Source organism: Helianthus annuus, chromosome 13, assembly GCF_002127325.2.
Source record: "Helianthus annuus cultivar XRQ/B chromosome 13, HanXRQr2.0-SUNRISE, whole genome shotgun sequence".
NCBI classification, from domain to species: domain Eukaryota; kingdom Viridiplantae; phylum Streptophyta; class Magnoliopsida; order Asterales; family Asteraceae; genus Helianthus; species Helianthus annuus.
The window spans coordinates 77,081,435-77,153,523 of record NC_035445.2 but is presented as its reverse complement, the minus strand read 5'-3'; the positions used below and the strand labels follow the sequence as shown (position 1 = coordinate 77,153,523).

Below are 72,089 nucleotides of genomic sequence, written 5' to 3'. Positions count from 1 at the left end.
GGCCAGGTTTCGATTATAGAACGAGAGCTATTCTAGACTGCAATCCCAGCTTATCGAAAGGGGGAGTCTGAAGACATTAAAGCCAGGTTCGAATCTTGTCTGCTAATACTGAAGATTTTGGATCAACATCCAAGAGGGAGTCTGAAGATGTAAGAGCCAGTTTCTGATCCTGGAACTATGTTCAAGATAGAAGCTGCTGATGCTGATGAGCGAGAGAAAGAAAGAGATTGAAGGATGCTTACTGTGTTAGATACTTTGGAGAGAGCGAGAAGACTGATCAAGACTGAAGACTTGTCATACTGAAGACTCGACACCGAAGACTTCGTCAACAACCAAGGGGGAGTCTGTTGGTGCATATGTCTGTCGACTTCGTCTTGTATCGAGTCTTGTAATAGGTTTGATAGATCAGGACACGTAGAACGAGAAAAACGGGAAAAAGGTCAAAACAAGCCAGTCCACACGAACTGGACAAGGCCAGTTCGTGCGAAGTGGTGAAGTCCAGTTCATGGGAAGTGGCTGGCCTATAAATAGGTGTCTTGGTTCTTTCATTTGTAACTTCTGATTCCGGTAACGAAGCTCTGCCGCAGTGTCTCCAAGCCTGTAAAACGTTGTTATATCAATACAAGAGACATTATAAGTGATTCTAAGTGCATATCAAGCTGATTCAACATCAATACGTTTGTTTCCGCCTCTCGTATTGATCAAAAACTCTTCTGATCGACTCGTTTAGGTCGAATCTCGATCCTACACCCGCGACAGATTTGAGCGACCTTCGGCCCGCGAGGGCCCTAATTGCTGCATTTTGTTTGAATTTTGTTTATTTGACTCATGAAACTTGTTTTAATACATTTTTAAGTTATCAAAACTAACTTTTATGTTGGTTTTAAATTTAGGTGATCATAGTACGCACTCAGATGATGATCAAGTCTAGTATCAAGAACCGAACACTCGTCTTTGAAGCTTCCGCAACGAAATCGTTGTATTTATGTTACAAACAACTGATGTAAACAATTAGTACTATATTTTGAATGTTATAATCATGTATGAATGACAACTTATAAAAGTTTTTGGAAAAGTCGCATTTTCATGTTAAATGCGTAGTTTAATATTATAATCTTTATTAATTAAGACGGATCTTACAAGTTGGTAATCAGAGCTCAAGGTTGTTAACAAAGCGTGTTCGGTTCGAAGCATGATCAAACATCTGGTAAGAATTAGTTATTTAGTAGATTTTAGAAGAACATTAGAAAAAGGAATCTGATTTGATGTGCACGGGAAGAGCGTGTTAACACACTCAAACCCGGAAAGTGCACTAAACATGAATGGTTTAAGCAAGTGGTGAACTTGGCTAAACCAAGGCAATGATGTAAATAATATAGAATGAAATGTTTAACAATGAATATAAACATTTTAGATTCAAGATGGCCGACGGAGGTAATGATGATACGGTGCTGATAGTCACCAAGCAAATGAGAGAAGTGATTGTCGAAGAGGTAGGAAAGGTAATCGAGAATAGTCTATCTGGTTTTATAGACAAGATTCAAAGCGCTGTGCTAACGATAGTTGAAGAACAAACCAAAAGGTTGGAAGATAATGCCAACCACGTGAAGGAAAAGTCGGGAGAACAAAAGGCTTGTCCATACGACAAATTCATGGCTTGTAAGCCTCTGATAATATGTCAACGATGGTTAACTAACATGGAAGGGGTGTTTGAAAGGACCTACTGTGATGTAAGTGATTTCGTAGCTTACGGTACGGGTCAGTTAAGGGGTCAAGCCAAGGACTGGTGGGATAACATGAAGAAAGAGATTGGGGTTGAAACGACAAAGGCTATGACGTGGGATGAGTTTAAGGCATCGTTCCTTAAACATCACAGTCCCAAAGCAGTTATTAACAGAATCAAGGAGGAATTCATCCAACTGAGGGAAAGTGGTAAATCAATAGACAAGATCACGGGTATCTTCCTTGAGCAGAAAATATATTACTATTACAATACGTTGAGTGCTGAATATCGAAAGTTCATGCCTCCCTTAAAGTACGAGACTCTCACCGAGATCATAAATACCGCTCGGGAATGAGATATTGAGCTGAAAAAGCAAATAGAGCAGGGTGAATGAAGGGCGCAGGATGTTAACCCAAGCCCTACAAAGAAGGCAAGAATGACCAAATCGGCAAGGATGTCAGATGTGAAAGGCGGGTCGCCAAGTTGTAAAGTATGCGGGAAAGGGCATAAGGGCGAGTGTCGCTTCAAGGATAAACCATGCCCTATATGAGGGAAGACAGGTCATACGGCTTCACTATGCCCGGGAAAAGTTTCGGTTTGTTACAAATGCTACCAATCGGGCCACAAGAAATCCGAATGCCCGGATTTGGCCAGAAAGAAAGATGGCAAGGATTCGCAAACACAGGCTCAAAACGCAAAGGCCAGATCTTTCCAACTAACCGCGACTGAAGCAAAGATAGAACTCGATGTGGTCACAGGTATATTCGCAATAAACTCAATTCACGCACGTGTGTTATTTGATATGGGCGCGAATAAATCCTTTATTTCACATGAATTTATTCGACATCCTTCATTCTTATTAACCAAGCTACCTATACCTTTAGAAGTAGAAATAGGTGATAACAAAAGCTTTATAGTGTGTGATGTATGCTAAAACTGCAAATTGAGTATCGATGGCGAAGAATACTCAATAGACTTGATTCCGATGTCGATGGGAGAATTCCAAGTGGTTGTCAGGATGGATTGGTTATCCCGATGTCACGCAAAAGTTGTGTGCTTCCGTAAGGAGATAAAACTAACGTCTCTGAGCGGAAAGCACGTTACTATCTATGGTGAGAAAGGGGGTAATCCCATGATATGTTCGATGTTAAAAGCTCATAAGCTTATAAGGTGTGGATGTAAAGCGTTTATGATTTATGCATGCGAGCCGGAGAAAGAGTCGTTGAAGATTGGAGACGTACCAGTGGTACGTGAATATGAGGATGTGTTTCCGGAAGACTTACGGGGAATACCGCCAGAACGGGAAGTAGAATTCGGAATCGAATTGGTTCCGGACGCAAAACCCGTAGCTAAGGCACCGTATCGACTCGCGCCATCGGAGCTACAAGAGTTGATGTCTCATATTCAAGACTTGCTCGACAAGGGGTTTATAAGGCCGAGTGTGTCTCTGTGGGGCGCACTGGTATTGTTCATAAAGAAGAAGGACGGGAGTATGCGATGTGTATCGATTACCGAGAGTTAAACAAACTCATGGTGAAGATATCCGCTCCCGAGAATTGAAGATTTATTTGACCAACTACAAGGCGCAAGTTGGTTTCCGAAAATTGACCTTAGGTCGGGATACCATCAGCTAAGGGTCAAAGAAGAGGATGTACCGAAAACGGCCTTTCGTACACGGTACGGGCATTACGAGTTCCTCGAGATGTCCTTTGGGCTGACAAATGCACCTGCGGCCTTCATGGACCTCATGAACCGGGTTTGCAAACCGATGTTGGATAAGTCGGTAATAGTGTTTATCGATGGCATTTTGGTATACTCGAAGAATGAAGCTGATCACGCGCGTCATCTACGCGAAGTGTTAGAGACGCTCATAAAAGAAAAGCTATATGCAAAGTTTTCAAAGTGTGCTTTTTGGTTACGGGAGGTGCAATTCCTCGGGCACATTATCAGTGGCGACGGTGTGTTGGTCGATCCGTCGAAAATTGAAGCCGTGATAAGATGGAACCCTCCAAAAGATCCCTCAAAAATCAGAAGCTTCTTAGGGATTGTGGGATATTATAGGAGATTCATACAAGCTTTCTCCAAGATTGCTACGCCGTTGACCAAGTTAACTCGCAAGGAGGAGAAATTTATATGGGGCGTTGAACAAGAGAAAGCGTTCCAAACGCTCAAGGAGAAGTTAACTCACGCCCCGGTATTAACGTTGCCGGACGAAGTCGATGATATGGTGGTTTACTCGGATGCGTCACATTCGGGGCTCAGATGTGTTTTAATGCAAAGAGGCAAAGTTATAGCATATGCTTCAAGGCAGCTAAAGATTCATGAAAAGAAATACCCTACGCACGATTTTGAATTGGCGGCAGTGGTATTTGCTCTAAAAATATGGAGGCACTATTTATACGGGGTGAAGTGCACTATATTCAAGGACCACAACAGTCTAAAGTACTTCTTCGATTAGAAGGAGTTGAACATGAGGCAGAGGCGGTGGTTGGAGACAGTGAAGGATTATGATTGTGAGATACATTACCATCCGGGGAAGGCCAACATAGTGGCGGATGCGTTGAGCCGAAAGGCGGATTATACTCCTATACGGGTACGATCGATGCAGCTTATAGTGACATCGAGTTTACTTGAACAAATCCGAGAAGCACAAGTTGAAGCAATGAAAGAAGAGAATTGGAAGAAAGAAAGAATAGTTGGCCAACTGAAAGATTTAATAGATGGTAACAACGGGTTGAAAACTCGCTTTGGTAAAACGTGGGTTCCTAACTCGTGTGGAGTTAAAAAGCTTCTACTTGACGAAGCTCACAAGTCCCGTTATTCCATTCATCGGGGGCGACCAAGATGTATAACGACTTGAAACAAAATTATTGGTGGCCCGGAATGAAAAGAGATGTAGTAAAGTATGTGGAGAAATGCTTGACATGTCTGCAAGTCAAAGCAGAGCACCAAAGACCCTACGCTAAACTTCAACCGTTGGATATTCCAGTTTGGAAATGGGAACATATCACCATGGACCTACTGACCAAACTACCGAAGACGAACCGAGGATTTGATGCCATATGGGTAGTTGTGGATAGACTGATGAAAAGTGCTTACTTCATTCCAATACTGAGACTTATACGTCAGAAAAGATGTCGGAAGTGTATACTAATGAGATAGTGGCACGCCACGAAGTACCGGTATCCATTGTGTCCCATAGGGATACCCGGTTTACTTCAAACTTCTGGCGAGATTTCCAAGAGCAAATGGGGACGAAACTATTCATTAGCACCGCGTACCATCCTCAAACGGATGGACAGAGCGAAAGAACGATACAAACATTGGAAGACATGCTACGGGCGTGTATCATCGATTTCGGAGGTAGTTGGGATGTTTATCTACTGTTAGCCGAATTCTCATATAACAACAGTTACCATGCTAGTATTAGTATGGCTCCGTACGAAATGCTCTATGGTAGAAAGTGCAGAACCCTGGCGTGTTAGGGTGAGGTGGGTCCACGTGAACTCGCCCATAAAAATATAGTTCGAGCCACTAACGAGAAAATTGATATGGTTAAGGCTCACTTGAAAGCGGCTCAATTTAGAGAAATGTCACACCCCAACCGATGGCAGAAACATCGGGGCGTGGCACTGAGCAAAACAGGTCCAGAAGTTTCCATAACAATTATATTTACCAATTATTTAAAGCATCATGTCCCATACCATGACATAAAAAGTAATACAATTATTACAGACAAAATCCAGTCAAATTGTTCTGTTTCGACAACTCAGATTTCAAGTACAGACAATTCGTTTATTTGTTTCTAGACCTTTCCTAGCCTCGCTTTCATAGCAAGCAAAGCATTCAAACATCTTAAGCACCTGCCACATACATTAAAGTAAAAGTCAATACACATAGTGTAAAAGTGAGCATACAAGGTTAATAGATAGTAGAGTTCGAAATCGTTTAAGCATAACCAGCACGTACACAGTGTGAAATGAAGCACGTTAGTTATCGACATGAACCTATCGATACCAATGACAGCTGGTTGACTGCCCAAGGCAGTTCCTAATACACACTCACCACTGTGAACCATGTAACAAATTGTCCTTAACAACCCCTGAGTGAATAGGTGCTGAGTCTAAACTAATAGTACTATCGTTGCTAAGGCAGGTAGACAACATTCCATGTGTAAACATAACAAACAAGCATTCATTAAGTCACGTATAACATGCGGTAACGGTTAGCGTTAAAGTATTGCGTAGTGTGTTCGATGTGATTTAGAATAAGTAACGTATATAACACCCAATAGTGCGTAAAGCAAAAGGGGATCGAGTATACTCACAGCGATGATGGATTGAAGGGAGCGCTTAGAGCGAGATTAGCCTGACCAGAACGATAGCATAACGATAAGTGATACGTAAATCGGTGAGAGGTGTCAGTAGGTCGAACGGTAATCCGATCGGATGGCAATCCGATCAGGTAGCCGGTCGATCGGGTGACAATCCGCTCGGACGGTCATCCGATCGGGTGACCTTTCGAGTGGATTGTTACTTCGTTTGGGAAGGATGTGTTTGTGTATGATGGCTTGTCTTTTGAAGTTTTCGTTGTAGCATTATGAAAACAGAGAAGTATCTCTACCTTTCAGGTCGGTCGATTGAACGGCTGTTCGATCGAGCGACAATCCAATTGGTAGAACACTTCAGTGAGAACAAGTTCACAGCAGTTTGTCACTCAATCAGATTGTAGTCCGATCGGGTGGCAATCCGTTTGTATTGAACATGTTGAAGATTGTTTAAGTGTTGAAGTCTAAACGTCACATAGCTGAGAGGTAATCCGATCGGACAGCAATTCATTCAACATTCAAATCTCAATTGTTGAAATGAATGTTAATGTGTGGGACCCAAGGTGCAAGCCGATCGGGTGGTAACCCGGTCAGATGGCAATCCGATCGGACGACAATCCGTCCTGGTCGACCTGATCGTCTTCTTCACTTGGTTGTTTTGGTAGTTGCGTTTTCTCGAGACGGTGCGACAACGTGCTAATCAACAGAACCCCATCTTGACCCAAGTGACCCGATTGAACAGGAATCACCCAAGTTCAACCAGTTAACCGGTTCAAGATAGTTATTCTTGCTTAACCAGAAATAGATTGTCTCATTGGTAAAACTCAGATCTTGATTCAACACATCACCAAGAAGGAGTAGAAGGTTAGAACAAGGTCCGATTCTATCGGTTTTGTGTGCATTGAGTGTAAAAGAGTTGAAAGAAAGTTGGAAACCATCCTTCAATCCTTTTTCACCATGAATATGTTCAGATCTATGAAAGATCTTTGTTTATTTGTGTGGAAATCATTCGGTTCTAAGTTGTTCTTGGTGGATTGAAGCCAAATCATGAAGTTCATAAGAACACCATTGTCACGACCCCCGACCCCACCCTGGACGGAATCGGGAGCCGCGAGCAGCCAAGTGGTACCGGTGGTTATTTTGAAAGCATTGCAGCGGAAATTTCATCAGGACCGTGAGTTAGGAAAAATATCAGAGTTTAGAAACACCGGATTTTATTTATTAAATAGATGGGATAAAACTCATGTTTTACAAAGGTAGCTTTAATATGGGATAAACCCGAATACATAAAACAACTTTTCTTAATTTAATTTAATTGCTAAATCAAGCCACTTCTGTAAGCCTTTTTGGTGCCGTATCCAACTCTTATTCCGATCTACTGTAATTACCTAAAACGCGTTTTAAAAAGGTTTTGTCTGCAGGAAATACTGGTGAATCATTCTTTTTGTTTAAAACGACGCATTGTTATAATTTACAGTATTAAGAGCGATTACAATGTTTATATATATCAACCATCTACCCAACGATATTTGTCACTCGACCACCTATTGGCTATCTCGTTGTCCAATGGTGTCTGTGACTATGGTCATATCACCCCTTGGCTAACCCGTTGTCCAATGGTGACGGTTATCAAGTAAAGTATACAAAACCCCACATACCGGCTGTAATTGAAGATTACAAAGACTTAATCCCTGTAATTATAACTTTGAAAACAAATATGATTTTGACAGCAATTTTGGTAAAAAGAGAATGACTCACATTGCAGGTTTAAACGAGCAGAGTTTAGCCTACTGATTAGCCTTGATACCTAGTTTAAATAACAATGCACATGAAACTAGGTAATACAACTTTTACGATAACTCACGAGATTAAAACCTTCACGACGAATGACAAAGTGCGATACTTAAACATCCAGCGGATTCGCAACGAATGACAGAGTATAGCCCGAGTTCGGGCGATACTCAAACATCCTGTTGGAATCACGACGAATGACAAAGTATAACCCGGGTTTGAGCAGCACTTAAACATTCCTCGGATAGCTTCAATCGATCGGATATTGAATCGTAGCAGCGATCGAGTTAATACCATGTATTGTAGCAGCGCCTCCCTAATGAAATTTATGATTTTCTGCAGTGCATATTCTTTTTTGTGAAAAGATTTCGACACCACTGAACTGCTCCTGATCCAAGCTATTTATAGCTGAAAAATGGGTCTCACGCGGCCCGCGTGAACCTTAAGTCGATCCTTACGCGGCCCGCGTGGCCACCTAGTCTACGTATAGGCTTGCTTTGTCACGAGTAGGTGTGCCACGTGGGTGACACATGGATCTGGAAGCTTATCCGGTCAACTCCACATTGACGCGCCCCGCGTAAGGGCCCTCTTGTGCTTTACGCGGCCTGCGAGAGGGTCATAAATATGATTTTCTTGATTTTTTTATATGGATTAGGGTTTTGGGGGCTGGGCTTTCATTAATGGATCAATTTGGGACATTTTTGAATATAATTATATCACAAAAAGGGAATAAAATAGTGAGAAAAGAGAATGGACTCACTTTGTAACTTTAGGGTTCTACTAGAAAGCCTCCTGGTATAAATCTTGGGTATAACTTCTGAGCTATTTTAAAAATATATAATGCACTGGTGGTAAGTATAGTACTCCTAATTCAACCTTATCCCGATGTCACGAGACCGAACCCCAACGAACTTAGTCGAGCAGAGTCTTGACATGTGTTATGGGGCTTCAGATCAATCGGAAAGGGTAGCGGTGATCGGGAGTTAAAACACTTAAAACGGGATAGGGCTTTATTATTATTATAAAATAAAAAAAATAAAAACATAGAATTATAGAAACAGAGTGGGAGGGCGATTGAGAAAGAAATGGTGTGCAAAGAATTGTTTACAATTACATCTATATATATAGTTGGTAGTAACTTAGAGATCACGAAATGATATTCCTTCTGATCCATACACGTGCATACTATCAATATTCATAATACACGTACTCATCATTCCTATTTTACATTTGTTTTAAATTTTAATTTAATATTATTAATTTCTTTCTAATTGACACGTATAACTAACTAAATTTCATTTTAGTTACTATTATTTTATTATTTTATTCTTATAATTAATTCACCTGCTTCACTTATTTGACGCTTATAACTTCTACAATATGACGTTTTATAAAATAATGAATATGTCATTAGAACGAGAATATTTGTATCTACATTTTGAACCAAGTTTCATTAAAAACGGAGTAGGTTCAAATATAATGTATTTTTATAATTTAATTATTAAACGGTTCCTGGGCCTGTCTAGGTACTTTATATTTCTACCAGTCAACTTACCCGTAATCTACCCGTCTAATAATATAAGTTTTTATATACTTTTATTTTAATAGAAAGGTCACCCGTATACAGGCCAATTAATTAGTATAACATTTCAACCAACTAAAAATAGTTTTTAAAACTATTTGGGTCGAATAATTAAAAATAAACTAGTTACTAGTTACTGGTGGTTAATAAACCTCTAATTCTTATATGATACAAATGGGAATGTTACATCCTCCCCACCTTGTTTTAAATCTCGTCCTCGAGATTTGGGCTACGATATTTCTTTTAGAGTTATGTCACGTTCTAGTCAATAAGAACAGTTTTAAGATGAAGACGTGTTTTACAATAAATAGGGCTCAATGGTTCAACTGAATTAGTTCAAGAAATCAATGTCAAATGAATGAGATGAAATGATATAATTTCCAAGGTGACTAGGTTTAAGCTAAAAGAGATATATGCTCAATGGATGTGAATATTTACAAGTTGTAAATGACTTTAGAAACAATAGAAGTCATTGTCAAAGGAAACTAACTTTGATTGTCAACTGAGGAAGATTCAGAATTAACAAGCTCAAAATGAAATCGACACACGAAAATAATTTGTCAATTATCGAATTATGATATGAGAAAAATCAATGTGTTGACATTTATTGAATTGCAAGGATACACCGATTAGTGTATCATTGTCTTAACAAATAGTTGTATTAAGACCATTTTCAAGGATGAGTCAAGCGAAAGATATATATATATATATATAGATTAGCTCAAGCTACAAGTCTAGACCAACGCCACAAGGTGTCGTAGTAATCGAAATAATAATAGCGGTGACTGAATGAGTTCACCATGCTTGAAACCAAATGAAAGTTCAACGAAGTAAATCTGAATGTTTGTTTCAAACAATTCTAGTAGTATTTCCGATTGAAAATGAAACAATTGAATAATGTTTTTCGATCGAAAAGATCAAGAAATACTCGATCGATGTTGTAGGAACTGTTTAAGAGATACACTGAGATATGACATGAATTTGTGTATCATTATCTTAGCACATGATTGTGTTAAGATTGCTTTTATAGGATAAACTAACAGAGCGGATTCAATATAAATAAATAAATAATTAAATCCGTGTATGATGTGTGCAAACGAGATTAGCGCAAGCTTCAATTTTGGGATAACGTCACCACAAGGTGATCGTGATTAAAGAAACGATTTGATGAAGTTGAAGACCAAACAAGCCTGTTATGGTTCAAAACAAATGAAGTGCTTGTTGGGATTTATTTTGAATATGATAGCTGCAATCCATCATATGGGACCTTAAATTGAATACGTAATGCGAGCAATTTCAAACAATTAAACTTGGTTTAAACACAACGAGTTCATGTATCAATAAGAAAGTTATGACATGGTCACAACAAAAACCATGTTTACCATTCAAAAGAAATTCGAGTTTTTCAAGAAATTCATCGATACGATATCAAAGAGTCATCGTTTTGCAAAAACGCGGTTTATAATGCAAAGATCAAGTATAGTTAAATGATATTTGAGTTTTGATAAAACAATAAATTGGAATGAAGCCCTCCAGTGGTCTTCATAATTCAGACGAACCACATGCGCAACAAACAATGCATGTGTAAGAAATGAAACAACCAAATAAATATTCGTGATTATGAAAGAAATCCTCATGATGACCATTAGGAGAGTAGAAATGCAAAAGTCTATTCACTATGCGCAGAGGTCTGAATTTTAACAAAAAAAAAGAATTTAAGAATTTTATCTGGAAATTTTGTATGATAACCGGTATTAAGTGACATTACTAAGGAATGTCGAATAAAATGTAATAGGGGGATTGTAAAGGTATGTGACTTCTTTTGCAGTGTCAAGAATTGGATTATACTATGTATCGACAGTTGTGAAATCTTGTTCTATCGTACCACAGCAAGATTCATGTCGTTTGTAGGATCACGTGGCAAAATGCTGCTTTTTGATTAGTAGTTCTTCCACTAACGGGATTAGCATTGGTGTCATCGTGCCCCATCATATTTTCCAAAGGTCTTGCCTTGAAAGTCGTGTGTGATATACTTCGACGTCTGTGGGCGTATAATTTAAGTTTCATGTGTTTTCTTGTGCACTAGCATAACTTTACATGCTTCTTACTTGCGTTAATAGTTTATGGTAACGCATTGGAAATTCTTATACTCAACTTAAAGGGTTTCCATTGTTTATATTGTCACACGAGTTACGAGGTAGATGATCAAACGAAATAATGTTTGATATCGGAATTTATATGCAAGAGATTCTTGATAAAGAAATTTAAAATTATTATGGACACATATGCTTGTGCTTTATTCTTAATTGGCTTTTAAAATTCCTTATAGATATACATATCTATATAATCATATATTTCACATGCTGTAATATACATACCTTTAGTAAGGTCAATGTATTTAACAGATTCATTTTTCCAAAAACAAGTCAGATATCAGGTCATGATACTATTTAGGGAAATTTTGTCACTTGTTTGACATATTATATACCTGCTTACCCGGTTCTAGCCGGAGAGGTAACCTCAGTATATCCGGACAAGCTGGAGAGTCTGCTACACCATATCCAGTCTTGCCGGAGAAAAATTTAGATTTCCCATGAATAGATCTTTCTTAAATCATGATTTGGAAAGTGCATTATGACTTTCAACAAAGACTAAGCAAATTAGCCTTCACATGACGGATCATGTTCTAGAACAAAGTAGTACTAATAAATAAGAATAACAGTGGTCAAGTGTTATTGCTTATTTATTATACTTGCAACGTTCTAGTTATTATCCTCACGACATAACAAACCCATCACACTTTATTTACACAAGTATTTAGCTTAACTCAAGCTTATACTAAGGCATCTTTTCTTAAGTTCAAGTCTAAATGTTATCCTGTGTGCTACCAGTTAATAGCAATTTCCTAACTCTTTTATTTAGGCTTAAGTATTATTATCACAACACCTATTGGCTTAAATCAGTGGCTCTGATACCACCTTCTGTCACGACCCTCGACCCCACCCTGGACGGAATCAGGAGCCGCGAGCAGCCAAGTGGTATCGGTGGTTATTTTGAAAGCATTGCAGCGGAAATTTCATCAGGACCGTGAGTTAGGAAAAATATCAGAGTTTAGAAACACCGGATTTTATTTATTAAATAGATGGGATAAAACTCATGTTTTACAAAGGTAGCTTTAATATGGGATAAACCCGAATACATAAAACAACTTTTCTTAATTTAATTTAATTGCTAAATCAAGCCACTTCTGTAAGCCTTTTTGGTGCCGTATCCAACTCTTATTCCGATCTACTGTAATTACCTGAAACACGTTTTAAAAAGGTTTTGTCAGTAGGAAATACTGGTGAATCATTCTTTTTGTGTAAAACGACGCATTGTTATAATTTACAGTATTAAGAGTGATTACAATGTTTATATATATCAACCATCTACCCAACGATATTTGTCACTCGACCACCTATTGGCTATCTCGTTGTCCAATGGTGTCTGTGACTATGGTCATATCACCCCTTGGCTAACCCGTTGTCCAATGGTGACGGTTATCAAGTAATTTATACAAAACCCCACATACCGGCTGTAATTGAAGATTACAAAGACTTAATCCCTGTAATTATAACTTTGAAAACAAACATGATTTTGAAAGCAATTTTGTAAAAAGAGAATGACTCACATTGCTGGTTTAAACGAGCAGAGTTTAGCCTACTGATTAGCCTTAATACCTAGTTTAAATAACATTGCACATGAAACTAGTTAAGTAACTGAATACAACTTTTATGATAACTCACGAGAACCTTCACGGCGAATGACAAAGTGCGATACTTAAACATCCAGCGGATTCGCAACGAATGACAGAGTATAGCCCGAGTTCGGGCGACACTCAAACATCCTGTTGGAATCACGACGAATGACAAAGTATAACCCGGGTTTGAGCAGCACTTAAACATTCCTCAGATAGTTTCAATCGATCGGATATTGAATCGTAGCAGCGATCGAGTTAATACCCTGTATTGTAGCAGCGCCTCCCTAATGAAATTTATGATTTTATGCAGCGTATATTCGTTTTTGTGAAAAGATTTTGACACCACTGAACTGCTCCTGATCCAAGCTATTTATTGCTAAAAAATGGGTCTCACGCGGCCCGCGTGAACATTAAGTCGATCCTTACGCGGCCCGCGTGGCCACCTAGTCTACGTATAGGCTTGCTTTGTCACGAGTAGGTGTGCCACGTGGGTGACATGTGGATCTGGACGCTTATCCGGTCAACTCCACATTGACGCGCCCCGCGTAAGGGCCCTCTTGTGCTTTACGCGGCCCGCGAGAGGGTCAAAAATATGATTTTCTTGATTTTTTTGATATGGATTAGGGTTTTTGGGGTCCGGGCTTTCACTAATGGATCAATTTGGGACATTTTTTAATATAATTATATCACAAAAAGGGAATAAAATAGTGAGAAAAGAGAATGGACTCACTTTGTAACTTTAGGGTTCTACTAGAAAGCCTTCTGGTATAAATCTTGGGTATACTTCTGAGCTATTTTAAAAATATATAATGCACTCGTGGTAAGTATAGTACTCCTAATTCAACCTTATCCCGATGTCACGAGACCGAACCCCAACGAACTTAGTCGAGCAGAGCCTTGACATGTGTTATGGGGCTTCAGATCAATCGGAAAGGGTAGCGGTGATCGGGAGTTAAAACACTTAAAACGGGACAGGGCTTTATTATTATTATAAAATAAAAAAAATAAAAACATAGAATTATAGAAACAAAGTGGGAGGGCGATTGAGAAAGAAATGGTGTGAAAGAATTGTTTACAATTACATCTATATATATAGTTGGTAGTAACTTAGAGATCACGAAATGATATTCCTTCTGATCCATACACATGCATACTATCAATATTCATAATACACGTACTCATCATTCCTATTTTACATTTGTTTTAAATTTTAATTTAATATTATTTATTTCTTTCTAATTGACACGTATAACTAACTAAATTTCATTTTAGTTATTATTATTTTATTATTTTATTCTTATAATTAATTCATCTGTTTCACTTATTTGACGCTTATAACTTCTACAATATGAGGTGTTATAAAATAATGAATATGTCATTAGAATGAGAATATTTGTATCTACATTTTGAACCAAGCTTCATTAAAAACGGAGTAGGTTCAAATATAATGTATTTTTATAATTTAATTATTAAACGATTCCTGGGCCTGTCTAGGTACTTTATATATCTACCAGTCAACTTACCCGTAATCTACCCGTCTAACAATATAAGTTTTTATATACTTTTATTTTAATAGAAAGGTCACCCGTACACAGGCCAATTAATTAGTATAACATTTCAACCAACTAAAAATAGTTTTTTAAACTATTTGGGTCGAAGAATTAAAAATAAACTAGTTACTAGTTACTGGTGGTTAATAAACCTCTAATTCTTATATGATAAAAATGGGAATGTTACATCCATAATGACATCATCCTAGAACACCTCAAACCTAGTGATTTCACGGTTAAAAGTTAAGATTCAAAAGATAGAAAGGTGTAGGAGTGCGTGTAGATCAAGAAAGTACAAGATTTAGGTTGAATACTTACAAGAATCGCGAGAAATCTGAAGAAAAGTGGGCAAGAAGCGCTGGTCGGACGAGAGGTGCAGAAAAGGTAAGTTTGTGATGCTGACTGGGGTATTTATAGGGTTTCCATAAAAGGAAATGGAGAAAGGAGGGCTGGTCGATCGAGTGGCACCCCGGTCGGGTGGCTGCTCGATCGAGCGGCACCTTGATCGGGTGGCAGCCCGATCGGGTGGCAGCTCGGTCGGCTGGCCACTCGATTCGAGTGTGCGACGCGATAAGTTTTACGATTTCGATTCGTGTGTCGAGCGTTGCGATGCGATAGAGTTTCCTATTCAAATTACTTTTAATTCGAACTACTATATCTAGCATACAATCATCCTAAATAACTTGCGTTTAGCGTTTGCGATTCGATTGCGATTGAGTTTCGATTAATCACCACGTATAAACCTAAATAACATGCACAAGTAACACATAAAAGGCACACACACATAAGAACAATAACCGGAACACGTAATTCAAGTTGCGAATGCGATTGCGATAAGCGATAAAAACATGTGATAAACATCGATTAAACCTCGATTATTAATAAGTACTCCACAAAATACAACTAACGTAAAAGCATAAAAGGACTAACTCTAAGTCAAAGAAGTCAAAACAGGAATTGAGCAAGGAGAGACAGATCACACTTAGCAATATTTTATTCCTTTGATTTCAATCTTGACTTTGACTTTGACTTTGACTTTCGAAACACGGGGTGTTACAGCCTCCCCCAGTTAAGGGAATTTCGTCCCAAAATTAGGCTTCAGCTATAACAAACAACTGCGGGTGCTTCGCCTTCATGTCGCTTTCGAGTTCCCAAGTAAACTCTGCACCTCGTTTGCCTTCCCATCGAACCTTCACAATGGGAATGCGCGAGCGTCTGAGCTGCTTGGTTTGGCGATCCATGATCTCGACAGGCTTCTCCACGAAGTGTAGTGTTTCGTTTACTTGAAGATCTTCTAGAGGTACATACAAATCATTCTCAGCCAGACACTTTCTGAGGTTAGACACATGGAAAGTCAGGTGAACGTTGTTAAGTTCCTCCGGTAGTTCGAGTCTGTAGGCGACTTTTTCGATCCTTTCCAGAATCTTAAAAGGTCCAACATATCGAGGCGCGAGCTTTCCTTTCTTGCCGAATCTGACCACACCCTTCCAAGGTGATACCTTTAGGAGTACATGGTCGCCAACGTCAAATTCAAGGGGCTTGCGTCGTCTACCGGCGTAACTTTTCTGACGACTCCGAGCTTTCAGCAATTTGTCTCTTATTTGGAGGATTTTGTCAGTTATTTCTTGCAATAGCTCGGGACCGGCTAATTGCGTGTGACCAATCTCGTGCCACACAATAGGCGACCGACATCTTCTTCCGTATAAGGCCTCAAACGGTGCCATTTGAATGCTGGTATGATAACTGTTATTATACGAGAATTCGACGAGAGGTAGGTAAGCATCCCAATTACCACCGAAGTCTATGACACATGAGCGAAGCATGTCTTCCAAAGTACAAATCGTTCTTTCAGTCTGACTGTCGGTTCGTGGATGGAATGCGGTACTCAGATTAAGCTCAGTACTGAGAGCGGCTTGAAACGTTTCCCACAGACGCGAGGTAAACCGAGCATCACGGTTAGAGATGATATCGCGAGGCGTACCGTGTCGACAGATGACTTCGTTTGTGTAGATTCGGGCTAATCTTTCTACCTTGTAGTCTTCTCGTTTTGGCAGAAAATGAGCAGATTTGGTCAAACGATCGACGATAACCCAGATGCTCTCGTGACCTACGGTTGTACGTGGGAGTTTCGTTATGTAGTCCATAGCTATACTTTCCCACTTCCACATAGGGATCGGGGGTTGTTCAAGTAAGCCAGAGCGTCTTTGATGTTCAGCCTTGACTTTCGAGCAAGTCAGGCACTTCCCAATGTAGAGAGCGATATCAATCTTCATGCCCGACCACCAGTACTTGTAGCGAAAGAAAGTTGGAAACCATCCTTCAATCCTTTTTCACCATGAATATGTTCAGATCAATGAAAGATCTTTGTTTATTTGTGTGGAAATCGTTCAGAACTAAGTTGTTCTTGGTGGATTGAAGCCAAATCATGAAGTTCATAAGAACACCATGATGACATCATCCTAGAACACCTCAAGCCTAGTAATTTCACGGTTAAAAGTTAAGATTCAAAAGATAGAAAGGTGTAGGAGTGCGTGTAGATCAAGAAAGTACAAGATTTAGGTTGAATACTTACAAGAATCGCGAGAAATCTGAAGAAAAGTGGGCAAGAAGCGCTAGTCAGACGAGAGGTGCAGAAAAGGTAAGTTTGTGATGTTGACAGGGGTATTTATAGGGTTTCCATAAAAGGAAATGGAGAAAGGAGGGTTGGTCGATCGAGTGGCATCCCGGTTAGGTGGCAGCTCGATCGAGCGGCACCTTGATCGGGTGGCAGCCCGATCGGGTGGCAGCTCGGTCGGCTGGCCACTCGATTCGAGTGTGCGGCGCGATAAGTTTTGCGATTTCGATTCGTGTGTCGAGCGTTGCGATGTGTAGGATCGAGAAACGATCTAAACGAGTCTTTCAGAAGAGTTCTAATCCATATCAAAGGCGGAAACAATGATATAGACTTGTAAACAGCTTGATTTACCTTTTAAATGTCTTGTATATTGATTTGACAACAATTACAGTCAGTAGACACGTCGGCAGCAGTTCAGTACCGGAAATCAGAATCGTTACAAATGATAAGGCACACCAGCTATATATAGGTGAGGGTATTTCGCACGGAAAGAGCAAATGCTATTTTGTGCGAAATAGCTATGCTTATTTCCTACGAAGTAGCTACTTGCTATTTCGTGCGAAATCACTTCACACGATACTTTCTTGATTTTCGTGCCCTGAATTATCTAAACTCATACAAGACTCGATACAAAACGAAGTCGACAGACATATGCACCTACAGGCTCCCCCTTGGATGTTGACGAAGTCTTCGGTGTCGAGTCTTCACAATCTTCAGTCTTTATCAGTCCTTTGTACTCTTCCAACGTATCTAACACTGTAAGCATCCTCAATCTTTGTCTCTTCTTCTCTCATCATCTATCTTTTCCCTTGAATGTTGATTTAACAAAACTTCAATATCTTCTTTCTCTGTCATTCCCAGAATCATAATCCTGGCTTTATCTTCAATAATCAGCTTCTATCTTTAACAATCTTTCAGGATCAGAAACTGGCTCTAGCATCTACAAACTCCCCTCTACTAGCAAACTCCCCCTTGAGTTGTGCTGGGATCGTAGTCTGGCTCTCACATGTTCAGAGGTTCAGAATTGAAACCTGGCTCAATTTCTGCTCAGAATTCGATATCTGACTAACCTGCAAATCCTCTTCCCAAAACATAAATTTCATAAAATTTAAAATTTAACAATTTTAGAAATCATCACTAGACTGAGAACACATCAAAAATGATTTAACAATTCTTAATCTCTGATGACCACTTGTAAGTACATCATTTTCCTAAACAATTTCTCCCAAACCATTCGTTCATCATGTTCAACTCTTGGAATTTTGAAAATTAGCTCTCCAACATCAGTTATCGAAAATCTTTTTGACTTTTTCAAAATTTTATGCTAAAACACACTTAAAATCTTTTTGGATTTTGTTCTAAAATGGAAAGCAGTAAAGAAATATTTACAGACAATATTTTTGTAAGTTTGTGTAAGAGGATCATATTAGTTTATGAGACAAATCACTAACACCATTAAGCTTTTAAACATTTTAAGTTCTAAACAATTCACTTAGATTGTCAGTATACCGATCCACTTAAATTTTCACACAGAGTTCAACTGTTCCGAGATACGAGATTAATGTTTTAAGCACTTAAACTTATTCGCGTGTCCTACCTCAGAATATACTCCCGTATCCAGACTTCTCTTTTCAGTCTTACAGGTGAATGCACATTAATGATATCTGTAAACGGATAATGCGAGACCATGAGAGCTCAGGTTAGAACTTCCGTTCAGACAGAGAGATGATGGCTCGTCTTTAGGTGTGTCCCGTTTGGGGATCTTTTCTTCAACAGCACATGATTAGCATTTTTCAATGTTTCATCATTTTTTGTACTGAGGGCTGGCTTTAAGATTAAAGCTTATGCAAAGTATTATACGAGGACTAGGCTATTGCTTCCGCAAAATCAGAAGTCCTGGTATAATACACCAGATATCACCACGCACAAAGACCTAGTATGTCAGAAATAGAAAGCCTTTCAAACAAGATTTCGGGGGTTACAAATATATCCGAGAGATGTTCCCCAGGAATTAAGTAAGTATTACAATTTTAGATTTATATCTCAAAAACAATCTACTGAATGTATAAAAACCTACTGACACATCCTCAGTGAGACCGTTTATCACATTTGACTTTCCAATTCTTTAGCGTGCTGTGATAGTCCACTGATGTACTATCATTTCCTCTTTTTCACAACAAAACTCATTTTTAATTTATTTTCGATGTTTTTGGATTTTGAGATTTTATCATGTTTTTGACTTTTTCAAATTTTCTAATATTTTTGGATTTTCTGAAATTTCTTACTCCCCCTAAAATTCAAAATCATTTAACGAAAATTTTAAATCAAAACTGTACAAGTAAAATGACAACTGTTTCGAATTGCTTCAATTCGCCATCCACTTGGCTTAAACAATCAGAACTCCCCCTTACAACAAACTATTTTCCCATTAAGATTTCAAAACACTTAAGTTTGTTTTAATCAAAATGGTTTTTCTAGAAAATAAGTTTCGTTGAATTTACCACTTGTAAAATTGGGGTTCAATTCATTATATTGTTTTCTCAATCACTTTGAATGAAGGTTAAATCAAGTTCAACTTAATGACCCGGATAACCACTTGCAACTGAAATCCTCTTTTCACCACTTGTAGGTTCCCATATCAACCATACCTCTTAAAACAATACAACAATTTAAGAATAAGAATACCACTTCAAAGACAAAATTTCACAGATGTGAATTTCTCAAGAAAGATGCCGATTCCTGCTCCACGATTACCAACTTGGGAGCTCCGGCAAGTCAGGAATTTAAGTAGAAACCGTTGTCACCCAAGCCTGACCAGCCTTGGGTGATTGTGATTCATCTCTATCCCACCATCTTTTGGATTTGTAAAAATCTTTCACACCCTTAACCTTCCCATCAACCATCTTCCCAAAGATATGTTTAACATTTCCATTGAAAACTTTTTCAGCATCAAATTCTTTCTTACCAGCAAAGAATTGATCTGAAATCTCAATCTTACCAACTTTTAACTTCATATTTTCTTTTGATAGTGTCGGAAATTTTCATCGTTCATTTATGGAACGGAATTCTCCTCACTTTTCTCAACAAATGACTCCTCTGACTTTGACGAGTCGGATTCATTGTCAGAACTACTCTCTGATTTAACAACCCATCTTTGTTTGTTTAAATCGACTTTTCTTTTGTAAAAATGTTTTGAAACATCACCAGTTTCGAAAGTCGAATTATCAAACACCTTAGTTTTCTTAGTTGGTTGTTTCTTTTCATCAACATGTTTTTCTTTCAATTTTGAGTTAAAAGAAACTCCCTGTTTTGTGTTTTGGACTGTTGGCAATTCCAAGCAATGTGTCCAACTTTTTGACATTTGAAGCATGTTCTTCTGTCAACTCTTGGTACAGATTTCTTCAAATTCTTTTTTCTTTCAGCAAGAAACTCTTGGTTTGACTGTCTCCAGAATGGTTTCTTCTGTTCTTCTTCACTACTTGTTCCTGAAACAAATTTAGTTTTTGATTTATAATTTTTCTCATTTTTATAATTTTCTGGGGAATGAAACCTAAACCCTTCTTTTTGTAATTACCGTTACGGTTTGGTTTCTTTTGAAAACCATAACCAGAATTGTAACCCATTTTCTTGTTTACTCTTTGTTTAATCCTTGAAGTGTATTTTTTAGGTTTTTCAAAAAGATTTATATCTTTTATTTCAGAAATATTAATTTCTGTTAATTTGAAAACCTGTTTAATCTGTTCAGTTTTGACACTTCTTATTTGGAATTCTTCATCAGAAAATAATTTGTCAGAATCTTTCAAAGTATATGCTACTTTGAATGTTTCGTCATTCAAATTATTTTTTGATAAATGAAATTCTTTATAAACCCGTTTGACTGGTGAACTCGGACTCTTTTCTGATGAACTTGAACTTTCAGATTTAGACTCCGACTTTGACTCTTCATCCATATCCAACACCTGATCGACCACTTTCTTTAATAACTCAGACTCATGATTAGTGTCAGACGCTGTGAAGGTGACATCAATGTTGTCTGGTAACTCATCAATGGTTTCAGACTTTAACTTTATGTTGACTGCCTTTTTTAGACGTACCTCATTTGGTTTTCTGGGAGAATAAATCTCATAGATTGGAGGCAGACACTTGTTATACTTGACACTTTGTTTCTTACCAGTATCCGTATCTTCTGTCTTTTTATCTTGAAAAGCTTTAAGACCTGCAATAGTAGGATAAACTCTGTCAATCAAATAATCACAAGTTGTATAACTCAACAACAATCGTTTGATTCTTTCGCTTTCAATTTTTTCAAGTTCTAAATCCTTCTTCAACTTTGCACAATCTTCAATATACCCATTGATGACCTTCTGCTTTGTCATTAAAGTTGAACTCATCATTGTCATAGCAGCATCAACTTCTAAGTTTGTCTTGTTCAAACCATCAACTGTTCTGTTCAACACATCATACGACTCCATCACATATTTCACATCAAACAACAATTTTTTCTTTCAACTCTTCAAGTTCACGAATCTTCTTGTCTTTCTCCTCACAATCTTTGCAAGAAGCTAAACACTGTAGACAAGGTTTCATCACTTCAACAATTTTTTCAACTTCGACAATTTTTTCAACTATTTTCTCAACCTCAACTATTGTTTCTACTTCCACAATTTTCTCCACCACTTTCTCCACTGCCTTTTCAACTTTATTCGGTTCTTTATCAAATTCTATTTCTGCTTCCCAACCTTCAGCTTTGACCTTTTGAAACACCTCGAAATTTTGTGTCCAATAATGTGTTAACACGTGTCATGAGTTTACACGTGGCATTTAATATTAAATAAAGGACTAAAGTGGACAAATCTTGAAAGTATGTAAATTCGAGGGTTGAAAATGTCAACGAGGGATAATTATACTGTATAGTAACCCTAAATGATGCTCGTACCTTCAATGTTTGAGCTTGTGAATGATCTTGTGTGCATTAATTGAAGCATGGGCGCCCTCTACATGTCCCCTAGCACTATAGGACACCTGCTGATCATCCATGAGAAATTCTAGAGTGAGTTGTAATGATCTTAAGCATAGAAATTCACTATAAAAGCCAATGCATTGCACCAATGTTCAACACACCTCAAACCTGCATTCTAGTTCACTTCTGGAGCTCCAAAGCTTTCTTCTAACATCCTTAGTCGTGCACCAAGCTTCTGTAAGTATGCCAACCCTTTTGTTGCTTAGTTTATGCATAGTTAGCTTAAAAGTCAATCCGTCGTAATTAACGATTGACTTTGCGATAAATCACAAATGGTCCAGTGGTTTGTCGAATCAAAGGTAGTTATAAGTTGGTAATCATGTGGGCTTTAAACCCCTAAAAGGGCACCCTCTGATTCCCACTCTAACTAGTCCGAATGTCGAGTCAAACGTGCTTAGAAAAAGTCAACAGAATGCCATTTTGCGATTTAAAGCATAATCAATAATATAGATGGTGTGTAATCTGTTTAAACACTCATAAAACATGATAATAAGTATATTAACTAGTCTAAGCTTGTTTGATCCGACCATTTACTGTTTTGACCCGGTTCGGAGCCGAAAGTCGCAAAGCTTTGACTTTTGCATTGACTTCAGTTATGACCCGTTAAAGTATGTTTTAGATATGCCTTAGGACTCTCTTAGGACCAGGTTACATGATGGTATAACCCTCTGTGACCGGTTCGTTGTTTGTCCGAGTCTTTTACACATTTCCGTTAAATGCTTAAAAGTTGACCGTAACGCCCTTTTTAAATTAAAACGAGAATTTTGGACATGTGAAAGAACCATAACCTTAGTTACTGATTTCTAAGCATGTCCCTAAAATTTCACGTCAATCCGAGGTCCAGAATAGGAGTTATGCTAAATAGCGCAAATTACGGAAACTTTAGTAATTTAATAGCGCAATTAGCATAACGCCTATCTAAACCCAGATTTCGACACCAAACCTTTTACACACTGATGTAAAATAATATTTTGGGATTTTTAAAGATTTTTAATTATTTTTAACCTGCACATAACCTGCGGTTATGGCAACGGTTCGGCAAATACCGAATATACCCTTTTCGGCCATAACTTGAGTTCTACAAGGTCTTTTGACCCGATTTCAGTTGCTACTGATTTTAAATAATAAATAAAGTATTTTGGACTTTATAAACTGTTCGGGAAACTCAGATTTCCTGTAGAACTCAGAAACCTCTTTTATAATCTTTAAAAAGACCGAAATACCCCTACGGGGCATAATATGAACATAAACTCGTTACGGGCATTATGGAAGGTATCCTACTGATACCACAATCTCTTTAAAATATATTGACTTAGGAAACCAGTGTAGGACTCTTACGGTTACCCGTTGCGCCTTTTGCGCGCACGGTTCGGCTTATGTAACTAGTTTACATAAACTAGCCGAAACGGGTCAAACCATATTGTTTTGACCCCAAAATCCAGAGTGTGATTATTATACCCATATAAAACAAGTCTTCAAACTTGTTGGGTCAAAAAAATCACATTCCATTCCCGGTGTTCGCCTTTCACCCGATTAAACCGTAACTATCCTTGGAAACTGACCGGTCTAAGCTACGGCTAAATTAAAGACCCGTTAGGATTCTAATAGGTTATTTTTAACCTTCGTTCCAGAATAGGAGACCAGTAAAATCTATTTGCAATTTATTCGATTAAGGATTTATACTTGCAAAGGTAAATACTTTTAACTTATTTTCCGTTATACGGGCTTGGGCTACGGTATATAGCATACCGCTTGATCGAGCATCAAATTCTCCACCGTTGAGTGGGTAATTGAATAAATTTGATCGGCTCGTTTAAACAGTCTTGTTACTTAAAAGCCTTTGGGGGGTTAATGACCATGTCCCGGATATCCCTGGCATCATTTTACGAAATGGCCACGACTTAAGCGCGGGGTGTAGGCGTACACCCGTCAGTGCACAAAAGAATATTGTGGTGTGTCTATTGATCTTTAACCCGGACAAGATCCGAGCTACTGAACGCATAAGGAACATGTAATTTGTTCACAAGATTATAATATTAAATAATTCTCCCAAGTTATAAAAGGTTAATCTTGCCTCTGTGCATTTTAATCAAAAAAAATATATATATTTTGTGCCATGTGCATTCAAATCAATTTTTCTAAATATTTTACAAAAGTGTCGGTTGAATGTATTTACCAGTGTAAACTGACGTATTTTCCCAAAAAGACTAAATGCAGGTACTAGACGTAATTGGCTGGATAAATCTCCTTAGCATCAATAAAGAGTCTCGCAAGCTTAAGATGCCTATGTCTGTTGAACAAAACTTATATTTTTATTTGATCCCCTGTGGATACTTTTCGACTATTCGTAATACATTTGACATTACAAACAATGGTTGAAATATAATTATCTTTATGCTTCCGCTGTGCATTCATATATTGTGTGGTTTGACTATATTGTTGCCAACTACGTCACGATAATCCCCCACCGGGCCCACCGGTGAGACACGTGGAAATCGGGGTGTGACAGGTTGGTATCAGAGCCAACGTTGAGTGAATTAAACACTATCCTTAAGTGTTTAATCTCAATGACACAATTGCACATACTTGAGTCTAGACAAGAACATAGGACAAATTCGAACTTGTTATTCCAGTTTGTCTTTTATTGTTTATTGTGATTTTTTTAAAGTTTTGAAAGCAGGAATTATGCCACCAGCAATTAGAAGAGGAAGAGGAGGAAGAGGCAAAGGGCCGATCACTCACAATGATCACGAGGCTGGTCCTTCGAACATGCGAGCTCCTTCCAGTACAAGAAGTGAGGAACCACAGAGACGAAGAAGAAACCTCTTTGAACCTGGGAGACATTCCACCTCGCACAGTTCGATACCCTCATACCGTCATTCTTTTGGACCAAACTCAGAAAATGAACCCAATAACCCTCAACCATCATTTATACCTCTCCAGCGATCTGCTTCGCATCGTTCTTATGGCGATCCTTCTCCTTTCTTCGTAGGACAGTTTAACCCAGCTGATTATGTCCAAGAACCAATAGGGTATAACCCTTTGGGACCAGAGGATCACTTTTCTGAAGACAATGCAGTGGATATGGACGAAGATACAGATCCCGTCGAGCCTGCAAGGGGTACTCCCAACCATCCAATCGAGATCTCTGATGGGTCATCCTTTCATGGAACACCCTATCAAGGTCCCGATAGTTATCAGGCGAGGTTTGACCAATGTAATTGGTACTTCACACCTTCACATCAGTTCTCGCCTCATGATCAACAGCAACAACAGGATCCTTCTGAGGATTCGCGGTTTGTGGCAGTTACGCCACCGCCTCAACCGCCACCGGTTCAACCTGTAATTCCAGATCCGCCAAGGCGTAGAAGATCAGGCGCACGGATGTCCACCCGAGGAGGGGAATTCCATTTCAGCCCCTCGCCACTCGAGTGCGAGTCACTTTCGGTCAGTGCCTGAAGAACCACAATTAGGGGAACCTTCTGGTCACCCTGCAGAGGTGAATTTTGCACCAGTTGCACCACCTCCGCCACCATTCGGATATGACAATCCGATACCAGCGTACGGCGGTTCCACCGCGTACAATCCGTTTGAGCAGCCGACTCACGCGCACTACAACTATAACTATGATGCCGATCCATACGTGGTAGCGGCTAATTACAATGCTCTCCATGGAACCTCTTGGAGACCAGATTACTCAGCTCATGGGTATCCAATACCTCCTAGACCTCCGGTTCAACAACCGTCGCAGCAGCCACGTTTTTCTCCACCGGAGCAAGAAGAAATACTCCACCGTCTAAACCGTGTGGAACGAGACTTCGAACAAGAACGTAAGAGTAATCGTGGATTTCTCAAAGGCCTAGCAAACCTACTAAAAGGGAGGAAGAAACGAGATCATTAGTCTCCTTATGTATTGTTGTATTTACTATTTAGTCCCTGCGTGGACATTTATCGTATTTCAGTCCCTACGTGGACTTATCTTTTAGTCCCTGCGCGGACATCTATCTTGTATTGGTCCCTGTGTGGACTTGTTTTTCTATAAACCTCTGCGTAGGTATTTACTTATTTAAAAGTCCCGTTTAGGGCAGCGTGTAATCTTTATTATAAGTAATGGAATGTTGTGTTATGAATTTCATTTTCGTTATTATATATGAAATAAATCAAAAATCATTCCTTTTAAATTTAAATCTGCCTAAATAAAGAATCTTAAGAGTGAAACCTAGTCAGGTGTCATAATAAGACCCGGCCAAGATGGTAAGACCTGATTAAAAGATTCAGATTCCCTGTTAACCTCTGTAAACATGTTAACGTTCATGGCAGATGTGATTCGTTCAAATCGCACGCGTCATTCTTATATAAGAATCCTTTTAAGGATTCCAAAGCCCAAATTAATGATTTATAAATCATGGGTTAAATCGTCAATAAAGATGATCATTTATTAAACATCCATTAGCGATGTAGTACCTACGGGCCAAACCTATTAAACATGCCTACGGGCCAAACTTATTAAACATCCATTAGAGATGTAGTGCCTACGGGCCATATTTATTGTCATATAAGACAAAAGACAGATGTAGTCTATGACTCCCTGTCAGAAAAGGTAAAAGGACTACGGTTCAAACCTTCATGCCTTGATTCTCTGTAATCCCGGCTTATACTATAGAAACGTCCTCGTGACTAGGCTTTTATGCCACTAACAATATTGTTTGTAATTAGGATAAGTATATTCAGATCCTAAATAAATGTGAGTAGCAAATTAACCAGATATGGTCTCTGTTTACCATGGTTAATGAATTGCCACAAAAGACAATTCCATAATAAACTCCTAAATAAAACTTTTTCGTTATCTTCTGTAGCAGATTCAAGTTACAATGGTTGATCCAAATGAGGAGAATAGTCACTCGAAAGAAGACGAATATGATAACGCCCAGGTTCATTTGACGGGCGCAGAATTGAAAGCTCTTGTCGACGGTACTGTTAAGGCAGCCCTGGATCGACAGTACGAAGAGTACACTGAATCCCGGAGCAGAACCATATCTAAACCACACTCAAAGCCGAAAACCCACTCAAAATCTCACAGCAAACCCCCGTCTAAGCCTCAAAAGGACGATGATAACCACTCGTCCAATGAAAACAGTGTCCGTCCAGAAAAAGTGTATACTGATGCATCTCGCGCCAGGGGCTGCACCTACAAGTATTTCGTGTCTTGCAAACCCCGAGACTTCACTGGGGAGAAGGGCGCGGTAGATTGTATGACGTGGTTAGACGAGATGGACACTATGGTGGACATCAGTGGTTGCGCAGAGAAAGATGTGGTAAAGTTTGTTTCACAATCATTCAAGGGCGAGGCCCTGGCTTGGTGGAGGTCGTTGGTTCAGGCCTCGGGAAAGGCTGTTTTGTATGGCATGACATGGGAGGAATTCATTTCTCTCATCAAGGAAAATTACTGCCCTCAACATGAGGTTGAAAAGATAGAGACTGATTTTCTATCGTTGGTTATGATGAAGCTTGACTGTCAAGCTTACCTCACGAGCTTCAACACAATGTCCCAGTTGGTTCCGTATCTGGTAACCCCGGAGCCAAAGAGAATAGCTCGTTTTATCGGTGGTTTAGCCCCCGAGATAAAGGAAAGCTTAAAGGCCTCTTGGCCAGCGACCTTTAGATCTGTAGCCGACATATCTTTGTCCCTCACTCTGGATGCGGTCCGACAAAGATCGCTGAGGAACAAAGAGGCTGAGAAGAGAAAGCGTGAAGATGATACTTCATGAAGGTCGAGCAAGAAGCACCGTCGAAACGGTGACAACAAGAGAAGGTCTGAGTCAAGGAAGGATGGGCAACAATCTGGTGAGAAGCCCAAGTGCAAGAATTGCAAGAGACATCACTTTGGAAAGTGTAGACTCGAATCAAACTCGCAGACTCAGTCAAAGTCGTTTGCTTGCGGGTTATCCAAGTCCAAGGACTACAAGAACTTGGATTGCAAAAAGATAAAGGATGCAACTTGCTACAGTTGTAACGAGAAGGGGCACATTAAAACCAACTGCCCTAAATACGCCAAGAAGCCTGAAGAGACCAAGAAGACCAATGCGAGAGTCTTCAGGAGGGATGCGAAAGAAGCAGTGCTAGAAGATAACGTGATCACAGGTACCTTTCTCGTAAATGATATCTTTGCAAGAGTACTTTTTGATTCGAGCGCTGATAAGTCTTTCGAAGATCATAAATTTTGCAAATTGCTGAATATGCCTGTCAAAACCTTAAATGTGAATTATGAGGTAGAGCTAGCAGATGGCACTATAGAAACCGTCTCCACTGTGTTAGATGGATGTGTGATATCCATTAAGAACCACTCTTTTTCTCTATCTCTACTCCCCTTTAAATTGGCCGGTTTTGACATAGTGCTGGTTATCTAACAACCAGGCCCAAATCGTATGCAACAGAAAGCAAGTGGTGATAAAGACTCTGTCTGGTGAATCGCTTACCATTCGGGGAGATACCCAGTACGGATTGCCTGAGCAAGTGACTATGCTCAAGGCTTCAAAATGTCTAAAGAAGGGTTGTGTCATCTACATGGCACAGGTGATTTTTGATGAGCCTAAACCAAAGATAGAAGACATTCCCGTCATTTTAGAATATCCAGAAGTTTTCCCTGAAGATCTACCTGGTTTGCCACCAGATAGGCAAGTGGAATTCAGGATCGATATCATCCCTGGAGCAGCACCTGTTGCTAGAGCACCATACAGGTTAGCACCAACCGAAATGAATGAGTTGAGGACCCAACTGGATGAACTGCTAGCTAAAGGTTTCATCAAACCTAGTTCGTCTCCCTGGGGAACACCTGTCCTGTTTGTCAAGAAGAAGGACGGATCGATGCGTCTGTGCATCGATTATCGCGAGCTTAATAAAGTCACGATAAAGAATAGGTATCCTTTTCCGAGGATCGACGATTTGTTCGATCAGTTACAGGGGGCAAGTTATTTCTCGAAGATTGACTTGAGGTCAGGCTACCATCAACTGAAAGTTAGAGATGAAGACGTACATAAAACCGCATTTAGGACTCGTTATGGTCACTATGAGTTCCTAGTGATGCCTTTTGGGCTCACTAATGCGCCGGCTGCGTTCATGGATCTCATGAATCGCGTTTGCAAGCCGTACTTAGACAAATTCGTCATCCTTTTCATCGACGACATTCTTATCTACTCTAAGAACCAAGCTGACCATGAGAAACACCTTCGTTGTATTCTCAAACTCCTGCATCATGAGAAATTCTATGCCAAATTCTCTAAGTGCGAATTCTGGCTTCGAGAAGTCCAATTCCTTGGACATGTTGTCAGCGAGCGTGGTATCCAAGTGGATCCCGCTAAAGTAGAAGCTGTCATGAATTAGCAGGAGCCAACGACGCCTACAGAGATTCATAGTTTCCTGGGATTGGCAGGATATTACAGGCGTTTCATTGAAAATTTTTCAAAGATTGCTGCGCCCTTAACTTCCTTGACCAAGAAGAAAGTAAAGTTCATTTGGGGCCCTAAGCAGCAAGAGTCCTTTGATATTCTGAAGCAAAAGTTGAGTAACGCTCCTGTACTGACATTGCCTGAAGGTACCGAAGAGTTCGTAGTTTACTGCGACGCATCACACACTGGCATGGGGTGCGTACTTATGCAGAAAGGCAAGGTTATTGCCTATGCTTCAAGACAGTTAAAGGTTCATGAGAAGAATTACACCACCCATGACTTGGAGTTGGGTGCCGTTGTGTTCGCACTAAAACTGTGGAGGCATTATCTGTATGGTATCAAGTTTGTGATCCATTCTGATCATAAGAGCCTTCAACATCTGTTTAATCAGAAGGAATTAAACATGAGGCAGCGCCGTTGGATGGAGACTTTAAATGATTATGATTGTGAGATCAGGTATCATCCCGGCAAGGCGAATGTAGTCGTCGATGCCTTAAGTCGAAAGGAAAGGGTGAAACCCATCCGAATCAATGCCAAGAGCATTGAGGTGAAGAATAATTTGATTGAAAGGTTGTTAGCTGCACAGAGAGAAGCTGTGTTGGAAGCTAACTATCCTAAAGAAAAGCTAGGAGTAACTGAGGAGCAGTTGACTCTTAGCAAGGACGGAATTTTACGATTGAATGGACGAATATGGGTTCCAATTTATGGAGGACTACGGGATGTTATCCTCCAGGAAGCCCATAGTTCCAAATATTCTGTTCACCCGGGAGCTGATAAGATGCATCAGGACCTAAAGGCAAATTATTGGTGGATAGGCTTGAAAAAGTCTGTAGCCGCTTATGTAGCCAAATGCTTGACTTGTGCGCAAGTCAAAGCTGAGCATCAAAAGCCGTCAGGCTTGCTACAACAGCCTGAACTTCCCGAATGGAAGTGGGAATGTGTAACTATGGATTTTATTACCAAGTTACCCAAGACGAGGAAAGGAAATGATACAATATGGGTTATAGTCGATAAACTGACTAAGTCAGCACATTTCTTACCCATCAAGGAGACTTATAGCTCCGACATGTTAGCCCAGTTATACGTTGATAAGATTGTAGCCTTACATGGCATACCTGTGTCTATTATCTCTGACCGAGATACTAGATACACGTCTCATTTCTGGAAAAGCTTCCAGCAATCTTTGGACACACGTTTGAATTTTAGTACGGCTTACCATCCTCAGACAGACGGTCAGAGTGAGCGTACTATTCAAACGTTGGAAGACATGCTACGTGCATGTGCTATCGATTTGGGTGGTAGTTGGGATAAGAACCTACCACTAATCGAATTCTCCTACAACAATAGCTACCATACCAGCATTAAGGCTGCGCCCTTCGAGGCATTATACGGTAGAAAGTGTAGATCGCATGTTTGTTGGGTGGAAGTTGGAGATGTCCAATTATCAGGACTAGAGATAGTCTTCGAAACGACGGACAAGATTGTCCAGATTCGAGACCGTCTCAAGGCAGCCCGAGATAGGCAGAAAAGTTACGCAGATCCAAAGCATAAAGATTTTCACTTCGAAGTAGGTGAAAAAGTGTTACTCAAGGTATCACCCTGGAAAGGGGTGATGCGTTTCGGTAAGAAAGGCAAACTAAGCCCGAGATACATAGGACCTTTCGAGGTTATCGAACGTGTCGGGTCAGTTGCCTATAAGTTAAACTTACCGGAGGAGCTCAATGGAATTCACAATGTGTTCCACATCTGCAATCTAAAGAAGTGCTTCGCTGATGAATCACTGGTAATACCACATACAGATGTGCATATAGATGAGAGCTTAAAATTTGTGGAAAAACCTTTGTCGATTGAAGATCGACAGGTAAAGAAGCTTCGGAGGAAGCATGTACCTATTGTTAAGGTCAAATGGGATGCCCGTACAGGTCCTAAATTCACGTGGGAGGTTGAATCCATGATGAAAGAAAAATACCCTTACTTATTTCAGTTAATCTCGGGTCGAGATTTATTTTAAGGGGGTGAGGATGTAACACCTCGAAATTTTGTGTTCAATAATGTGTTAACACGTCTCATGAGTTTACACGTGGCATTTAATATTAAATAAAGGACTAAAGTGGACAAACCTTGAAAGTATGTAAATTCGAGGGTTGAAAATGTCAACGAGGGATAATTATACTGTATAGTAACCCTAAATGATGCTCGTACCTTCAAACGAATAAATCATGGATTGTACGGAGCGAAACGCGGAAGAAAGTGAGAGATTACAAGCTACAGGGAATAATTGTGTCAACATGTTTAATTTATACCTCTGAGTGACCCTTTGACGAGCCCGAGGCTTTGTAACAGTAAAATACGCTCACTGGAATATACGATATAAATTTTGCGAAGTTCTGTTTTAAAACGAGAAAGTTATGATCAAATTCGTATGCGGGGGTTAAAAGCATCAACAATAAAAGTTAAGGCTTTTCGGATAGTAATTAAACTAACCGGGTACTTAACAATGCGGGTAAAAGTCACGAGGCCCTTAATTGTAAATAATCGAGGGCCAAATCGCAAAGTTACCCTTCGAAACCGAAAGGTCAGGTTAATCATTACAAAAGATTTGAAAATCTTGGAAATCAACCCTCAGGCGGGCCGAGTGAAGGAAACATGCAAGCCAATGCGGGCCGCGCGCCAGTTGAGGATTCGTTTACTGACTTATGGATTCAGGCGGCCCGCGTCCAAGTGGCCTGAATCCTAATGCGGGCCGCGTACGAGTCCCAGATGCAGAATTCTTGGACAGATTCAATGTTTGAGCTTGTGAATGATCTTGTGTGCATTAATTGAAGCATGGGCGCCCTCTACATGTCCCCTAGCACTATAGGACACCTGCTGATCATCCATGAGAAATCCTAGAGTGAGTTGTAATGATCTTAAGCATAGAAATTCACTATAAAAGCCAATGCATTGCACCAATGTTCAACACACCTCAAACCTGCATTCTAGTTCACTTCTGGAGCTCCAAAGCATTCTTCTAACATCCTTAGTCGTGCACCAAGCTTCTGTAAGTATGCCAACCCTTTTGTTGCTTAGTTTATGCATAGTTAGCTTAAAAGTCAATCTGTCGTAATTAACGATTGACTTTGCGATAAATCACAAATGGTCCAGTGGTTTTTCGAATCAAAGGTAGTTATAAGTTGGTAATCATGTGGGCTTTAAACCCCTAAAAGGGCACCCTCTGATTCCCACTCTAACTAGTCCGAATGTCGAGTCAAACGTGCTTAGAAAAAGTCAACAGAAATGCCATTTTGCGATTTAAAGCATAATCAGTAATATAGTTGGTGTGTAATTTGTTTAAACACTCATAAAACATGATAATAAGTATATTAACTAGTCTAAGCTTGTTTGATCCGACCATTTACTGTTTTGACCCGGTTCGGAGCCGAAAGTCGCAAAGCTTTGACTTTTGCATTGACTTCAGTTCTGACCCGTTAGAGTATGTTTTAGATATTCCTTAGGACTCTCTTAGGACCAGGTTACATGATGGTATAACCCTCTGTGACCGGTTCGTTGTTTGTCCGAGTCTTTTACACCTTTCCGTTAAATGCTTAAAAGTTGACCGTAACGCCCTTTTTAAATTAAAACGAGAATTTCGGACATGTGAAAGAACCATAACCTTAGTTACTAATTTCTAAGCATGTCCCTAAAATTTCACATCAATCCAGAATAGGAGTTATGCTAAATAGCACAAATTACGGAAACTTTAGTAATTTAATAGCGCAATTAGCATAACGCCTATCTAAACCCAGATTTTGACACCAAACCTTTTACACACTAATGTAAAATAATATTTTGGGATTTTTAAAGATTTTTAATTATTTTTAACCTGCTCATAACCTGCGGTTATGGCAACGGTTCGGTAAATACCGAATATACCCTTTTCGGCCATAACTTGAGTTCTACAAGGTCTTTTGACCCGATTCCAGTTGCTACTGATTTTAAATAATAAATAAAGTATTTTGGATTTTATAAACTGTTCGGGAAACTCATATTTTCTGTAGAACTCAGAAACCTCTTTTATAATCTTTAAAAAGACCGAAATACCCCTACGGGGCATAATATGAACATAAACTCGTTACGAGCATTATGGAAGGTATCCTACTGATACCACAACCTCTTTAAAGCATATTGACTTAGGAAACCAGTGTAGGACTCTTACGGTTACCCGTTGCGCCTTTTGCGCGCACGGTTCGGCTTATGTAACTAGTTTACATAAACTAGCCGAAACGGGTTAAACCATATTGTTTTGACCCCAAAATCTAGAGTGTGATTATTATACCCATATAAAACAAGTCTTCAAACTTGTTGGGTCAAAAAAATCACATTCCATTCCCGGTTTTCACCTTTCACGCGATTAAACAGTAACTATCCTTGGAAACTGACCGGTCTAAGCTACGGCTAAATTAAAGACCCGTTAGGATTCTAATAGGTTATTTTTAACCTTCGTTCCAGAATAGGAGACCAGTAAAATCTATTTGCAATTTATTCGATTAAGGATTTATACTTGCAAAGGTAAATACTTTTAACTTATTTTCCGTTATACGGGCTTGGGCTACGGTATATAGCATACCGCTTGATCGAGCATCAAATTCTCCACCGTTGAGTGGGTAATTGAATAAATTTGATCGGCTCGTTTAAACAGTCTTGTTACTTAAAAGCCTTTGGGGGGTTAATGACCATGTCCCGGATATCCCTGGCATCATTTTACGAAATGGCCACGACTTAAGCGCGGGGTGTAGGCGTACACCCGTCAGTGCACAAAAGAATATTGTGGTGTGTCTATTGATCTTTAACCCGGACAAGATCCGGGCTACTAAACGCATAAGGAACATGTAATTCGTTCACAAGATTATAATATTAAATAATTCTCCCAAGTTATAAAAGGTTAATCTTGCCTCTGTGCATTTTAATCAAAAAATATATATATATATTGTGCCATGTGCATTCAAATCAATTTTTCTAAATATTTTACAAAAGTGTCGGTTGAATGTATTTAACAGTGTAAACTGACGTATTTTCCCAAAAAGACTAAATGCAGGTACTAGACGTAATTGGCTGGATAAATCTCCTTAGCATCAATAAAGAGTCTCGCAAGCTTAAGATGCCTATGTCTGTTGAACAAAACTTATATTTTTATTTGATCCCCTGTTGATACTTTTCGACTATTCGTAATACATTTGACATTACAAACAATGGTTGAAATATAATTATCTTTATGCTTCCGCTGTGCATTCATATATTGTGTGGTTTGACTATATTGTTGCCAACTACATCACGATAATCCCCCACCGGGCCCACCGGTGAGACACGTGGAAATCGGGGTGTGACACCTTTTCAGTTGAATTATCTTCAACTTCTGTTTTCTCAGCTTCCAATTTTGGCTTTTCTTCAGCAATCTTTTTTGTCTCCAATTCTTTCTCAACTTCCTTTCTTGCTTCCATTTCTTCCAATTCTTTCTTCAGACGAGCAGCTCTTTTTTCTTTCAACATTTCAATTTTATCTGAAAAAAAAAACAAATTAAACTGAATGAGTCTAAATTTTTTCTAGCATTATTAATGTATTCTTCCTCATCATCAGTATCTTCATCACTCTCTGATGATCTGAAAATCTTTGTTCTTTTTGGCTTAGATTTGACTTCTCCTGCTTCCAAGATTTGAGCAACAAGACCTGAACCAGCTGGTATGTATTTGTCCCAGCTAAATCCCTCTGCTACTTTTTCATCATCTTGATTAACAAGATAAGCTTTTTTTCTTTTCAACTTCAATGGCATGAGATGATGATGGTTGTTGTGTGATCTGATGAAAAATTGATTTTTCATAAAAAATCATTCTTTCCATCTTGTCTTCCAGTTGCTTCTTTATTTTTACATTCTCGTTTAAAATGTCCCTTTTCTCTGCAACGAAAACAAGTAACCTTTGATTTATCAAACCCTATTGGAGACGCACTCATTTCACAAAACTCATCTCTTCTAGTGACTTGTGTGAATTTTTCTGCTCTTCTTACTGCACTAGTTAGACACCACTTGATGTCCATCAATTCAAGTTCTTCAGCATCAATCTGATCATAATCCTCTTTGGTGAGCATCGGATTTCCAATACGCCCAGCTACTAAGCTTTCATACGACTCTAGTATAGCTACAAGTGATGCCATGTGTTGCTTAGCTATTTCTGGAGAAAGATTTTGACCATTTTGAATGTTCAAAGTAACATTGCATTGCGAATTTGTTGAATTCTATTGTTGAGGACTTGGTGTTGTGAAATTCGGATCAAAACTTGAGTATGATGACGAATATCCACCACTCTGAGTAACTGTGCTACCTGTTGATCCAGACGAACTATCAGCACTGAAAGCAGTTTTAATCTTTGGACTCGAAGTTGTCTCAAATTTATTTCTTTTTGTTGAGCATAAACTGACATCTTGTTGAGCATTTGGATTATTCATAATAGCAGTTTTCTGAATATCCAATTCATGTTCTTCAATCTTCTTAATGAACTTTACCAATTTCATACTTTCGGATTTTCTCATATGTTTTAAGATTAGCAAATATGTTCCCCATTTATTCTGCGGTAATGCATCAGCTAGCTTATCAACCCATTCATCGTCGTCTTTCTTTATTTCCAATCTTCCCATTTCCAAAACCAGATGACAATATCTATCAATTGTCATTTTTGTTGTTTCACCTTCATAAGCTACAAACATATCAAATGATTTCTTTAGTAAAGCTTGTTTGTTCTTTATTATATCAGCACTTCCCTTAAACTTGTTAATCAATGCCAACCAAATTGATCTAGCAGTGTTATTATGTTGAAGCAAAACAAAGATGTCTTCTTTTACTGCTTGTTGAAGTATACTGATCATCATTTTTTTCACTGGTGTATTTCAATTTCTCACCATCTGAATAATCACCGAAAGCTTTTTCAATTCCACGTTCATTGTTTCGGTTTAACATAATCCACATCAAAGGAACACCATGCGTCAAACTTATAAGCTTGTACCCAGTTTTCAAATCGATTTTGCCATCCTTTAAATTCTTCAATGTACATAAGCTTTGGCGGTTTTTGATAAGTTCCTGTTTCATTCTCACTATAAATAGTTTCAGCAGCTGTAACTGGAGCAACTGGTGTCGCAAACGCATTGTAAAATTCCTCTTCCATGTTTCGGTAAACTTTTTCACAAAATCACAACTTTCAAACGAAATAAGGTTTCATACGTGTTGATGCACGAATGTCTAAAGCCTGCGTCTTAGTCTTAGTTGTTCTTGTATAGGGTCTAGGGGTCAGAAGTGTTAATTATGTATAGTATAGGGGTTGTTATGTAAAATTTGGGTTTTAATGTCCTGATTTCGCTTCTAATGACAATGTGTCATTTGGAGCGAAATCACATCTTTCTGATTTCGCCCCAAATGACATAGTGTCATTAGGAGCGAAATCCCACCCCCTATATATAGTGTTAGTGTTTTCTCATTTGTAACTTCATGTCCACTGTGTAGCCGAACTGCTGCCGAACTTTTTCGTGAAAGATTAATGAGAAAACCAGTTTAAAGTAATCAGCACTCTGTTTCTACTCCATTCTACTTTGTTTCTACCTGTTTGTGTATTTCCGCTGCATAAACAGTTGTGTTCTAGCTCTGATTGACTCATTCGGCTGTCAATAACGGTCCTACAATTGGTAATCAGAGCCAGTTATGAGCTAGAATACCAGAAACAAAGCATTTTTACTACATTTTCTGAGTTTTTGGACTTTGCCATGGACAAAATGGACTGAAATTTGGTCACATAATGTAAAATTGTCTATTAATAAACCCTTGAGAATTTCAGATTAAAATACGGCTTAAAACTGATCAAAAATGGTTCGAAACCTGATTTCGCTCCAGGGAGTGTTTGGTTGATTTCGCTCCAAAAAGTCCTTATTTCGCTCGAGCAGTAGAAGCGAAATCAGAGTTTTCGCTCTTGTTTTGAGGTTTCGCTCCAAAGTGATCTCCCTTATTTCGCTCCAAATGTGATTCCGTTCGGAATTACATAGTGATTTCGCTCCAGACGGTCATTTTCTGATCTCGCTCGTGTGGATTTTCTGATTTCGCTCAAGTTTACTTGTTGATTTCGCTCAAGAAATCAATTTTTGATTTCGCTCCAAACTAAACTTAAAGTCTGATTTCGCCTGAAAAGTCATTTTTAGTATAAAAACATGGTTTGAGCGTTAAGTCCCTTTCGTTCGTGATAGCGTGTTGGAAACTTAGTCTGTGTTGAAAGTTTTTCGATAAAAGTAACCTGTTTGTCAAAAAGTTAAACATTTTTGGAATTTGTCATCTAAAATGGAACATCAAGATTTTTACAACCTGTTTGCGGGAAGCGGCATGACGGCTACGCAAAGTCCGGCGAGTATAGTTCAAAATGTTAACATGGAGAATGAGCTAGGGACGATGCAAAAGCCACCGAAGCTTATGAGTTTGGACGAGTATGCCGGATGGTCAGGTCGTTTCAAAAACTGGGTCCAAGCCAACCACTTCGAATGTTGGATGAAAATAGAGAAGAAGTATGTATCACCAGTTGATGGATTGGGATTGGAAAAAGGCATCAGGAGTTTAACCGAAACTAAACAGATTGAGTTCAAGGCTGAGAAGAAGATGGTCAGCATTCTGCAACAGGCCATCAAAGAAGATATTCTTGTTTTACTACAACATGATGACAATTCTCAGTCGATGTGGCAAGCCTTAAAGCTGAAGTTCCAAGGCAGTGTATCGATGATTAAAAGCAAAAAGGCATTAATCAAGAAAGAATTTGACATTTTTACCAGGATTAAAGGTGAAACGACAAAGCAGTTAATTGAACGATACTGTCATCTTGTGGTAGAAATGAAACGGTTGGAGATTACCAAGACAAATGAAGAATGGATCGATAAGCTGTGCGATGCACTACCGTATGATGAATGGGGCACTTACTTAATGATGCAGAAGAATAATTCTGACTTTGTGAATCTCAACCTCAGCTCATTCATCGAGAAGATAGAAGCCCATGAGCTGGAATTGCTGAAAATCAAGAAGATGAACTCAGCGAATGTGCAGCAAGATGTATCTTTGTATTACAAAGGCAACACTCCAGTTGTAGCCAATCAAAGTCCAAAGATACAGACGGGTTTTATTGCTGATAACACCTCAAGTGCTTCTTCAAACACTCCTCAATCCAACAAGTCTTCACCATTCATGAACTTTGAACCAAATGTCAAAGCTCAGGAACAGCCTTCACCTCAAAGCTCTACAAGTTCAAATAATCAGGCATATGTTTCTGGGGTGCAGTGCAACATTGCGGTGAATATTAAGAATGGAAACGAGATTACTGAAACAGCCGCAAAACAACACATTGCACTACTTGCTTCCGTTCTAGAGGCTTATGAAGGTTTAGTGGCGGGGAGGATTGGTAATCCTGATATGACGAAGGAAGATTACGACCAAATCGACCCCGAAGAGCTTGAATTGATTGATATCAAATGGTGCATGGCAAGTTTGGTTCGAAGGGCACAACGTTTCACGGAAATCACAGGCCGGAACAGTCTCTCAGGTCCTAATCAGAAATTAGGGTTCGACAAATCGAAAGTTACATGCTTTAAAATGTAAAGAACGTGGTCACTTCAAGAGAGAATGTCCTAACCGTGAAGTGAACAATCATCAAAACCCATTCACAAACGATTATTACAGGCAAGCGATCTATCATCGACCTAACCAACAGCCAGCTGTTCAGAGGCCGTAGATTGAGAACAAACCGGAAAAGGCGCTTATCGTGAATCAAGACGATGAAAAGGTAGCTGAAGGGTTTAGTTGGGATAAATACATCCCTGGTAGCGATGGGCAGGCCATGATGGCAGAAATTTTTGAAGTATCTGAGATGGTGACTGAGCCAGAAATAGTTACTGAAGATGTTTCTATGGTTGTTGAAGAAGTTCCTGTTGAGAGTGTGATCGATATTGAAGAAATAGCTGCAGAAGTGTATTATTACCAGTCAGAACAGGAGGTATTGGCAAGTTCAATGAAATCAATAATGCCTCCTAAAGTTTTTGAATCTTTTGCAAGTTATTTCTAAGAACCAACAACGGGATCATTGTGACAACCCTCACTAAACCAGGTATCCGTACGACTTAATTAACTATTAATTGTTGCTTAATTACTGTGCTTAACTGAAAATACTGATGAACTGCTACTTGACTGTTGATACTTGTACATATCTGCATCATACCTTGATTTCCGTCACTACATTATTTACTTACTGAACTCTAGTGACAAACATGATGCACAAAAGCACAGTAGCATTTGAACGGATAACCTATTGAACATGCTGATAAAGCCAGCATCAGGCGGACACTACCTCTAAGGGCGTGTATGAGCCAGAAATATTTTACTACACCCATAGTGTGTGTAGGGATACAAGGGTTGTAGAACTGCGTCTCTAGGAATAAGATATAATGATTGGATGTGCCTAAAACGTACTCTAAGCACAAAACACAACACTTTTATCAACATACTAGCTTCTAGCTAACTAATAAAGTGCCAAAACATGAGGAAATATTCCTGACACTTTGCAGAATAAATTGTGTCGCTAAAAATATTATTTACGACGCTTAAAAGATTACTTAAGCACTTTAACGGATTACTATCCAACCGAACAACCGGACTATACCCGGAACATGAAAATATTGCCAAAAATATTGTTAGTCTTTTTCTGAGCCAGTTAGGGTCCCTGATTACCCTAACACCCGCTTTATAACGTATCATACAACTAACGGAGTTAACCCCTAAAGTTAACCTACTTAACGTAACTAAGTCCTAACTACACATTTGAAATCGAACCATAGGACCCCCCCCCCCTTGGGCCGGTTTGGTTCCCTTGTAACTAGCTAGTACACTTTTGATTATTATAATTGGTTATGTCTAATATCAAGATGACATAAAAACCAATGGATCAAGAGCTTATATTTGCCTATAAATAACATCACTCCACATTAGAGATTAAGCACATCACAACTCACCAAAACCTCTCTCTCCCTTGCCCCTCCCACTCTCGGCCGAACATCCATCCATCCATCCACCCACTTTCGAGCTTTGATCAATCCATTCCAAGTATATACAAGCTTCACGGGTTACATATAAGGAGGCTTGGAGCAAACGGAAGTGGAAGGACCTCATTACTTCGCTTTTATCCACCTCATTTTCGCCTAGAATCTTCCCTAGCCCCGAGCTAGAGGTATAATGTTTAAAACTCATTCTCGAACATATCTAAAGTGGTTAATATGATTTATAACGGTTAAAATGCGGAAACCCATCTTTTGAATCTTTAAAGTTTACTAAAACTTGAATTTTGTTGGATAAAAGATCAAAACTTGTGTAAAAGTTGTAGTGTTTGAATATGGTGATTATTTAGGCCCGATCTACGATGTGGTGGCTCGGATCATCGTTTAACCCGACTTTGTTAAGATCATAGATCTTAACATAAGCTTGTTTATATCGGTACAAGGGTTAAAGGGTGAAACTCTACCACATCAAAAGACATGAACTTGTGTAAAAGTAATTTTACTAGTAAAATGGTGTTTAAAACTAGCGGATCTACGGATCTGCAAGTGGTATTTTCGTAAGACCAAGTGTCGAGAAAATCATGTTTTATAAAAGTCGTATGACACACTAACAAATATGATTTTTACAAACTACAAGTGTATAAACACTTGTGAAACGAAAGATCCGACAAAGTAACCATTTTTATAAAAGTTGTCGGGAAGTTGTAAAGAATGATTTATTCTAAAAACGGGGTTTTTACAAGATTAAACTATCTTACACATAGATCCACCAAATATAAGGAGATCTACACTATAGTTTTCGGAAAAACTACAAGTTCATGTAATAATGCGATTTACATACTAGTCGGCAAGTTTGGTGTGTTGAGATTAGTTTGATGTGTCGGAAATTGTTTGATTGAATCAAGAAATTGTTGAAGTGATTTTGTAAAAGAAAATGATACGCTTGAAAGCGTGGCCACCTCCAGTTACAGGGGAAACTCTGGCGAAATTTTTCTAAAATCTAACACTTAGAATTATTTACAAGTGTTAGAATATTTTTGAGATGTTTTCAAAATATATTTCGCCATGACTTTATTTATTAAATAATCGGAGGTGGGATTTTCACAAAAACTAAACGTGATAAATATTTATTCGATAAATATATTTTTCACCACACTGTTTATGATTATTTTGTGAAAATATATAAATATTATTTTTAGAGTAAAAATAATATTTACAAACGTTGACGAACCCAAAATAATACAAACGCTTACACGACGAACATATAAGTTACACCGGTAATTACTATTACCACTTAATCGTTAAAACGTAACTTACGCTTTATACGGAATACTCATAAACGCGTATTTTGTCAACGTATTATTTTGGAAAGTATTAAGTGAAGAGAAAATATAATATTTTTGAGGAAAATATTTATATTTTGGAATAAGAAGTAAAAATATATTAAGTGGGACTTAATGAGATGATACGAATACACATGTATTAAATCCCCCATCCTTGGGAAGGAAATTAATTACCAAGTATATACAAGGAACGGTTGTCTAACTGTTTCCCAAAACTTAAACTATAAAGCTAAGGCACGGCCATCCGTCTAATAGAATTAGCACATGTAGGTCGTTGCACAGCTGCCTGACATTCGGAGTACTTGGTATAGCGACGCACTGACTGTGAGTTCATGTCCCCCTTTTCTCTTAACTGTTTTCAGTTTTCTAAACTGCGGGGGTGAAATACATGTTACAATGGTTATGATTACTTTATACATGGTATGGTTAGCGTAAGGAGGGTTACTTTTAGATCATGTGAATGGGTAGGCGGAAACTTGAGGTCATTAATCCTCAGGGTAGGACCGAGGGGCAGGAGCGGTAGATCTATTTGGGTGTAGCGAGCCCAGTCCCAGGTCCAGCATAACGGACCTTGGGATGACTTTGTTCCCGACGCATAAATTTGCTAGGTTTGAGCCTTCCTACTTGCATTTCACACATATCAATGGCCTTGCAAACCATTGGTGATCTCTTTTTCCTTATTTGCTACATACCAGGGTTTTTGATAAATACAATGGTTTATTTACTCACTTTCGCATGAACTCGCTCAACATTATTGTTGATTTTTCAACTTACATGTATTTCAGGGAATTAAAGATCTGGCACGGTATGGCATGTTTTCCGCTGCATTAGTCACCGAGGTCATCCAGGGTTTGGGGAATGTGACTCTTTCCTGGACAAGTCACAGTCCTCGAATCATGTTATGTTATGTTATGTTTAGGGTTGTAATGTTTGTGGGACAAGTTTATGGTTGAAAAGGGTGTTAACCCGTTAAGACAATGTTTTGATATTTTTATTTTAATGGATGATCTTGCATATTTTTAATTCATATAGCTTGTTATGATTTAGCTATGGTATTAAGAAGTCACACCAAATTAACCACGCTTCCGCAAAGCCAGGGTGTGACAGCTTGGTATCAGAGCTCTGATCATAGCGAACTAGGATTCCTTCTTGAGTCTAGACTATGATCACTAGGGCTCTCACGAAAACATTTTTACTGCATACCACTTAAGTCCAGATCCAAAACCTTTTTATAAACAAATGTTGAGCGCATTTTATTTATTATTTTTAGGCTCAGTCTGGGAGGCTGAGGCTCGGTCTGGGAGGCCGAGGCTCGGTCCAATGGATCGAGGTAGTTGTCTAGTGGGACTAGGGAGTCAGTCTAGGAGGCTGGGAGAATTGACTAGTGGGACTAGGGAGTCAGTCTGGGAGGCTGGGAGAATTGACTAGTGGGACTAGGGAGTCAGTCTGGGAGGCTGGGAGAATTGACTAGTGGGACTAGGGAGTCAGTCTGAGAGACTGGGAGGCTAGTGGGACTAGGAAGAGCAGTCTGGGAGGCTGGGAGGCTAGTGGGACTAGGAGGATTATGTGATTATTATTTGGTAGCTTATGTGATTACCTGATTTACTGATTATTTGTGCATATTTGTGGTTGTGTTACAGACACATGGACTCAACAGGCACGGGTGATTCGGATACCACCGGACCTTTACCCATAGTATCTGACAACATTATATCCTCAGAGCACGAGGTGCATACCTCCGATTACACGAGCACTGATGACGATGACTTCCAGCCCTTCGCTCTGCCCGATGGCGCTGATGAGCCTATTGATGACCCTCCTGCTGAGTACTTACCCCTAGTTGTGATACCAGCTCCTATTCCTTTAGCCGTCTATCCCGCATATGACTTGCTACTCGACGCCGAGGCTGACGGCGATATCGATTTATTTGAGGACGAGCCTTTTGAGGATGAGATTCCGGATGCAGCCCTTCTTCCCGCTGCCGATCTTCTGATGATCGCTGACGCCCCTGCTGAGGATTCACCCGCACATTCACCGGTCCCAGACTCCTTTGAGTCTGTGGCATCCGCACCTTCTCACGAGGTGAGCGCACAGCATTTTGCACACGACTCGGATCCTGACCAGGCATCCTCAGCAGCACCTATTCCGAGCTTTGCATTTGAGCATGACGACATAGAGGATTCTGATCCCATTTTCCCTCCAGGATTCGACCCGGATCACGACAATGAGTTTATCCCGATGGACCAGCCCATGGAGGATCCCGCTGATCCCGTTGACCCTATTGATCCTGAGTTCGACTTTGATATGGCTTTTGATGACCATGAGCCTGCCTTGGCTCCTGAGCAGGCAGCTGCTCTAGATCCTATGCATGAGCATGACCTGGTACATGCTGGCGTTCCTGTTGAGCCCATTATAGCTGACCCGCCTGTTGGCGATTTTCCTGTTGATGATGTTCCTTTGTTAGTTGGTGATCATGTTGTTGCTATCGATCCTGTTGTTGATCCACCTTTTGTTGCTGATATACCGGTCGACCATCCTATTGCACCAGTTGACCCTGTCATTGTTCCTCCATTTGATCCCATTCCACTCGAGCCTGAGCACGCACTATTTGCTGACCACATGGATCCACCCTATGAGGATGCTCAGCACGGTTGGATACCTGCTGACGAGGATGTTCCACCTTTCCCCCCTCAGATCCCTGTTACACGATCTGTTGATTTCACTTTTCAGGTTCCTCAGTTTATACCTCCAGCGAGGCCTGGAGAGGGTTCTTCAGCCCATCCTTTTGGGCACGTACCGATGTCTATTCCCTTCATGCCCCAGATGTCATCTGTTCCACCCTCTACTTCACCATTTCATGTGGCACCATTTGACCCCACCAGTGAGCCCTTGCTTTGGCCGACGCCATCAGCCATGCCACCTACTGACCCATACCATTCGTTTCATGTTGGACACACTATAGAGGACGTTTTGATGTCCTTCGTTCATCAGCATGAGTCGCACACGCAGCGTCTCCAGGAGCTCGAGAGAGCTCAGCTGCCACCATGTTCATGCCATGGTCAGATACACTCCCCTCTTCAGCCATGTCGATCATTACCCCCAGATTTTGCTGCTCGTCTCTTTACCCTAGAGCAGCAGGTTGCTTCTGTTATTCGCACTCAGCAGGCTATGGAGGAGGATTGGCTTCTGTTACGCCGCTTGCTTTACCCTCACTTTCCCCCTCCTCCCCCGCCATCCGCATAGAGCTCATCGGTGCTATATAGGTAGACGTTGGTGAGACGACAGCGATTGTGACTGCACAGCATTTTGGAGACCAGCTGATGATACTGACTTTTGTTGACACTTATTTGATGTACTTGATGTATTTGACACTGACATGATATAGTTTTTGGACAGGGGTGATGTAGCCCCTAATTGATTGATGATTGTATGACACAGTGATGTACTGATACACTTACTACATTGTGGTCTCGATATATATGGCAATCGCAGTATTCTCACCATATCTGATTCACTTGGTTGCTTATTTATATTTTTGGGACATGGGATGTTGGGACATGGGATGTTGTGTGTATAATAATCGTAACATGGGATGTTGTGTGTGTGATATATTGATAACATGAGATGTTATGTGCTATTACTATTACTATATACGTATGCTTACTATGGCCTGACCGACGTATACATCTTTAGAAGATGCCGCCAAGACGTCAACCTCAGCCAATGCCTACTACTCAGGACGAACTACAGCAAGTCATTGCTGCTGCTATTGCTCAATATGCTGCCTCTCAAGGAGGAATGAGTGGAAGCAACTCCGGCAACACGGGCAACAACAACAATCCACTGCATGGGTGCACCTACAAACAGTTCTTGGACTGCAAGCCCGTAAACTTCGATGGCACAGGTGGTGCTTTTGCTTTCGTCCGCTGGGCTGAGAAAACCGAGTCCGTACTTCGCATGAGCAAATGCGCGCTGGATCAACAAGTCACTTACATCTCAGGGCTATTTGTGGATGGAGCCCTATCATGGTGGAATCTACAAGTCCAAACACTTGGCGAAGCTGCTGCTTACGCGCTGACTTGGGCTGAACTGAAGGAACTCATGCGCAAGAAGTACTGTTCTCGCGCCGAAATTCAGAGATTGGAGGCCGAGTTCTGGCATCTAAAAATGGAAGGTCCTAAGATAGCAGAGTATGTTCAGAGGTTCCACGACTTGTCGCATGTGGTACCCTACATGGTTACACCTGAGTTCAAGAGAATTGAACGCTTCATTTGGGGATTGGCTCCTCAAATAATCAGCATGGTGACCTCCTCCAAACCTGCAACTATCACAGAAGCCATTGATTTGAGTGTGGCTCTCACCGAAGAGGCAATTCGGTTGAACAAGTTTGATGAAACTGAGCCCAAGAAAAAGGAGACTCATGTGGAGTCATCTGGAGGAAACAAGAGGAAGTTTTCGAATTTCAAGCAGGGCACCGGGATGGTGGTTAAGAAAGGGGAATCGAATGCGCCAGCTCAAGATACAGCTGGTAGGAGAAAGAAAAGTAAGGGATATATGGGTGCACAACCCAAGTGAACTCATGCCAACGACATCACTCTGGTCGTTGTGGGTTAAAGGTTTGTGAAGCATGTGGGAAGGCTGGCCACCTGAAGGAGACTTGTTGGGCCACTGCTGGCCGGGGAGGCCAAGGAGGATATGGGAATAGGAACAACCGTGGTGGTGCTGGGAACCGCCCACAAGGAAACCAGGGAGGTGATGGAAACCGTGCCAATCATGCTAACCAAGCGGGCGCCATGAATCGAAATCAGGGAAACAACCAAGCGGGAAACAATGGTGGGAACGGGCAGAGGCCCGGATGTTTTAACTGTGGTGATGTTGGGCATTACAAAAGGAATTGCCCGGAATTAAACCAAGCACGCGGAAGGGTTTTCAACATAGAAGCAAGGGAAGCGCGCCAGGATCCCAATGTTGTCACTGGTACGTTCCCTGTAAACCAATGCTATGCATCCGTTTTGTTTGATACTGGTGCCGATTACAGCTTCGTATCGTTAGAATTTAAGAATATGCTTGGTTTAGCCGCTAGTAAATTAGATATTCCATACTCGATCGAATTAGCAAATGGGAAGTTAGTAGAGGCTAACGAGGTGATTCGAGGTTGCGTAATCGAATTGGGAGAGCGTGAGTTCGCTCTGGATCTACTACCAGTCCAGTTGGGAAGCTTCGACGTGGTAGTAGGGATGGATTGGTTAGCGAGTAACAAGGCCGAGATAGTTTGTCACGAGAAGATTATTCGTATCCCGACCGATGATGGTAAGACCATTGTTGTTCATGGGGAGAAGCGTGAGACGCCGTTAAGGATGATTAGCTGCCTGAAAGCGAGAAAGTGTTTGCAGAAAGGATGTGTTGCTTTTCTAGCACACATTGTGGATAAAAAGGCTGCTGAGCCGAAGATCGAAGACATCCCTGTCGTGAGGGAATACCCAGAAGTCTTTCCAGAAGATTTGCCTGGCTTGCCGCCTCAAAGGCAAGTGGAGTTTCGCATTGACTTAGTTCCAGGCGCCACGCCTGTGGCTAAGGCACCCTACAGACTTGCTCCGTCTGAGATGCAAGAACTGTCGACACAACTTCAAGAGTTGTTAGACAAGGGATTTATCCGACCAAGCTTCTCGCCTTGGGGAGCTCCAGTTTTGTTTGTCAAGAAGAAGGACGGTAGTTTCCGTATGTGCATTGACTACAGAGAGTTGAACAAGCTGACGGTCAAGAATAGGTATCCCCTGCCAAGAATCGATGATCTGTTTGACCAACTTCAAGGTTCAAGCTTCTATTCAAAGATCGATCTTCGATCTGGATACCATCAGCTACGGATACAGGAGGAGAGTATCCCAAAGACAGCCTTCAGAACTCGATATGGACACTACGAGTTTCTCGTTATGCCGTTTGGTTTGACAAACGCACCTGCAGTGTTCATGGATTTGATGAATCGAGTTTGCAAGCCGTACTTGGATAAGTTCGTGATTGTATTCATCGATGATATTTTGATTTATTCAAAGACGAAGGCTGAGCACTAGCAGCATTTAAGAGCCATTTTGGAGCTGCTAAAGAAAGAACAGTTGTACGCCAAATTCTCTAAGTGCGAGTTTTGGCTAAGGGAAGTGCAATTCCTTGGGCACGTGGTAAACGGAGATGGAATCCACGTGGATCCCACCAAGATCGAGGCGATCAAGGATTGGGAAACGCCAAAGACGCCAACCGAGATTCGGCAATTCTTGGGTTTGGCTGGCTATTATCGAAGGTTCATTGAGAACTTTTCAAAGATCGCCCAACCGTTGACACTCCTCACACAGAAGGATAAGAAGTTTGATTGGGGAATCAAACAGGATGAAGCGTTTCAGATATTGAAAGATAAGCTTTGTAACGCGCCAATCTTAGCTCTACCGGAAGGTACTGATGATTTTGTGGTATACTGCGACGCCTCGCGTCAAGGATTGGGTTGTGTGTTGATGCAACGTCAAAAGGTTATTGCCTACGCGTCACGCCAACTGAAAGTACACGAAAAGAACTATACCACTCATGATTTGGAGCTAGGCGCAGTGGTCTTTGCCTTGAAGATCTGGAGACACTACCTTTATGGTACGAAGTGTACAATCTTCACAGATCACAAGAGCCTCCAGCATATATTCAACCAGAAGGAGTTGAACATGAGGCAAAGACGATGGGTCAAGCTGTTGAACGACTACGACTGTGAGATAAAGTATCACCCAGGGAAGGCGAATGTGGTCGCCGATGCCCTAAGTCGTAAGGAGAGAATCAAACCCATAAGGGTTAGAGCTTTGGAGATGATCATTCAGACCGATCTCTCCTCGCGCGTTCGTGCAGCGCAGCAAGAAGCTCTCAAGGAAAGAAACCTGGAAGAAGAGTATCTCCGTGGGATGGAGAAGTTATTGGTACCAAACAAGGAAGGAACGTTATGTTTTGAGAAAAGGATTTGGGTTCCTTTATTTGGTGGTTTAAGGAAGGTTATTTTCGATGAAGCTCACAAATCGCGGTACTCTATCCACCCGGGAGCGGATAAGATGTACCAGGATCTTAAAGATTGTTATTGGTGGCCTAGGATGAAAGGCGATGTTGCAGTTTATGTGAGCAAGTGCTTAACATGTGCCAAGGTTAAGGCAGAATACCAGAAGCCTTCAGGACTTCTGCAACAACCAGAGATTCCCAAGTGGAAGTGGGAACAAATCTCTATGGATTTTATTACGAAGTTGCCAAGAACGCCAAGAGGCCATGACACTATCTGGGTGATAGTGGATCGATTAACGAAGTCAGCACACTTCTTGCCTATCCGCGAAAAGGATAACACAAGCAAATTGGCCGAAATTTACATGAGAGAGATTGTTTCACGCCATGGAGTACCTCTCTCGATTATCTCTGATAGAGACGGAAGGTTCGTGTCAAGGATATGGCAATCTTTCCAGGAAGCTTTTGGCTCCAAGTTGAATCTGAGCACAGCTTATCACCCGCAGACCGACGGTCAAAGTGAGCGGACGATTCAGACGTTAGAAGACATGCTGAGAGCATGTGTGATGGATTTGGGTGGTAGCTGGGATAAGCATTTACCCCTGGTTGAGTTTTCATACAACAACAGCTACCACACCAGTATTGGTGCCGCGCCGTTTGAAGCTTTATATGGGCGCAAGTGCAGATCGCCGCTTTGTTGGGCTGACGCAGGTGATAGACAATTGGTTGGTCCTGAAATGGTACAGGAAACCACAGATAAGATCGCGCAAATCCGAGACCGTATCAGCGCGGCTCGTGACAGGCAGAAAGCCTACGCGGATCGAAGCAGGAAACCTCTAGAGTTTGAGGCTGGTGAGATGGTTTTGTTGAAGGTATCACCCTGGAAGGGTGTGGCACGATTTGGGAAACGTGGAAAGTTGAACCCGAGATATATTGGACCGTTCAAGATCTTGGAGAGAATCGGGTTAGTAGCATACAAGTTGGACCTACCTGCTGAACTAAATGGTGTTCACGATACATTTCATGTATCCAATCTGAAGAAAAGTCCAACACAAGATAACATTACCATTCCTACCGACGAAATTCATGTTGATGACACGCTCCACTTCGTTGAAGAACCTGTTGAGGTCACGGATTGGAAAGTTAACAAGACCCGCCGGAGCAGTGTCAAGCTCGTCAAAGTTCGTTGGAATGCTAGACATGGTCCTGAATTCACCTGGGAGCGTGAGGACCGAATGAAAGAGAAATACCCCCACTTATTTCCTGAGAACCCTGCTTCTACAAGCAGAACTTAAAATTTCGGGACGAAATTTTTCTAACGGGGGGAGAATGTGACAACCCTCACTAAACCAGGTATCCGTACGACTTAATTAACTATTAATTGTTGCTTAATTACTGTGCTTAACTGAAAATACTGATGAACTGCTACTTGACTGTTGATACTTGTACATATCTGCATCATACCTTGATTTCTGTCACTACATTATTTACTTACTGAACTCTAGTGACAAACATGATGCACAAAAGCACAGTAGCATTTGAACGGATAACCTATTGAACATGCTGATAAAGCCAGCATCAGGCGGACACTGCCTCTAAGGGCCTGTATGAGCCAGAAATATTTTACTACACCCATAGTGTGTGTAGGGATACAAGGGTTGTAGAACTGCGTCTCTAGGAATAAGATATAATGATTGGATGTGCCTAAAACGTACTCTAATCACAAAACACAGCACTTTTATCAACATACTAGCTTCTAGCTAACTAATAAAGTGCCAAAACATGAGGAAATATTCCTGACACTTTGCAGAATAAATTGTGTCGCTAAAAATATTATTTACGACGCTTAAAAGATTACTTAAGCACTTTAACGGATTACTATCCAACCGAACAACCGGACTATACCCGGAACATGAAAATATTGCCAAAAATATTGTTAGTCTTTTTCTGAGCTAGTTAGGGTCCCTGATTACCTTAACACCCGCTTTATAACGTATCATACAACTAACGGAGTTAACCCCTAAAGTTAACCTACTTAACGTAACTAAGTCCTAACTACACATTTGAAATCGAACCATAGGACCCCCCCCCCCCCGCCTTTGGGCCGGTTTGGTTCCCTTGTAACTAGCTAGTACACTTTTGATTATTATAATTGGTTATGTCTAATATCAAGATGACATAAAAACCAATGGATCAAGAGCTTATATTTGCCTATAAATAACATCACTCCACATTAGAGATTAAGCACATCACAACTCACCAAAACCTCTCTCTCCCTTGCCCCTCCCACTCTCGGCCGAACATCCATCCATCCACCCACTTTCGAGCTTTGATCAATCCATTCCAAGTATATACAAGCTTCACGGGTTACATATAAGGAGGCTTGGAGCAAACGGAAGTGGAAGGACCTCATTACTTCGCTTTTATCCACCTCATTTTCGCCTAGAATCTTCCCTAGCCCCGAGCTAGAGGTATAATGTTTAAAACTCATTCTCGAACATATCTAAAGTGGTTAATATGATTTATAACGGTTAAAATGCGGAAACCCATCTTTTGAATCTTTAAAGTTTACTAAAACTTGAATTTTGTTGGATAAAAGATCAAAACTTGTGTAAAAGTTGTAGTGTTTGAATATGGTGATTATTTAGGCCCGATCTACGATGTGGTGGCTCGGATCATCGTTTAACCCGACTTTGTTAAGATCATAGATCTTAACATAAGCTTGTTTATATCGGTACAAGGGTTAAAGGGTGAAACTCTACCACATCAAAAGACATGAACTTGTGTAAAAGTAATTTTACTAGTAAAATGGTGTTTAAAACTAGCGGATCTACGGATCTGCAAGTGGTATTTTCGTAAGACCAAGTGTCGAGAAAATCATGTTTTATAAAAGTCGTATGACACACTAACAAATATGATTTTTACAAACTACAAGTGTATAAACACTTGTGAAACGAAAGATCCGACAAAGTAACCATTTTTATAAAAGTTGTCGGGAAGTTGTAAAGAATGATTTATTCTAAAAACGGGGTTTTTACAAGATTAAACTATCTTACACATAGATCCACCAAATATAAGGAGATCTACACTATAGTTTTCGGAAAAACTACAAGTTCATGTAATAATGCGATTTACATACTAGTCGGCAAGTTTGGTGTGTTGAGATTAGTTTGATGTGTCGGAAATTGTTTGATTGAATCAAGAAATTGTTGAAGTGATTTTGTAAAAGAAAATGATACGCTTGAAAGCGTGGCCACCTCCAGTTACAGGGGAAACTCTGGCGAAATTTTTCTAAAATCTAACACTTAGAATTATTTACAAGTGTTAGAATATTTTTGAGATGTTTTCAAAATATATTTCGCCATGACTTTATTTATTAAATAATCGGAGGTGGGATTTTCACAAAAACTAAACGTGATAAATATTTATTCGATAAATATATTTTTCACCACACTGTTTATGATTATTTTGTGAAAATATATAAATATTATTTTTAGAGTAAAAATAATATTTACAAACGTTGACGAACCCAAAATAATACAAACGCTTACACGACGAACATATAAGTTACACCGGTAATTACTATTACCACTTAATCGTTAAAACGTAACTTACGCTTTATACGGAATACTCATAAACGCGTATTTTGTCAACGTATTATTTTGGAAAGTATTAAGTGAAGAGAAAATATAATATTTTTGAGGAAAATATTTATATTTTGGAATAAGAAGTAAAAATATATTAAGTGGGACTTAATGAGATGATACGAATACACATGTATTAAATCCCCCATCCTTGGGAAGGAAATTAATTACCAAGTATATACAAGGAACGGTTGTCTAACTGTTTCCCAAAACTTAAACTATAAAGCTAAGGCACGGCCATCCGTCTAATAGAATTAGCACATGTAGGTCGTTGCACAGCTGCCTGACATTCGGAGTACTTGGTATAGCGACGCACTGACTATGAGTTCATGTCCCACTTTTCTCTTAACTGTTTTCAGTTTTCTAAACTGCGGGGGTGAAATACATGTTACAATGGTTATGATTACTTTATACATGGTATGGTTAGCGTAAGGAGGGTTACTTTTAGATCATGTGAATGGGTAGGCGGAAACTTGAGGTCATTAATCCTCAGGGTAGGACCGAGGGGCAGGAGCGGTAGATCTATTTGGGTGTAGCGAGCCCAGTCCCAGGTCTAGCATAACGGACCTTGGGATGACTTTGTTCCCGACGCATAAATTTGCTAGGTTTGAGCCTTCCTACTTGCATTTCACACATATCAATGGCCTTGCAAACCATTGGTGATCTCTTTTTCCTTATTTGCTACATACCAGAGTTTTTGATAAATACAATGGTTTATTTACTCACTTTCGCATGAACTCGCTCAACATTATTGTTGATTTTTCAACTTACATGTATTTCAGGGAATTAAAGATCTGGCACGGTATGGCATGTTCTCCGCTGCATTAGTCACCGAGGTCATCCAGGTTTTGGGGAATGTGACTCTTTCCTGGACAAGTCACAGTCCTCGAATCATGTTATGTTATGTTATGTTATGTTTAGGGTTGTAATGTTTGTGGGACAAGTTTATAGTTGAAAAGGGTGTTAACCCGTTAAGACAATGTTTTGATATTTTTATTTTAATGGATGATCTTGCATATTTTTAATTCATATAGCTTGTTATGATTTAGCTATGGTATTAAGAAGTCACACCAAATTAACCACGCTTCCGCAAAGCCAGGGTGTGACAATCATGTCCAAGATTTGAAGAGAAGAAAGAAGTTGTCGAGGAATTGATAGACGTGACGAAAGAGCTTACTGGAGAGGCATTGAAAGACATAGCTGACAAAGCTCTCATGAGAAAGCTCAAAGAGGTAGACTCAGAACTCGAGAAGTCAAAGTCTGTCAGTACTGTGTCGGTCAAACAGGAGTCTGATCAGAAAACTGGAGTCCAGGAGGTCAAAGTGTCTGAGTCTGAATTGAGAAATGTCGGTAAACAAGATGTCAAAGTTGTTTGTGATGAACAGGTTATTGAGCAAGTCATTTCAATCCCGGGAACACCATGCCAACAGTGTTTAGAACCGTGCATGGAGTGTCTTGAAAAAGACACTAAGTATCAGGAATTGAAACACCATGCTGATATGCTTAAATTTGACCTTGGACAAGTCAAAGAGGCTTATGATACTCTTGCCAGGTCAATCAAAATATCCAAAAAGAGAGTGTTGAAAACGACAAAGCAACAAAATTGGCTAAAGCAACACTGTTTGATAAACAAATTGAGGTTAATTTTCATTTAGATATGATCGCCTCACTTAAGAAAGATCTTGAATTGGCTAAAATTGAAAATGATCGGATTGATAAAAAGTTGATGAGTTATGTGGCTTCATCGTATGCTCTTGAACAGATTGTCCCTCAGCAGCCACATGCTGCACCAGTCTTTAAGAGCGTTCCACCCCCAATGTGGAATCATTATACGCAAAAATATCCAGATGGAGTGGAAGCTGCTTTGAATCTCAAATTGAGATCGATTGAGGATGATTTGCCTGAAAGCATAGATGTCACATTCTCTGCATCCGACACCGACAATGAATCACAGGTTATCAAAACTGTTGTCGATCAGGTTTTGGATGAGGAGAGTGATAAATCTGAAAAATCTCAATCTGAAAAAGTTGTTAGTGATTCTGAAGATGAGGGAAATTTCTTGGATCGATTTATACCGAAATCGGACAAGAGTGCGAATGATGATCCGATTATGGTGGTATACACTATGATTGGAACAGACAAACTTTAATCCAATTTCGAGTATCCTCTTCAGAATGTGAAGATTGAGAATGTTGAAAAAGTGTTTAAGTTGGTTGAAATGAACATTAATGAGGTTAATAACGATGAATTCTTTTCAAAACCTAAAAAATCGTTTGTTACATCACGTCCTACAAGTTCGGGTAAGAAAGAAGGGGGTGGCAAAGGTAATAACAAGAAAAACAATTTTAAAAACAAAGGAATCGGTTTTGAGAAAAAAACGGCTAAGCAGGTGTTTAAGCCGAAAGAGAAGATGAATGATATTTTTGTCGCTGGTCCAAGTGTAGATAATGAAAAGGATTATATTTTTAGTCAAAAGGTTGTGGATGATTTCAATGCAGCGAAAAGGTTGAAAGAAGAGACAGTCAAATCAACTTTTGTTGAATATGACAAAAGGGTGTGTTATCGCTGTAGTGAAATCAGGCACATGGCGAAACAGTGCAAGAAAGTGATTGAGAAACCTGTTTTTGTAAAACCAATTGTTCAAAAACCAAGTGTTCAAAAACAAATTGTTCAAAGACCAACTGTTCAAAAATCAAACGTTCAAAAACCGCGACCAAAATCACCGATTGATACAAAAGGTAAAAAGCCAATGGTTTCTCCAATTCGCATTTTAAAGAGAGGTGAATCTTTGAAGTCGGAGGATAAGCCGAAATCGACTTTCGAGGTTGGCGAATCCTCTAAGTCTCACAAGACTTCAAAAATTTACCCTAAAACAAAAATTTTTGAAAACCAATCTTGGGTCGCAAAGTCGAAACCATCTGTTGAGGTCAAGAAGATGGAGAATGCTTTGAAAATTGAATCAAATATTTTTAAAGATGACGTTGTTGAGTTTGAAAATGAAGTTGATAAATTTCTTGCTGAGTTTCCCCCGATAACCAATAAAGTAAAATCAATTATGAAAGAAGAGGTTCCTAATGTCACATTTAACTTTCCGAAAACAAATGAGAAGTGTGATGTTGTATTCGGCAGTGTGTCTGAGGTTAAGAAATCATGGGCTTCATTGTTTGAATAAGTCGATTTGATGTTTGCAGGGGCTGCCCAAGTCTATACTGTCAAATTGGATTATGGATAGTGGTGCTTCAAGGCATATGACTGGGACGCTAGCTCTTCTCTATGATGTCAAATCCATAAATGGAAGCTATGTGGGATTTGCCGGAAATCAAGGCGGGAGAATAGTTGGACAGGGAACGTTGACAAATGGCGTGATTTCTTTCGACAAAGTGAACTATATCGTAGAGTTAGAAAACACTCAGTATTTCGCAAATTTGTGATAAAGCTTTCAGTGTACATTTTACAAAAACAGAATGTGTGGTTTTGAAACCAGGGTTTAAAATCCCTGATGAGATGGTGTTGTTGCGCGCTCCGCGGGAGAACGACCTTTATATTCTCGATATGAGCGTCGCAACTCCAACAACTCATCAGAAACAATGTTTTGTGTCAAAGTCAAAAGCAACTGAAAAAGAGTCGATAATGTGGCATCGTAAGATGGGCCACATTCATGTTCGAAAAATGAACTTCTTAGTGCACAATGATTTAGTAGATGGCGTAAATCTAAAGAATTTTCACTTGAATGATGATTGTGTAGCGTGTAAAAAGGGGAAGCAGACTCGGAAGTCACACCCACCGAAGATAATCAATTCAATCAGGTTACCTCTTGAGAGATTACACATGGATCTCTTCGGGCCTGTAAATGTAAAAAGTATCAGCGGAGATTTGTATTGCTTGGTGGTGACTGATGACTTTACAAGATTCTCGTGGGTCGTGTGCTTAGAAAGAAAGGATCAAACTTTTGAGTCGTTGATGGTGTTATTCAAGAAGATGGAGACGGTGTATAAGCTGCCGATCCGGAGGATTCGTAGTGACAACGGAAAGGAATTCAAAAACAACAAAATGTACGAGTTTTGCAATGAGAAGGGAATTCTTCATGAATTCAGTGCGCCGTACACACCACAACAGAATGGCGTTGCTGAACGAAAGAACCGGACCCTAATAGAGACAGCTCGCACAATGTTAGCCGATTCCAAACTACCAATCTTCTTTTGGAGCGAAGCAGTATCTGCAACTTGCTACACGTTGAATCGTGTTCTTACTGTCAAGAAGTACAAAAAGACATGCTTTGAGCTGCTGCACCGATATAAGCCAAATCTTGAATTTCTGGAGCCATTTGGGTCTCCTTGTACGTTTATTGATGAAAACGGTAAATTTGGCGCTAAATCAAATGAGGGTTTCTTTGTAGGTTACGCAAGCCCACTGAAGAGGGTGTTCGTACCGTGCCTGGGGAAAGTGATTCAAGTCGTGTGGATTGTCAGAAGCATACTCCGTCACCACAACTTCCCGGACAAAGATTCCTGTTCGATTACGACAAGCTCTGGGAGTCGTTTCAACTACCGGTTCAGCCGAGTGACAAAGAACTAGCTCTTCTGTACCAGTACCAGCAATATATGTCACAGGAGCAAGTATCTAGACCGCTAGAAGTTTCTCAACCCACCAGGGGTACTCACGATGATGAAGCCGGACCGAGTGGAACAGCTCACGAACCACCAGAGGAACCAGCTCCAACATTTGACGATTCTGATGACTCAGAGGTGGAACCCGCTCCAACTTTTGACGAGGAACCAAATGATACTTCGACGAAAGCTGAGGATCAAACTGTTGATCTTGATATATCGAATTTGGAATCGGAAGTGATAGTGCCTAACACTGTTATGCCACGGACTTTGTCTTACCATCCGTCAGAGCAGATAATTGGTGACCTACAAAGTGGTGTCAAAACCCGAGATCAAATAAACCGAGCTCTTACATGTTTCTATTCTTCTATTGCTGATTTGCAAAAAGAAGTCTCGTTAAAGTGTTTTATTTCGCAGATCGAGCCCAGAACTTACAAAGAGGCATTGACTGAGGATAGCTGGGTAAATGTGATGCAGGAGGAGCTGCAACAATTTGAAAAGCTGGGTGTCTGGAAACTCGTCGATTTGCCACAAAATCAAAAGTTTATGAAAACAAAGTGGATTTTAAGTGCAAACATGATGATAGAGGCGTCGTGGTGAGAAACAAAGCGCGACTAGTGGTACAAGGCTTTAGTCAACAAGAAGGCATCGACTACGATGAAGTTTACGCGCCTGTTGCTCGACTCGAGGCAATTCGGATCTTCCTGGCGTTTGCGTCATGGAAAGACTTTAAAGTGTACCAGCTGGACGTCAAATCTGCCTTCCTTTATGGAAAAATCAAAGAAGAAGTGTATGTGGGGCAACCGCCGGGGTTCACAGATCCACTGCACAAAAACAAGGTCTATCTGCTGGACAAAGCGCTTTACGGACTACACCAGGCCCCGAGAGCCTGGTACGAGACGCTTTCCAAATATCTGTTGGGCAACGGGTTCAACAGAGGGACAGTAGACAGTACCTTGTTCACAAAGGAAGTGGCAGGACATTTGTTGATCGTGCAGATTTATGTTGACGATATCATTTTCGGTTCTACCAACGACGACCTGTGTAAAGAATTTGAAAAAGTGATGAAGAAAAAGTTTGAGATGAGTTCGATGGGGGAGATGAAGTTCTTCCTTGGGCTGCAGGTGGAGCAAATGCCCGATGGAATCTTCATTCATCAAACGAAGTATGTGAAGGACGTGCTTGACAAGTTTGATATGACAGAATGCAGTCCTGGATCAACCCCCCTTGCACAGAATCACAGGATTTGTCCAGATGAAAATGGAGTGAAAATGGACGAGACACTATACCGATCAATCATTGGATCTCTGATGTATCTCACGGCTTCTCGTCCAGACATCATATATCCGACATGTCTCTGTGCCAGATATCAGTCGAATCCGAAGCTGTCACACCTGACCATTGTGAAACGTATCTTACGGTATTTGAAAGGCTGCCCAAGCATCGGCTTGTGGTATCCTCGTTCGGGTGACTTTTCTTTATCAGGTTTCGCTGATTCTGACTTTGGAAGCTGCAAGTAGAATGCAAAGTCCACCACTGCTGGGTGTCAGTTCTTCGGAACTCGACTCATCACCTGGAAGTGCAAGAAACAAACCGCAGTGGCGCTCTCTACATGCGAGGCTGAATACGTTTCAGCCTCCAGCTGTTGTTTGCAGATCCTCTGGATCCAACAGCAAATGCGCGACTTCGGTTTGCAGTTCTTAGATACTCCGATCTATGTGGACAATGAAGCAGCTATAAACATCACTAAAAATCCGGTTCACCATTCTAAAACGAAACATATTGAAATCCGTCACCACTTTATTCGTGATTGTCACGAGAAAAAGTTAATCCGGATTGAACACTTGCACACCGATGATCAGAAAGTGGATTTTTATATAAAACCCTTTGACAAAAAGAGATTTTACTATCTTTTGAAATTAAACGGGATGAAAAATCTGCAATCTGGGAGGGTAATAGAAAGTGAAGCCGAGTTGGGCGGCGATCAGACGTGAACCATGTCGAGTTGTCAACTTTGTTTGTACAGTTTATTTTCTGCTTTTCGATAAAAACAAAAACTCAAAAATATGTTTTTCTTTTTAGGGGGAGAAATTCCCAGAAAAATACAAAAACATGATAAAATTCAAAAATCCAAAAACATTAGAAAACTTCAAAAAGAGTTTGTGTAGAATAGGGGAAATGATAGTACATCAGCTAGACGGACACAGTACGCTAAAGAATTGTAATGTTTAAAATGCAATTAAGCAGTCTCGCTAAAGATGTGCCGATAGGTTTTTACAAAATCAGTAGATCAGTTTGGGATATAAACCTAAAATTTACTTGCGGTTACGTGGGGAACACCTCCAGGATATATGGGTAACCCCCGAAATCTTGTTTGAAAGGTCCCGTATTCTGAGATACTAGGTCTTTATGCTTAGTGATATCTGGGGTATTATCCCGGGACTTCTGCTGTATGGAAATACTGACCTAGTCCCCGGATAATGCTTTACGCATTGCTTTACTCGTAAAGCCTCCCCTCAACATAAAAAATGATTAAACATTGCAAAATGTCAAATCATGTGCTGTTGTAAAAAAGATTCCCTAAAGGGAACCCACCGTAAAGTCGAAGCCGTCATCTCTCTGCGTATACGGAAGTATCGACCTGAGCTCTCACGGCCCTCGCAATTCACCCCATTACAGATATCATCTAGGTATACTCACCTGTAAGACTGAATACTGGGATCTGGATACGGGAGTATATACTGAGGTGGGACACATGTAGAGGTTTAAGTCTTAAAACACTAATTCAGTATCCCAGACAGATTGAAAGTTCTGTGAGAATTTAAGAGGATCTGTATATCGGCAATCTACGCGAATTTTTTAAAGCTTGGTATGAAATAGTAGCTTAACGGTGCTTGTGTCTAGTCAGCAGCTGATATGATCCCCTAACACACTCACAAAAAGATTGTGTGTACAGATTTCAGTTTATCTTGCTAAAAATCCAAAAATATTTTAATTTTTCCATTTTATTTTCGACAACGGACGTTGGGAATCAGACGATCAAAGCTTTGTGCAGATCATGTCTGAGATTGATGAGGGCTGGGTAAGCAGGAGATACTTAGACTATGATTGGTACATGTTTGTAGTTTGAAAAAGTGTTTGAAAGTGCAAAATGATTGAAAGTTCATTAATTTGAACTGTTTTCAGAATGAAAAGACAGCGTACTTCATAAAACGGTCAACCAAGGTCATTAACTTGGACTTGGTAGACCAAACAGTTGACCAAGGTCATTAACTTGGACTTGGTTAACTGGGTGTGTCGGTGAACAATCAGAAAATGTTAAAAGGTTAAAAAATTTGAAAATAATATTCTGATTTCGCTCCTAAAACACACCAAAAGCTGATTTTGCTCATAGCTGCCTTTATATTGATTTCGCTCGTAGCTTTCATCTTGATTTCGCTCGAGAGGTGCTTTGGTCATTACGAGCGGAATCAGACCAGCTATAAAAGCCTTCTGATTTCGCTCATACCTTCACTTTTCCTGATTCCGCCCCAATTGAACTCTCTCTAGCGAATTTGAGCAAAACCCCCAAAACCTTGTTTTTCTACCGAATTGCTGCCCGATTTTTACAAGATCTTGTCGTTTTCTCAGTGATTAATCATGGGCAAGGTAGTTTGAGTCTCAATTTGTCAGATATCATGTGTTAATCGTGCAGTCGGCAACTGTTGATGAACAAAACTTAGTTTTTAGGGTCTTAAATGATAAATCTGTACAATAAAACAAATATATGTTGTCGTCTCATGGTGTAGATCATGTATTTGAGTGTTGATTGCATCAGATTTGTTGTTAATTGTTGTTTTTCGAAATAAAGGATATGCAAACTTAAATAAAAATATAACCCTAGTGTCGGAATCATCAGTTTAACACATTAACATAATCAATTTTATCATTCAACAAGTTTTGAGAGATTGAATGTGATTTCGCCCCAAACTGTCATCAAATGTGATTTCTCTCTTAACATGTTTGAGTGATTCCGCTCCAAAGTGGATATCCTAATTCCGCTCCTATGTGTCAATGTAATGTTCATTTTCATTTCGCCCCAAACTGATCAGTCAGGTGATTCCGCTCATATGCATCATGTCTAATAATGTGATTTCGCTCCTAGCACAAGTTAGTGTTTCCGCTCCTGTGTATCATGTTGATTTCGCTTCTAAGTACATGTGCTGATTTCGCTTATGACATTCTATCTGATTTCGCTCTTAGTGTTTCTTTGTGATTTCGCTCAATGTGTAATTTGTTGATTTCGCTTCTGTTGATAAGTGTTTTCACTTGAAGTATGTTGATGCAGAAATTTTCTAAGTATAGTGATTCATTGTATGATGTATTGATGTGCAGGGTTCAAGTGTGATCTTTGATCCTCTTCACAACAGCTGTTGTGACTTGGATGTGGAGAAAAATACAGAGTTGTCAAAGTTCAGCAGTATATTGGAATTCATGGGTCGTATTCCTATTCAAAAGGCCTTGACTGATCAACGACCATTGTACAAATCACACATTAAGCGTTTCTGGAAGCATTCCAAGTATGATGAGGCAAACAAAACAATTCAGTCGATTGTAAAGGTGCATGATGAAAAGAAAGAAATTGTGATTACTGAGGCACTCATTCGTGAAGTTGTGAATTTTCCGGACGAAGCAGATTCGCCAACAAAGTATCCAGAACCAAAGATAGGTGTTGCATTCTTCGGATATATCAAAGATGTGAAATATTTTGAGCAGGGGTTATTGTGGCAGTTGTTTGGGAGGTGATCAGTGGTTGGCTAGCAGTAGTTGAAACAACTTGTGTTTCAACCACTGTTGTCATTACAACAGATGTTGTGACATCTGTTGTCTTCTGCCTTTTAGCAGGGGGTGATGATGGTTTGGCTATTTGTGATGGTAAGGGTGGTTTTTGTGTTGTAGACACGGGTGGTGGTGGTGGTGGAACAGTAGTTGTGGTGGTGTGTGATGAAGTGGTGTGTGTTGATGTAATGGCAGTTGTTTGGCTACTGACAGTAGTTTTTGTAACTACTGTTGTATCAGCTGTTGAAGTTTTTGAGGATTTGGGTTTCTCAGGTTCAATGTGCATCCCATCTTCTATACCTTTCTTTTTCAACCTGATTTTCTCCCCCTTTTTGGCATTATCTACCAGGGGTGTATCCATGAAGAAAATGGTAGATGGACCTTTCTCACTTTGAGCATTCTGTTGTATGCTGGCCTTTATAGCCTTGATGTCTGCTTAAGTGTCTTTGAACCGAGACTCCACCATGTTGGTCAGCATTTGTACTTGATTTGCGTGCTGTTTAGCAGCCATTTGTTGCTGATGTTCAAGCAATGGTTGGAGAATATTCCATAGCTCATTTGCAGCAAATGCTTGTGGAGCAGGTGCTTGAGCAGGAGGAGCAGAAGATTGGGCTATTTGAGCTTCTAACAGCTGCTGCACCATATCTTTTATTTCGGCAACAGAAGATTCTAGATTTTCAACTCTGGCCGTTAATTCGTTGTATCTTGAATCATCACCTAATTTAACAGGATCATCTGAATCCCCACCAGAGGTGGTTGTATCAATGTGTGACTTAGGAGTTGTTGCCCAAAAGTCATCCATTGATGCCCCTTTTCTTGGTACTGGGGACTTCTTTCTTCAGCAACCGATAAACCTTTGATGTTACCAGCAGCTAAAGATAACTTACTGGTGGTTACCGATGTTGCCATGGAAGAAATTGCCTTCAAGGGAGTCTTAATAATGTAACAACTGTCAAACTGAAGATCTGTTGATCCATCAGTTGTAGTTGCTGCTCCACTTGAACTACCACCGAGAGTTACTTGTAACTCAGGGGGTGTAACCTCCTCAACTGTTGCTTGGATAACAGAGGTATTAACATCAGACCCAGTCACTTGTGGAGGTATGCTCTCAGTAATGGGTGATTGAGAGGAACTGGTTTGTGTCTGTGCAATATCAACTGCATGCAACAGGGGTATTATTGATTGTGGCAATATGATTGGTGAGGGTATGGGTGTAGAAAGAGACATGTCCTTGGGATCAGGACTGTGGAAGATAGATCTGAGTGGACCTAGAGCTTCATATTGTGGTGTCCCTGTGCTTACAACTTGATCCTTTTGTGAGGATGCAAGAGGAGTTTGAGGCTGGGGTTGAGATCTTTCTACCAACTGCTGTGAGGAAGTAGCAGCAGTGGTTTCTGGTGACTTTTGTGTTGTCACTGGCAGTTGCTCTGGGATCTCATCTTCCAAAGTTGCCTTTATTGTAGGTTTGGGGGGCTTTTGAATTTTCATTAGTTTTGGTCTTTTGGTGGATTTAGGTGTGGGTTTCACAGTAGTTGTTTTGCTGCTGTGATCACCTTGAGCAGTGGGCTCAGTAGCAGATACCTGAGGAGCAGTGGTTGCTGCTAAATTCTGCTTAGGCACCTCTGCTTGTGTTTTGGAAACAGACTTTGAGGATTTATTGAAAAATTCAATTTTAAACTATTTTTAAGGTTATTTTTTATTTTTCTAAAAACATTTTTATGCTATTTACACATGGAATCACAAGAAAGCTTGCTTTAATCCATGTTTAGCATTCCAATCATAGAGATTAAGTTTTTCAATAGTAGATGAATCCAATTCTTAAGTTTGTACATCTACCAACTGATCTTTAGGATGGACATGTTAAAATGAAATCAAACCTTTTATAGTAATCCCCCTCAAAGTGGTGTCTGATGACAAGTGATGATGGATGAATGAGATACTGGATTTTTGATGATATATTTCAGCTACTTGACATTCCTGCATAAAGAAGTCTTTTAAGCAATTTATATCAAAATCCAATAACATATTTTGGCATTACAATCGGTTGGACTTTTCAGCAACAACAGCAGCACCATAATATTCTTCAATCAATGTTGTGGAAACATCTGCTACATGTGTACAGTCAAAACACTAAGCTTATTGCCTAGGAATTGATATCCCCCTGATATAATCTTTTCACACTCTTGGTGTCTGTACTTGTTTAAGTATGATAAATCTTGACAATCATGCTCCTAGCATATGCAATGTTCTTTGAGTACCCACTTTTTGCCAAAAGGATTCTCATCCTTTGGCTGTGGCACAAGTTTTTCAAGATTGATCACTGAACTGCTGAAGCTCTTCTTAGAAGACAACTACCCAACTTTCTGTCTTTCAGTGCTTTATGGCATTTTGACTTGTTGATGGAGTGGTAGAGAGTCAGCAAGAAGACACATGTTTTAGGATAGCCTTTTTGAAAGAATCCTTTTCATTGATGTTGCCAAGAAAATGGTGAAATGGTTGAGTTTTAAAGAGGATTGATGTTTTTAACAGGTGGAGCTGCAGATGTGAATCATCTGAGCTAACCACTACTGGTGACTTTGATGATCCAGCAGTGGCTTGAAATGGACGTGAATGGATTTGAAGGAGGGATTTGGCACACTGATAATTTTTTATCTATTTTTGATGAATATTTATCAACAATGGTTTGGTGAAGTAGTGGGGTTTTAGAAAGCAGTTTTGATCAAACATTGTTTGTACATCAGTGGATGAGCTTTAACCGCTGTTTTGTACATCTACTGCTCTGACGATGGAAATGATTTTAGTATCATATCCAACATCTGTTGAAGGTGATTGTGAGTTACCTACAGAATCAAATTCTTGACAAACACATTTTAGATGCTAATTTGTCAGAATTAATCATATCAACAGGATTTACAGGGATTTTTAATGTAAAAAATTTACTGGCCCTTGCATTCAGGTTTTACCACATATCTATTTCAAGTTTTGAACACTTCTATAGATTTTGACAGTGGTTGAGTATCCCAGATGATCATCTCATTTAGCTTTGATCACCCATTTTGTGTTTTAATATTCCTTTTGAGAACTTAGAGTAAAACATGGGCAACCAGATGTTTGAAATTTGTTAACAATCAACTTTGATATGAGATGGAAACTTGAGTTTGAAATGACCTTAACTATTTCACCATCTCCTTTTGAATCATTATCAAGGAATATATCACCCTACGCAAAAATAAAAGGATTCTATATTCCAACAGTTGATTGAACTTTTACTATCAAAAACAAGTAAAAGTGCAAAGTATATCATTCTAAGAAAGAAAAAAAATATATATATCCTGTTTTATTTGAAGAAAACTTTACAGAGAAAAAGAGTAAAAGTTTTCTGATAATAAAATCAATTAGATCTGGTGTGTCTCAAGAGTTAAAGTAACTTCGAATAAGGTCAGGATCATTTCATTCTCAAGCTTAGGACAATGGTCAGTGGTTTGAACCAAAGTCCTGTAACCACTGTTTAGTACCATTTCCTTGTCAGTTGATTGTTACCATAAGGAGCTCGTTCAAAAAGGTTTTGAAAGTTCTTTGTGAACCTTATTACCATGTGAATAATTCCTGAGAAATTTGGCCTATTCCTCCTTTTTTGAAAAATATCTGGAGATACTTTTGTTACCTGAACTTCCCTGAAACAGTGATTGAGCATGGATGATTAATGACATTATGTTTGACCAAAAATGCAGATCTATTTTTGGTTTTCCTTTTGTAGGATTAACCTGTGAACTCTTAAGTGTTTTGGGTTTATACTCTTTTCTTTTGAATTCAAAGGTTTTGAGATAAACACACTTTTGAGTTTTTGTAATTTTTCTTCTTTCCCTTCTTACCCTTTCCATAGAAGAGTATTGAAATTTTTACTGGAAGGTTTTCAAGGAAAGAATACTCAATCCAAAATCATTTTTAGCAATGTTTTGAGAGATTTGGACATTTTTGCACTTGCTTATGCCAAATTCCACATTACTCATGATCTGGATCTTTTGACTGCTGATTTTCTTAATGTATTTTTAACATAGTTGATTTTTGGTCCTTTTTAGAGGATTTTCAACCTGTTTTTCAATACATAAGATCTAAATAGCTAAAGTTTTAGTTTTCCTCTTTTTATACAAACAAAAACACTATTGTTATCATCCGAACATAGATTTTCCTTGACATGAGGTAAACACCTTAGCAGCAGTCATGATAAAACATCACAACCTTCATAACAACAATTGAAATCAATTTTGTAAAAAGAAAGATTATACCATAGTTATCAGACATATTTCCAGATCTGAGTACTATAGGTGTTTTATGCATGATATCACTTGTTATGTGAAGTTTGTGTGTCATATGACATCTTGGTTGTTTTACAGAGTTTTTTGAATAACCATTTTAACCATGATTCACTCGTTACTCTGTTTTTCAACTGAATACAACCAATCCTTTAGTATCAATAACTTTTGAGCTGAACTGTTATGTCAAATTGATTGTTAGATCAAATTTGACTGTCCAAGCTCTGATACCAATTGTTAGGATCTAAGGCTGTCTGTGATTGTGTTTGTTTGCATAAAACGAATAAGTGCAGCGGAAATGAGTAGCAAACTTTGTAAACACAAACACAGGAAAGTGTAGATTGATAAACAATTGCTTTTCATTGAGTCAAAAGATTTACATAAAAGCAAAAGATTACAGTGCAGGCTTACAATCTAAACTCCCCCTCAGCCTGATACACCAGAGTTGGTTGCACAAGATGAAAGGATGAATTGAGGAGAAAAACTCACTCAAAACGATCAAGTGTAACAGTACAGAGTACTGTCATACTTATAGGCAAACCAAACTACTGATATGCTTCAGCTGGCGTCACCATGATAGTGACATCTAACGACCTAACAAACTATAAATACTGTTCTATACAAACTACTGTTATGTAACATCTGATAATCACTATAGTACAAAACATAAGGAAACTACTGCTTCACGTTCCACTGTTGTAGCCTTAGCACAGATGTTGAGTCTTCAGTGCTTTCTTCAAAGGTGATCAGTCTTTGAGAGGGCGGTGCTTGAGTCTTCAGCAGTACTTAGGATACAGCAGTAGATAGAGCAACAGAGTTTGTCTTCAGCAGTTGTTAGATAATCATCAGAGTTTGGTTTATCAGTTGTTGTAGTTGAGCAGCACTTAACATCCATCAGCTATTAGATAACCACTGTCAAGGGGAGAGATTAGAGTAAACTGCTGCTTATTAAGTGTCCACTAATGGGATCCGGTTTTGGCTTTACATTATCTGTTCCTCTGTTAGGGTTCAATCCCAACAAACGTGTCTAGCACCTTTATCGCTTTCCTTCCGCTTCATATATACGCGCATAGAGACGGAAATGTTGATACAGGTAATCCCAGGCATCGCGATGGGGATGTTAATAAAACATAAAGTTATGTTTAAAACATAAAGTAGTGTTTATAATAGCATCACACCAATCAAAATAAAGTTACAAACATAGAGAATTAAAAAACGTAAAATAGTGTTTACAATAGTATCACACCTAATAAAAGTTACAAACATTCGAGTTACCATTAAGGTACCGATTTAAAAAAAAAAAAAAAGTTTGAATAAAAAATTTAGAAGTTATACTAATACAAATTAAACAAAAAAAGGTTATTTTAAAATATTTACATTATATTAAAAAATAAGAAATGGTTAATTAATTATTAATTAATATAAAACAAAGATGAAAAAAACAAATAGGGTGAAAAAAAGGAAGATATAGTCATATAGTTGTAGACCATGCTAAAAATTAGTGAAAATTGAATAGTAAATTTTGGCTCACAAAACAAAGTTGATAACTATACTCTATACAAACGGAAGAACCGAATCAAAAGTGATTCATTTTAATTAGTTCAGGTGAACACTTAAATCAATCGTTGGATTCTATTTGGTATCTACTATTTTTCCTTTTTCTTCGACATCGACTAATTTTAGTATATATTTGGCATGGAAACGGATAAATGACTCAAATGTGCACCTGGTGCAATGGCTTAGACACGCGCCTGGAGACCTGGTGTCACGAGTTCGGATTCGTGGGAGTATCGTTTATATTTTTGGAACCACATTTACTAATTGTTATTTGTTAAGCCCAATAGTTTGGTTGGTTAGGTTGTTAATTCATTTGTTTAACAATAAGCAATCATTATTATTAAGTTAAGTAATTATTATTAAAATTTATAAGTATTATTTAATTTAAATTGTTTAACTTGATTTATTTTTTGAGTTTATTGTTTTAGCGTATATTTAAGTGAATAAATTTTAATTTACTTAAAAAAGGAAATAACAAACCTAACAGGTGTTCATATATAGGTGTTTAGTGATTAATTTTTCCCCTAACAAAACGAACATGTGTATATATAATATCCTTTTAGATATGATACGACTTTTTTGTGTTTTTTCTTTCGATTATTGTAGCGTGTCTTGGTACCATAAACTAATATCGATTGAATTTCCCGTCACAGCGTGTAAAGTATTGAATTTGAAAATTCCCCGCCGCAATGCGCGGGATAAAAACCTAATTACTATAAAGATAATGTATCTACACGTAAAAGTGTGTGTATATACAATCATTTTTTAAGAATATCTATACCATAAAAATCATTAGTCTTTTTTATAAACTTTTGCTAGTTTTATAAAAAGCATTATTTTGTTATAAAAATATATAAAATTGCAATTTTAGTTCATAAATGTATAAGTATTAGGATCTAGTTTAATAACCATTTGTATTTACAAATATTGTTTAAGTTTTATTATATTATTCAAGTGATGTTTTCATCATTTATAATCTTTCACTTGTCGATCTTGTACTTCATCGGTTGATATTTAATCACTCTTGTTTTTTACTTTGTTGACAATTAATTTTCTCATAACATTTTGGTCGAGTTGTAATCGACTGCGGCTATTTTGTTCTTAATCCTTCTACTTTATACTGATCTCTCGATACAATTGCTTCAGGGTATGATTGTATCATCGACCGTTCAATATTATTTGACTCTTTTGACGTTTTTAGCATCTTTTTGCTTATGACATCATGGGGATAAATTATGAACATACTATCGTACATAAAGTACCATTTAGAGTTAAATGTCATTTTAGTCCCTATGGTTTGGGCCATTTTACCAGTTTAGTCAAAAGCTTTGAAACGTTGCCATTTTAGTCCAAATAGTTTCAAGCGTTGCCATTTTAGTCCACTGGGTCCACTCCATCCCTTTATTTTGTTAACTAGAAGGGCATTTCGATCATTTTATATCTGATTCTGTTAACTAGAAGGGCAATTCGACGATATAAAATGATCGAATTACCCTTCTAGCTAACATAAAAAATGGATGGAGTTAACCCAGTGGACTAAAATGGCAATGCTTGAAACTATTTGGACTAAAATGATAACGTTTCAAACCTTTGGACTAAACTGTCAAAATGACTCAAACCACATGAACTAAAATGCCATTTAACTCTAACATTTATATCGCATTTTTATCATAATACAAGATGATGGTGCATTTACAAATTTAATCCATCTATGTATGCACTACTAATATGACTTGTTACTTTAAACAAAATGTCTTTCAATAATACAAAGTAAAACACACACACACATAATCTTCTTGACAAATTCTCCTTGATTGTGTCGGGAACCCTAAGTCACTTGTTAAATCTTTATTACAAAATGTGAGACAAAATTAGTGACAATCCATACAGAATCCCTCCAAAAACTAGCATCACTTTTGACCCTCTTTTTTTCTTTCTAGCTTCGTGTGAGTCTCTACAACTCGTTTGGATAAAAAAGATGTCCCTCATATGCACTTTTGAATGTACATATCACCTACATGGCCATAAGTATCAATTTGATTTTCTTTGTATATATATTTGGATTAAAGCGTTGTATAACATTGATAGAATCACACAATTTCAATACGCAAACTAAACTAATACAAATAGAAACGTAAATGTGCAATACATGTCATACACGCCATTCAAAAAAAAGAAAGAAAACGGATCTTAATATACCTATATACATCAATCTATTATTATCCCAAGAACAAGTATCAACATCTCTTTGATAATGAATTTAAGGACATTATTCTCATATAAAGAGAGTTTGGGTTGGATTTGTCATAAACAAAATTGAAAGTTTAGTGGATGTTAATGTTGTTTACAATGGTAGTAACATAATTAAAACTTGATTGAATGTCAACGATGAACCTTGTTGCACAAGCATCGGTTTGGTACGTAACTAATGTGTTGTAAGACTCGAAGAGTGCCCCGAACACCTTGGTGGTGTAAGGGGAACCCCGTTGTGCTCCATAACCAAAAATTAGAATTGTAGGTCTTTGTACAAATCACATCTTGTAAATATAACTTTAATACAGTTTTTAAAACGCCTAACTCGCACACTTACTAACCCTGCTCCTAAATTTGTACCTTATTGTCTATATTTGACACAAATTATTTATTAAAGCAAAATTAAAATTCTGATAGAAAGTGTTTCGGTTCAAGACAACATACCGACCTGCTTGACCCATGTTGCCACTTGTTACCTCTAAGACATGCCGCGTTGCCTCCGTCGGGTTTAGGGTACGTGTTATACCTAGTGAATGTGAATATAAGTCACGTATGTGTCACGTAAGTAAAAGAGGCACTAACTCTCAGATTTACTGCCCGTGTGTTTTACGTAGCGAGTGTGAGTGTAAATTATTTATATTTAAATATTTTATTATGATTAAAAGATTATATATTTTTATACTTATTAAATAAAGTTTTATAATAGTTAAAAGATTAATAATAAAGAAAAGATAAATATAAAATTACTAAAGTCGGTATTTTCTCCTAATCCTAGCCTTCATCATCTCTAATTCTCGGCCAACTCACGATCCCTCGAGTCAAATGATAGACATTCTTCCAGAGTATGTCGAAATCCTCCCTTCGTTCCTTGTTTTTCTTGATCTCGAGCTTTTGCGTTTGAATTTTGTAAAATTGTTGTATCTCCTATGTTAAACTTGTCAATCTATGTAATATGATATGTTTGACATTGTTGGTCATTTTCCTTTTCTCTTTTTGGGCAGGCGTTGCAGTTCGTCATGGGCTTCCTCGTCATCTATGTCGTTGAGAATTGAGATTAATGTTACAACAAGCATCTGAACCAACTAGACTATAATACTGTAATACTTTGAAAATGATGTTTTTGTCCGTTTTAAAGGCCGTCTCATCACCAACATCGGCATGCATTTTAGAGATATACTAACAATACCTCAAACCGGTGTTGGGCTAGCATCGACTTGCAAATGTTTTTTCCAACCTTCAACTTTATGCCCTTTCATTTTGACATTATAATGTCGTTGCTACGATAAACCCTTCTTATTGCGTTGTGAAATTTTTCATTAACGTGATTCCAAAAGCATGTAGATAATTGATAACCGGTTTTAGGAATCTCAAATATATCAACCCAAGCTCGAGCTAATGCGATTTCTTCCTACATTGTCCTTAAAAGTTAAAGATGACCGACCAGATTGTTGCGAAAGTTGATGGTTTTTATTTGTTTTCGCTTTTTTGACTGCTTGGGTTGTGTTTCGGGAACAAATTCTTGTTGATTCCAACCATGGAATCTCAAATTCGAGTAATCAAACCGCGGAAAATAACACGTGACACTACTAAAAGTAAACAACAAGCTTTGGTGGAAACTGATTCAAACTTTATCATTCCTTAAACAATTACAAACT

The 72,089-nt window shown here is 39.2% G+C and overlaps 1 protein-coding gene across 4 annotated transcripts in view; it reads right to left on the bottom strand.

Moving 5' to 3' along the window:
• Positions 1-72,027: 72,027 nt before the first annotated feature.
• The window catches only part of LOC110898250 (ras-related protein RABE1c), a 6,647-nt gene continuing 6,585 nt past the window's right edge, over positions 72,028-72,089 (bottom strand). For 2 of the 4 annotated variants that reach the window (XM_022145009.2, XM_022145010.2), the window contains exon 10: positions 72,028-72,089. This exon is cut by the window's right edge and continues 203 nt beyond it. The gene's annotated coding sequence lies outside the window, so the exon portion shown is untranslated. The other 2 variants (XM_022145011.2, XM_035981997.1) reach the window with 1 other exon arrangement.